General features: G+C 39.4%; 1 protein-coding gene and 1 long non-coding RNA gene across 2 annotated transcripts; one reads left to right on the top strand and one right to left on the bottom strand.

Moving 5' to 3' along the window:
- Positions 1-15081: 15081 nt before the first annotated feature.
- Positions 15082-16829, bottom strand: LOC110346174 (uncharacterized). Its single transcript, XR_002390041.2, has 3 exons — positions 16556-16829; positions 15983-16304; positions 15082-15600 (listed from the first exon to the last, which is right to left on the bottom strand). It is a non-coding gene; the product is annotated as an uncharacterized LOC110346174 (long non-coding RNA).
- Positions 16822-46490, top strand: Lyplal1 (lysophospholipase like 1). The gene is made up of 5 exons (XM_004867393.4): positions 16822-16948; positions 21770-21869; positions 34116-34285; positions 45204-45319; positions 46150-46490. Exons 1-5 carry the CDS (start codon positions 16855-16857, stop codon positions 46387-46389), a joined length of 720 nt encoding a protein of 239 aa, XP_004867450.1. The 5' UTR covers positions 16822-16854; the 3' UTR covers positions 46390-46490.
- Positions 46491-72089: the final 25599 nt, after the last annotated feature.

Below are 72089 nucleotides of genomic sequence, written 5' to 3'. Positions count from 1 at the left end.
GCATAACATTTGTAAGATCTAATCACGTTTGGTTCCTTTTTGAAGCTCAAAGGGGTCATTTCTATAAAAGCCTTTGGAAACACTGCATAATGGTCCATTTATCCAGTAGTGAAACAGGATTATCCCTTTTACAAAGAGACTGAGCTTCCCCTTACAATATAAATACCACAGCCTAAGTGTACAACTTGAAGTTATTGAGGAACATCATGTTCAACAAATATTTACTGAATGATTATAATTGGATTCAAAGAATGATGTGAAAAGCTCTTGTGTAATTTGCATGAAAAAATATAATCATGACAGCTGTTTCCTCGGGCTGCCTTTTTTCCTAGATCATGGCCATTCATTTATTTACTCACTAGTTATTCATTCAATACTCAATCAACAAGCAGAATCCTAAGTTTACCTTATCTAAGGCACATACACCACCCAAACCCCAAAAACGATAGCAAGAGAATTGGGGAATTCATCAGAGCAGAATTTCCTTGCTTCGGGAGCTTTAAATAAATGAGATGAAACCATAACAAGGGAATGAAGAGAAAAGGGGCAGGTGGGTACATTATTGGGGTGCATTCCTTCTTTCAGAGCTTCACTGGAAAGACAGGATATAAATGAGGCCTTACCCTAAGGCTCCCATGTGCTGTTAGGCCCTAGTGCCTGAGATTTCCCATCACAGTTTTTAGCATACTGTGATTATCTATTCTATATATGCCCTCCTTGATTTTTCATAGTTAGAAGTACATTCTTTCTCCACTGAACTTGCAAAATGTTTTGCCAGTAACTTTCTTTAATACTCATTATTGTTATTGTTGTATTTTAGATATGTATACCAATTCTCTCCTTGCTAAATACAACCTCCTTAGGGGTAGGACCAAAGTATGATCCATCTTTCATTATTATTTGGTTGAATAAAATATTCAATGAATTTAACTATTATATAGTCAAATACTCATAGCCATCACAATAGCACTTATTACAGTGGTAAACAATGACAAAACACAAGCACCAATTGAGAAAGCCAAATGCATGACTCACATCTGGGAGAAGTACCATTGGGGTGATCTAAATCCTGTGCAGATTAAACAATGGGGTGAAACAAAGGAATTCTGGTTTCAGCTTTTAAAACAGAGAATTATATGAAGAAGTCACTAAAAAGGAACCTTTTTCAAAGTCCCAAAGTTACCTGCGTGCATTTTATAGAATACAGCTAAGAGTACAATTACACGAGGTATGTAATGCTATCATTTTTATGTTCTATAATTGAATAAAATGCATCACAAGGCTCTTTTCCTCACAAGCAAATGCAAGCTATCCCAATGGCACACGATTTCCAGGAAGAAATCACCCATTGCTATCAACTTTTTTAATGTTATTAATACTAACACATCATAAAAATGCTTAAAAATTTTTTGTTAATTATAGTTGGTTTTAAATATGGAACAGATAATTTTAAAATGTACTGTATCCTTTTCTCATCAATCTGCTTCTATAAAGAAAAAGAACTCAAGTTCTTTAGGAGTACACCTTTGTCAGGTATCTTCTGCTACAGTGACCTACCAGTGCTATTTCCATTTTAACTATTTTGACTCAAGTTTAGTGAAAAGTTCCTACTGCTGATCCTAGGTAGCTACTAATCTTCAGGTATAATCACTAAATCTTTGGTATCCACTTGAACTTTGGAGGATGACTAAAAAACATGAAGGTTAGTGTACCCCATATCCACAGTATCTCAAGAAGCTCACGTTGATTCCTGATTTCACTCTGGAAGGGAGAGTTCAGCAAATTTTTTAAGACTTGAAGATTTCATATTTGGCTAGTGGTAAATTCTGTATTCATATGAGATACCTTTTGGTACATAAGTAATCACTGATTTTGTAGCAATTAAAATGAGATTTTCATCCTTCTGAAATCAAATTATGCTCATCACCCACAACATCACAGAGCAAGGTACAAAATACCCCGGAGGCTTTGTGAGATCCAGGCAAAGTCAAGTGCAAAGAGCAGGACATAATGAAAGTGCTCTGAAGGGCCCAGAGCAGGCCCAAGAACAGCATGGAGAATCCTCAGAGCAGCTAGGAATGCAGGGGCCTGGAATGTGGTGACTCTTCTCAGGGTGGGATTCAGGGTCAACTATAGGTTAAAAAAAAAAAAAGACTAAAACCAATGGCATCCTTTGAGAACAATGGCCACAGCCACAAATTAAAGTTCTGTCTTCACAGGGGTTCATGTGAAGCTACAGTTTCCCAAATAATGCCATGAGCATAATCTTTGTAAAGAACAATCATTTTTCTTCTAACCTGTAATACAGACCACTATGTAAAAGAAAAACAAAATGGTTCTTTATAGTATTTGTGTCCATGTGTGTGAATGCACACATGTGTGTTCATATGAATCTTTTAAATGCCATACAACTATAGAAGTAGTCATAGGGACAAAATAAAAACATGGCATCATTACCAAACTCTGGTTTAAAGAAGTCAGTGGAGGTGTATCTTGGATTGGCACTACTGGGAATGTCGTAGAGACCTGTGGAACTCAAGTCCAAAATGATCGTTCTTGAATTCAGACAAAATGGCTAAACATTTTATATCACACTCCATTTTTTCCTCTGCTCTGTACTCAGAAGTGAGCAAGTCTACTTAATGACACTATGAGAGAAACTCTGTGATTTACACAATGCACACATTGTAGGAAGAAAACGCAGCATCCTGTGTTTATGGCCAAGGCCATGAGGTCAACATGAAAATCACATCCTGTGTGAACTGAAATAACCAAGAGATTTCACTTGCCATGCATTTTTATGTTTTGTGGAAGTCTGTTTTAAGGCAGAAAGTCTATTTGTGGATAATTAGATCTCTTTTCCTGGCTCAGTGTGTGGCTTAAAGACAAGGATGAGATTCTAGCCTGTGAACGTCAAAGGAGACATGGAATTTGCCCTCTACTTTCACTGTCTCCTCTGAATAAGCAAGAAATCGGTGGTCGTTTTACCTTGAGTGACTTCCAGATGTTAACTGTGTGATGATCAGGACTATTCTAACAGGAGTAGCAGAAGACCATTCTTCTACATATAATGATTTTAATAACCAGGAAAAATACTTTTTTATCTGTCAATTTCACCTGCATGACGTAAAGCAAAATCTACATAGGACACTTTCTTGTGGGGAAGAGGAAGATTTAAAACTATATAGCATGTATGAATTTCTTTTATTAAAAATAACTAAATTATGGAAAGCTGGCTATAATTTGTCCTTCAAAGTTTTAATGTTTTTATATCTTAAATTATTCTGTGATCTATACACAGAGAGATACATTCCTATAGTATATATTAACTCATGACAAGCTCTTTTGACGTTTTCATATAATCTAGGTAAAAATATGCTGTTAACTTGTTTTCAGATAAAGTTGAACAATGGTGCACTTTACATATTCTATTAAGACAAACAGGCACACCCTACCGAGATCCCCAGTTGCCCGGGGCACGCCAAATCAGCGGGCTGCAAACAGGCAGGTCTGTGGACACCCTACCGAGGTCCCAAGTCTCGTGGAGCGAACCGCGCCGGATCAGCCCGCGCCCCGGCAACAATCCACTGAACAACCCCAACCCCCCCCCCCGCCACCCCGCCCCTCTGTACAGCCACCTGGTTCCACACTACAAAGACGCAGAGGACACCGGACCTCCAGACCACGGTACTGAGTCCCGCTGCTCCTGGCCCAGAGGTAGGGGCTTCTGAGCCGATGTCCCAATGCTCCTGGTCCAGAGGAAGGGGCTTCCTGGCCATCATCCCTCCTGCTGCTCCCAGCCCAGAGGAAAGGGCTTTTGGGCCACCATACTTCCCACCGCTCCTGGCCCAGAGGTAGGGGCTTCTGAGCCGCCCTCCCACTGCTACTGGTCCAGAGGAAGGGGCTTCCCGGCCACCATCCCTCCCGCTGCTCCCAGCCCACAAGAAAGGGCTTTTGGGCCACCATCCCTACCGGTGCTCCTGGCCCCTGTCCCACCTCTCCCAGCTCAGAGGAGGTAATCCGTCCAGGTGCCAACAGCCCCCACCCCAGTTGAAATGAGAAAACACATAAATAAGTCTCAAAACTAGACTCCCAGATCACCTACAGCAACCTCAAAGGGAAATGAGATGGAACACTCTGATACTCAACCACCTGGACCCACTGAACTGGCAACAAAAGGGGATCTAGAAAACATGAAATCAGAAATAATTTCTCAGATAACAGGAGAAATTGTGCCCCTAGTGCAAGACGTGATTAATAAATCTAGAGAGGAGCTCAGGAACATGATGGAATCCCAACATAGGAAACAAATGGAATCCATAAAATGATACAAATAGACTTCGAGGAGATGAAAAACTACATTGAAAGTCTATGCAGCAGAATGAGCCAATGTGAGGACAGAATTTCAGATAAAGAAGATAAGATTGCAATAAGTGACCAGAAAAAGAAAAATTGCTTCAAAATTATAAGGAAACATGAGAAATCAATCCAGCAGCTGCTAGATGATGCAAAGAAGAATAACATAAGACTAATTGGAGTCAATGAAGAAACAGGAGAGAGTGCAGATGACATAAAAAAATCTCTTCACAGAAATAATGGCAGAAAACTTCCCAAGCAGGGGAAAAGAGCATGACATACAGATAAATGAGGCATATAGGACTCCAAATAGCCTTGATCAAAAAAAATCTACACATAGGCATATAATTGTTAAGATTCCAGAAACTCAACAGAAAAACAAAGTTCTACAAGCAGTTAGAGAAAAGACACAAATCACATACAAAGGAAAGGTCATCAGAATCACAGCAGACTTCTCAACACAAACCATCAAGGCAAGAAGAGCTTGGAGTGACATATTCCAAGGCCTAAAAGAAAGCAGCCTCCAACCCAGATTGATGTACCCTGCAAAACTATCTTTCAAAATGGATGGAGAAATAAGATACTTTCATGACAAAGAGCACCTCAGGAACTTCGTGAATACCAAACCAGCACTCCAAAGAATTTTACACAATATCCTAGGAACAGACACTGAGGATCACAACCCCAGGAAGCAAAGCAGAATGAACCCATCTGGCATGACAAGAAATTAAATGGAAAGGGGGAGAACCCAACAAAAAGAAAAAGTCATGGCAATGACAAGTCAATACGTTTCCGTTATAACCATCAATGTTAATGGTCTCAGTTCACCAATCAAAAGAAACAGACTGGCAGAATGGGTCAAGAAGCAAAATTCAACAATATGCTGCATGCAAGAAACACACTTAATTCAAAAGGAAACTCATAGACTGAATAGATAAAGGGTGGAAAACAATACTCCATGTGACAGGAACCCGAAAAAAAGCAGAAGTAGCTATCCTCTGCAGATCAAGTAGATTTCAAACCAACACTGATTAAGAGAGACGAAGAAGGACACTACATCCTTGTAAAGGGAACAATCCAAGAGGAAGAAATGTCAATCATAAATATCTATGCACCGAACACTAGTGCGCCCAACTATATAAAACAAATACTAATGGACATGAAAAGTCATATATGCACTAATACAATTGTAGTGGGGGACCTCAACACCCCACTGTCACAAATAGATAGATCAACTAGACAAAAAATGAGTAATGAAATACTAGAACTCAATTGAACTCTTGAACAAATGAACTTAACAGTTGTTTACAGAGTCTTCCACCCCACAAAATCAGAATACACATTCTTCTCAGCTGCACATGGGTCATTCTCAAAAATAGACCACATACTCACACATAGAACATGTTTAAGTAAGTGCAAAGGAATTAAAGTTATCGCCTGTATATTATTAGACCATAGTGTGATGAAATTGGAGATCCACAGCAAAAGAAACTCAAAAAATTTCATAAACATGTGGAAATTGAACAACACACTTCTGAATAACCAATGGGTCACAGAGGAAATTAAAGAAGAAATCAGACAGTTCCTTCAATTAAATGACAATACAACATATCGGAATCTATGGGACACAATGAAAGCAGTCTTAGGAGGGAAATTCATAGCAGTGAATATGCATATTAGGAAAACAGAATGAGCCCAATTAAACAACCTGATGCTGCACCTCAAGCTTCTAGAAAAAGAAGAATGGGACAACCCCAGAGCTCATACAAGGGAGGAAATTATAAAGATCAGAGGAGAAATCAATGCAATGGAGACTAAGAGAACGATACAGAAAAATCAATGAAGCCAAGAGTTGGTTCTTCAAAAGAATCAACAAAATTGACAAACCTTTAGCCAACCTTGTCAGAAAAAGGAAAGAAAAGGCCCAAATCCATGCAATTAAGAATGAAAAGGGTGAAATGAAAACAGACCCGGCAGAAATACAGAGGATCATCAATACCTGCTTCGAGAATCTATATGCCAATAAGACGGACAACACAGAAGAAATGGACAGATTCCTAGATACATATGAATTACCAAAGTTGAACGAATAAGACCTAAAATTTCTGAACAACCCAATATCAACCAATGAAATTGAAAATGTAATTAAAAACTTATCAACTAAGAAAAGCTCGGGTCCTGATGGCTTCACTGCTGAATTCTACAAGACATTTAGAGAGGAACTGCTGCCACTACTGTTTAAACTCTTCAGTGAAATCGAAAGGGAAGCAATACTCCCACATTCATTCCCGGAAGCAAGCATCACCTTGATCCCCAAATCAGAGAAAGACCCAACCGAAAAAGAGAACTATAGGCCAAGCTCACTAATGAACATAGATGCAAAAATCCTTAATAAGATAATGGCAAACAGAATGCAGAAGATCATCAAGAAGATCATACACCCTGATCAAGTGGGATTCATCCCAGGGATGCAGGGATGGTTCAACATATGCAAATCAATCAATGTAATACACTATATCAATAGAGCCAAGGACAAAAACCACATGATTATTTCCATAGACCCAGAAATAGCATTTGACAAAATCCAACATGCATTTATGATAAAAACCCTACAAAAAATTGGAATAGATGGTCTCTAACTGATAGAAGCCATCTATGAAAAATCAACAGCCAATATCATACTAAAAGGTCAAAAACTGAAATCCTTCACACTAAAATCAGGAACAAGACAAGGATGTCCACTATCACCACTCTTGTTCAATATAGTTCTGGAAACATTAGCCATGGCAATTAGACACAAGAAAGAAGTAAAAGGAATAAAAATAGGAAATGAAGAAGTCAAATTGTCATTATTTGCAGATGACATGATACTCTATAGAGAAGACCCCAAGAACTCCACCAAAAGTCTGCTAGACTTAATAACCAAATTCACTCAAGTAGCTGGTTACAAGGTCAACACACAAAAATCAATAGCTTTCCTCTACACGAATGACAGACTCACTGAGAAACAGGGCAAATAATTCCTTTCAAAATAGCATCCAAAAAACTGAAATACCTAGGAATCAACCTAACAAAAGAAATCAAAGACCTCTTCTCTGAAAACTATGGCACTCTGAAAAGAGAGATTGAAGATGATATCAGAAAATGGACAGACATCCCCTGCTCCTGGGTAGGAAGGATTAATATAGTGAAAATGGCCATACTTCTAAAACTGCTACATAGATTTAATGCAATTCCAGTTGAGATCCCAGCAGCATACTTCATGGACCTTGAGAAAACAATCCAAAAATTCATTTGGAACAAGAGGAGACCCAGAATAGCAAAAGCAATTCTAGGTAACAGAGACATGGCAGGGGGTATCACAATCCCCAACCTGCAACTATGCTACAAAGCTACTATGATAAAAACAGCATGGTACTGGCAAAGAAACAGACCTGAGGACCAGTGGAACAGATTAGAAGATGCAGAAACAATGCCAGACACACTCAGCCATCTCATCTTCGATAAAGGAGCCAAACACCCTCACTAGAGGAAAGATAGCCTCTTTCATAAATGGTGCTGGAAAAATTGGGCTTCAACTTGCCAAAGATTAAAACTAGACCTATATCTCTCACCATGCACTAAACTAAAATCAAAATGGATTAAAGATCTTAATATTAAAATAGAAACTCTGAACCAGTTGGAACAGAGGTTAGGTAGAACCCTTGAAGACATCGGTGTAGGAAAAGATTTTATGAACAAAACCTCAGTTGCCCATGAACTAGCACAATCAACAAGTGGGATCTCTTCTTATTAAAAGGCTTCTGCACAGCAAGAGAAACCACCAGTAGTATGAAGAGACAACCCACCATGTGGGAAAAAATCTTCACCTGCTCTTCCTCAGACAAAAGTCTACTATCTCAAATCTATAAAGAACTTAAAAAGATCAGACCTTCCAAATTTAAAGACCCAATCCGAAAATGGGCATCTGAAATGAACAGACATTTCTCAAAGAAGTAATAATAGCAAATAAATATATGAAAATATGTTCAACATCACTGGTCATTCAAGAGATACAAATGCAAACAACACTAAGATTCCACTTCACTCCAGAAAGAATGGCTGCTATCATGAAATCAACCAACAACAAATGCTGGCAGGGCTGTGGGGAAAGAGGAACCCTGCTCCATTGCTGCTGGGAGTGTAGACTGGTGAAACCACTGTGGAAATCAGTATGGAGATACCTCAAAGAACTAGGACTGGAAGTCCCATTTGACCCCACTATTCCCCTGCTGGGGATCTTCCCCAAAGAATTAAAAGTATCATACCACAGTGATATATGTGCGCCCATGTTCATAGCAGCACAGTTTGTGATAGCTAAAACTTGGAAACAGCCCAAATCCCCATCAACCAGAGCCTGGATCAAGAAAATGTGTTTTTTTTATAAAATCGAGTACTACTCAGTCATAAAAAATGAGAAATTAGAGACATTTATAGCTAAGTGGATGCACATTGAGGCCATACTCTTAAGTGAAATAAATAGGACACACATGTATAAATACTGAATAGTTTCTCTGGTGTGAGAAACTGAAAGTGTAAATAAGGACTAAAATGTATAACAGGTAATGTGAAATAGGAAGAAAAGGGGCAAAGGGGAAGGAAGTGGGAGGGCTAGGGGAAAGGAGAGAAGAGAATGGTATTAATATGAGAAAATGGAAAATTAGGAACAAAATCTTTGTAAATAGGGAGGGATAGAGGGGTTGAAGAGAAGGCTGGGCAAGGGTGAAAAATAAGGACCAAGAGAGATTATGTAAAGGTGCAAATTTCCAATGATGAATGTCATTATATTGTATACCTAAAATGTACCAATGATTAGAATGAATAATCGATAATGCAAAATAGGAAGAAAAGGTCCAAAGGGGTAGGGGTAGTGGGAGGGCCATGGGAAAGGAAAGAAGGGAAAGGAAAAATGATGAGAAATGGAAAAAAATGGAAATAAAGTCTTTGTAAATAGGGAAGGGTGGAGGGGGTGAAGGGAGGGCTAGGAATGGGGAAAAAATAAGAACCAAGATGCATTATGTAAAGGTACAATTCCCAATGAGAAATGTAATTGTGTTGTGTACCTAAAATGTACCAATAAAAGAATTTAATTTAAAAAAAAAGACAAACAAACAGTTCATGCTCTTGCCAGGGAAGAGATGTAGCTTTTCTGGTTTTCTTGGGATTATACTTGATTAGCAGCAAGCATCAGCATACTTCACGGGCAGCCTTTCTCACTAAGAAGCAAGACATGAATCAATATTTGTATTAGTGTCAACCCACTTGTCTTAACAAAATATTAATTTTTTTCCATTTAGACTTCAGTGCTAATAGGAAGAATATAAAAATTGTTAGCAGAAAGAAATGAAATACCTGAATAAACAATTTATCAAAGACCATCATTGGTGCTAACTGAAGCAAGCATGTGAGAGTGTTAGTTAAGGTTCCAAAAACTGATATTCGGTGATTTTAAAAAATTTAATTATTGAGTAAATCGCTTGTCTCATATACCTTTTCTCTGGAAACAGCTGTAGTTAATGGTATTTTTGAATGTCTTTGGTGTATTACACATTCTACAATGACCATATGTAGTCACAAGGAGTGACATCTTGGTGCACTACCTACAAGGGTCCTACAAGATTAGATTGCCTAGTAAGAGCACTGTGGCAGAGTTAGTTTGTGTAAATGCACTCTATGATGTTCATACAATGACAGAATCTGGTGCATTTATCAGAAGACTCCTGTTGTTAAACACTGTATGAATGCAGCTACAAACTAATGGCGAATATGATAAAAATGAAGCAAAAATTCTAACACACACATGCACACACACACACACACACATACACACATGCCTTGCAGCCTACCTTCAAGTGAAAAAATGGTTCCTAACAATTTAAAAACAGTGCAACACTACAGGAAAACTTTTTATATTTATGTTACCATTGTTTGTCAGGTCCCATTGTGGGCAGGAGAAAAAGCTAGGAAAGCAGTCAAATGTGCAAGTACTATGTTAATAGTATCTGTCCTTCTGGGAGCAGGTAGGGGACTGACCAAAGTGTGGGAAAAAGACACACTTGTATGTTGAAGAGCGTGCAGAATGAGGGAGCAGGGGAGAGCTATCCCTGGCTGAGGGTGGCATGAGCCAAGGGGAGGGATAGAAGCATAGCTGCAGGGGACAATCCTGACACGCAGTGGACAGGGCTGGAGGCCCTGGGGTCTGCAGAAGCAAATGTGGGAAGTTAGGCAGAGGGGTGCTCTGAAAGAGGATTTGAAAAACTACTATCAATGCTTCTTCAAGGGCATCAACATGGCTTGTTTTTTAAAAAGCAACTCCAAAGCTTTTGTTTTTAGGCCCTGGCAATATGAAGACAAAAACAATCCAGTTTGCCTGCAAAACGGTCAAAGAAATAGACACTCACTAAACTATAAATTATAATATTTAATGTACATTGTAAATTTAGACATTGGGATTGAATGAGACGTTCTTAAAATGAGGCGTTCCTGTAAAAGGACCTCACACACTTGCTCCCACGGTGCTCTGTAGCCACCATTCTATTACATTTTTATGAATTTTACTACTTCAGAAACTTGACAGAAGGGGAATGGCATTTACCATTTCTGTGGCTTGATTATTTCACAGCAGTCTTCATTATCTGTGACCTGATTTCCTTCATTTGCAGGGCTGGAAATATTCCTTTATTATAGTCCATTATTATTTTTGTTCATCCATCCAATGTTGGACATTTGGATTCTTTCCACCTGCTAGATACTGCAAATAGTGCTGCTGTAAACTAGTGTAAAAATACCTCTTTGAGACCCTGCTTTCAATACTTTTGGAAATACACATTTGGATCCATTTGTAACCTACACCAGTGGTGGCGAAACTATGGCACATGTGCAGCAGCGGGCTGTTTATTATCATTGAGAGCTCTAAAAGGTTTGCCATCACTGACCTACACAAATAATATCTGCTCTTGAAGATTGACATTTGACCATCATTTTATAAGAAAGTTAATTCTTTAGAATCATGATCAGAAATGGTATTAATTTGCCTTTAAAATATAAATTAAGGAGAATTTTACGAAGATTATTCATTGTCTTAATATATAACTATGACAGTAGGAAACCCACTGTCGTGCCTTCACATAAAATATTGTCCATGGGTTGATGGTACACACACACACACACACACACACACACACACACACACAGAGAGAGAGACACTCATGCAAAGAAAATCAAAGGAAGAATTTCTGGGACTAACATGAGGACTTACAGGAAGCTAAGTATTTCCAAAGAGTAACTTGGAAATTTGAAAACTGGCCATAGGTGATGCTCAAGTGAAGAGCATCTTTTTCCTGGGAAGAGAAGAAAGATCTGTGGCAATGCAGAGCATTGTTCAGGTGCCTGGGCATACAGCCTGACCATCTAGTCTATACACTTGTCTTAATTACTTTTCTCGTTGCTGAGACAAAATACCCTGACACCAAAAGTGAAGGAAGAAAGGTTTATTTTGGTCCGGAGTGTGTAGAGGTTTCAGTTCATAGTTGACTGGCTCCATGATAGGGTTGCATTGCAGAGGAAAAATAATCCATGGCAGGCAGAAGGCAGGAAGAGAGCAAAGCAGCGAAATATCAAGGAAGCAGCAGGAGCCAACTGCATGCAGCAAGGCAGAAGCTTCTCCCTTTCATCCCTTCCAGGCTACCTGCCTTTTGGGTGGAGCCACTCATACCCAGGGTGGGTCTTCCTATCATCCACACCTAGAACTATGCTTAACTGATCAGTGGACTAATTTAGTAATCATGAACTCTAAATGCCAACATTGCATAATTTAAAGCTAGCATCATACAACCTCTACCAGCATCACACACCCTAGATCCAGCCCCACCCATGAGTGCATGAGGCCTTGGAGAGACATCTAGACAAAAGGCATAAAAACCACTCAAGAGAAGAACTTCCACCTTCCTCCCCCAGGGCTGTAGCTAGCTCAGGTATGGATCCATCTGACTGCTACTAATCCCGCAGAGTAACAGCATTCAATGAATGCTCCAAGACTACTTTGTCTGTGTTTGAGGAACTCAGGTTTTCCCTAGCCCTCACCCCCAGCCCATCTCTGCGTGTCCCAGGTGACCCATCTTGCCTAAAAATGGAACTGCCAGAGCTCTTCTGTAGGACTAGTAGGGTGGAGTAAAGGAACTCCCCACATCTGTATCTAGAGGGATGGAACCAAAAGAGCTTAATGTCCCTGGGACTAAGGTGATGCTTATACTGAAGTTCATAGTCTCATTTTCAAAAATGAGGTTCAGTTTAGCATTAGTATATGAATTTAAGATTTTAAGCTTCTTCCAGTTTCATAAATGGATAAAGGGAATGGATAAAAAAATCTACCTTGTTAATTTATAAAACTTTTTAAATTACCTAAAGGCAAGCTATTTTATGCAACATGCATGTGATTATAAAGTATACATGTGTTTCTCTGTCTCTTTGAGTAATATGGCACATAAAAACTAACCACTGGAGAAGATATAATTTGATGTTCAAGAATGAGAAAAAGAACAAATGCAAAACTGTTTGTCTGCATGCCTAATGCAATTTCATTTGTCATTATTAGAAAATAGCAACTATCTGACTCAAAATGGCTAAATTTTCAAGTTTTTTTTACATCTTTAGAGCTCAAGACATATTGAAAGCCTGAAAAATGGGGAGGGGGTGATCTTGTTTTAGGGTTTAACTTCATGTAGTTGCTTTTTTCAGTCTAGAACTGAAGTTAGAGAGTATATCAATAACGGGCAGACAGACTGGCTAAAAGCTAAGAAGTACCAACCAAAATACTAGAAGATACACAAAAAGTAAAGGAATGTAGGAATAAAAATATTCCAGGGATAATATCCCAAGTGTAACAGGGCAAAAGATCAAGATCCACCAAAACAGAAGCACACAGCCATCTTGAAACTTAATTACATTTCAAAGTAGTACAGTCACATGAAAGGAATAAAACATTTTTGTTCAAGTTTGCCTACCAGATGGCATCTCTAAATATAGTAATCTAAAACCTTGTGTTTGTGCTATAAATAAATAAAGATGAAAGGAATAGCAACAATAGCTAAGTATTTAAACCACCGGAAATAAAAGAGCTCTTTTGTTAGGTTAGGAAGAACTTGGCTCATTCTAATAATGATTCTAAATCTGGGAAAGGTCATGTTCAAGGGGAAACTTTAAATTCCAACCTTCAGGTGTCCACCCTGCCTACCTGGCTGCTTAGACTGATGCTCATCCAGGGGAGAAGGAAAGCTGGAAGTAATACAAGTAGACCTGGGGAAAGCCAAGAAACCCAGGAATCTTAACAGAGGCTGTAAAGGGCTACAGTCCAAATTCCAGAAGGGCTTGAAGAGCTGGGATATGCCCTTCCTTATTCCTGAGAGCCAGTGTTTAAGAGTGGGTAACAATTAAGGACCTGGAATCTGCAGTCAGGACAGACCCCCTAGTCTACAAACTTGCAGAATGACCTTGAATCAAGTTCCTCACCTCTCAAAGCCTTGGTAGCAAGAGGAGGCAGTGACAGTACAGTTTCATGATAACAAGAATTTCTTGATGACAAGTCTTGCTCCTTACCACCGTAAGTGACATGAACGTCAGCTGTTATTATCAACAATAATGATCACCATCACTACTATATCATGATTTTCCCAATTTTTGCTATCTCAAAACCAGTTGGTGTTGTCTGGCAAGGTTTCCGCATAGTGAACTGAGTTCTAAGAGTAGCACTGTTATGGTTTAGATGTACAATGCCCGCCAAAAGCCTCATGAGTTCAGAGGTGGGGCATCTAGAAGGTGACTGGATCAGGGGGTGCTACATGCACCAGTGGATTAATCCACTGCAGAGTTCAGAGCTGAATGTGCTCTTAGGAGGTGGGGCCTGGTTGAAAGAAGTGGGTCATTGAGATGTGACCTAGAAGGATGTATCTCCCCATCCAAGCTCCTTCCTTCCTTCTCTGCTTCCTGTCCTGACAGGAGCAGTTTCCTCCAGCAGACTCTCCCACCATGCCCTTCCTGCCTTAGAGCCACTCAGTTATAGAATGAATACTATAAAAGCAGTGAGCAGAAATAAGCCTCTCCTCCTTTAAGTTGTGGGTATTGGTATTGTGTCCAATGATGGGAAACTGACTATAATGAGCACTCAGTCTTCCCTGGGGCATCTCCAAGTGGCTTCTCCTAGGAGCATGGGCCCTCTTCTCCCTTGGCTCTGAATGCCATCTAGGCCTCGCATGAGGAACGCAGGTCTAGAGACCAAAGTGCTTCCAGTAAGATGTGACCATCAGAGCTCAGTCCACTGCAGCCTATTCTCCTCAGTGACTTCACCATTTGCACTCTCAGTGTAGCTCTGGGGGCTTCTGAGAAACAACTCCATTTCTTTCTAATCTGATTAATGGTGTGTAGGGTCACTTGCTCTGATACCATTGGTAGGATACTGATGGTATAGAGCTTGTCTTAGCAACTAGCCCTTGATAGTAAGCAGTTTGGTCATTTCAGAGCAGAGCCAATACCCTGAACAAACCAAACATAACTTGTAATTCCTTAAATATGATGCAAGCGATAATGAAAGGAAGGCTGGTATTAATGGCTAAAGTTCTACTGGGTTGTTTTGTTGATTTTTATATGAAGAAAGAGCCACCTGCTAGGACTACAGTCTTAGAATAAGTTACATATGGTTAAAAACAATTACCTTTTTATTGTTTCAGAATTGCAGCAAAATATACACGTGACAGTTGATTGATTGCATCAAGTTGAGTAAGAGAAGCTCAGCTAAATGGGCTCAATTACACACCCTAGGGTGTGGAAGATCCATCCTAGGGTGGCTGTCGCCGGACGGTGTAAAGGGGAGATGGAGAAGGATCAATCTGCTTGTTTCCTTGGAGGAGCTCCAGGCTTCGCCCTCATTTTGGACGTCATCTCCTGGCTTCCAGTGCAGACTCTTCAGCTTCCAGCTCAGACTTTGCAGCCTTCCCATGTAAACTCTTCAGCCTTCCATCACAGACCCATCAGCCTCTTGATACCGACTCTGCAGTGAGCTCCAGACCTCCAACTGAATCCTTCGGTCTCCAGTGTGCAGACAAATCCTCTGCACTCTTCTACATCTGACTCTGTGAGTGGCCATTGTAAGCCAATCTTGTAAATTCATACATATATATATATATATATGTATATTTCATGTTATATCTGTTTCTGTAGTAAACAAACATAAAATTGACTATTTTAACCATTTTAAAGTGCAGTTCAGTGACATTAAGTACATTAAGAAAGTTGTGCTTCTATCACCATTTTCAGAAATTTTTCATTATACCAAACAGCAACTTTACATGGATTTTACAATAACCCTCCACTTGCCTTTTCCAACACCGGCAAGCACTATTTTCTACTTACTGACTCTATGAATTTGCCTATTCCAGATACTTCATATGGGAGACATAGTATTTGTCTTTTTACGTCTGGCTTATTTCATTTAGCATGTTTTCAAGATCAATCTATGTGGTAGCATGAATCAGGATTTCATCTCATTTTAAAGCTGAATATTTCATTGTAGATATACACCACACATATTACTTACCATTCATCTGTAGATGGACATCTGGTTTCTTTCTATCTTTTGGCTATTGTGAATAACACTGCTATGATCTGTTTGAGTCCCTTTTTCATTTCTTTGGGGATATATTCAGAGGCAGAATTGCTCGATCATATGATATTTCCATGTTTTACTTTCTGTAGAACCACGGAACTCTTTCCACTGCTGTCATATTTGATGTTCCCTTCAGCAATGCACAAGAGCTTCATTTTCTTCTCATCTTCACCGATATTTTCCACATTTTTTATAACAGCCACTCCAATGGCTAAGTATCATTACTGAAATGGGTCTGCTTTGTTAACTATTCCTACAAAAAGTCACAAAGAGGAATTATTATACAGCTAGTTACCCTGCATGTGGAAAGCTGCAAACATCTGATCTGAGTCTCAAAACGGAAAGTAAAATATGGTGATATGTTATGTTTCAAACACAACACTGATATTTCTTCAAATAAGAACGTAAACCTGACTTTTAAAACTGCTGTTAAAAATCTTACAGCAAATTCCTGGAATATAAGTAGATCCGTAGTAAGGACCATAGTCTATAAGAGGCTGATACCTGTGAATGCCTTTCTTGGCAAGGCCAAACTCTTACTGAAGTTAGAAATACCTTACACTTGACCCTAAACATTCAAAGATTTCCAGAGGCTGTCCAGTTTCCGCTGCGCATGCGCTGGGATCTGCGTGCCAGCGTGCAGACGTACGCCTGGAGATGGCTGCGGGAGGTGGAGTTAGGGACAGTGGGGGCGGGGCCGAAACCGGAGCGGGCGAGGAGAGTACCATGAGGGGAGGGGCCGCCAGCGGGGGCGGAGCTCGGACGGCTGGCGCGGGGAAGGGGCGGGGCCAGCCTCTTCGGCGATGGCGGCTGTGTGCGGCTCGGGTCGCCTGCAGCGCTACGTGGTGGCGCCGTCCCGGAGACACAGCGCCTCGCTGATCTTCCTGCACGGCTCAGGTGCACCGCAGTTTCACGCGCTGTTTCTGGCAGCTGGGGAAGCGCCCTCCACGGCGTCCCCGTGTTTCCGAGCGGTGGCGAGGGCCGCGTGGCCTGGCGGGCCGCTGGTCGCAGGCCCTGCCCCAGGCCGCAGCCCGCTAGTCTTCCTCGTCCCTGGGCGGGCACTACCCGGTCTGCGTGCACGCGGGCGTCCTCTGCGGGGCAGCCCGTTACCTGTGCCTGGGCGAGGGGATCCTGCCCTAGAGGCACACGGGTGTTCAGGGTCAGCTGCTAGAGATCCGTGCCGTCGCCTCCTGCACGGTTGGCCCTGGCCTTCTGTGTGCGCCTCCCACCCTAAAGTGGGGCTTGGGATTCGCAGTTACCCTGAGAACCTCCCTGTGCCGGGCTGCAGAGCTTCCCCTTCGTTTTTCTTGGGACCCACCCCTTCCTGCTTTCGCCTTTCACCCTCCCTGCCTCTGTTTAGAAAGCCTCCAAGATAGGGCACTGGGTCTCTTCAGAGTCCCCAGGGCAGGGCAGGCAGGTGCATTCGCCTTCCCCGCATGCCCGGCGCTCTACGCAGGCCGTGACTACAGCCACTTCCTTCCCCTACACTCAGTAGCTCCCGCATAAGGACCCTGCTTGTTTTAATCTTTCATCCGCAGTGCTTGGTCCAGGCTAAGTCCCCAGGTAATATTTTTGTTTTGTTAAAAAAAAGATACAGGCATGTCCTCAGGGGGCTCACTTTAATTTAAAAACAAAAACAATTCAATTTAGTTTGAGTCAGCAGTGAACAGGAGATCAGAAGATGGTCCATGATTTACTGCCGAGTGGACAGTAAGGAAGAAAAAAAAGCCGTGGTCAGGCATTAAGGCATTTGGAAGATGAAGAGTGTCAGGTTTTTCTGTGGGCTTCAAGGAGGTGGTGATCAGGGAGAACTGGATGTGAGCAGTAGTGGGAGTATCCTCCTCCTCCTTTGGAAATGAGGCCAGGAAGGCCTGCTAGCTTGTCCAGGGCCACTTGTCTATTACTATGAGTGGTGATGAAACTAGGGATTGAGCCCCAAACTCTGACTCGGAAATCAGTATTCTGGTATGCCAAGGCGAAAGGCCCTGAACTAGGATGAACATGTTGGAAATCCAGAAGAAATGACAATGATGTTTAAAGGGCAAGACCTCATTGATGAAATAGCTTTAGGCAGTGAGATGTTGAAGATAATAGAAATCCTTTCCAACTGGGAGACTGGGAGCACCATTCAGGGCTCCAAAGGTATTCATTTATAAGAACCCAGAAATTCCCCGATACTATACCCTTCTATAAATAGATTTATTAGTTCATATTATGTTTAGTAAGAACTAGGTGTTGTTCTTTCCCTGGAGCACTTTGCTTCAAGTTGGCTATCTTTACTCCTAAGTTTCAAATCAGTGACATTTTTAGAAGTTGTAATGCATGTCTCTGAAACCCAAACACATACATTTATATCTATATATTTATATATTTATGTCTATATGTTTCCCTTTGTACTTGGACAAATAATTCTGATTATGCAAGTACTACATGAGTCTAACATATCTTAATCTCTATTGAAGGATATAAAACTTACTGAGAATAGGCTTTTTTCAATCAAGTTTCGAGGCTGATGATTTACATTTGACTTTAATATATGTGATTATGTTACAGGAGGTGCTTGTCTTCTGGTTAACCCAAATATGAACAAATCAGTTTTAATAGTTGCACCATACTCTGGCATAAGGGGCTAGCTTTGTTAAAAGTGGATTTTGTGAATGGATGGATGGATGGATGCTGTATTGTAGCATTTAGTCTTAATTTTTGATACTGAAGAAGTGTGTTTAAAGACTTTGTTTTGTTTTGTTTTTTTAAATCTTAAAAGGTTGGGGTTCTCATCTAGATTATACGAGCAGTAGAAGAACATACAGGAATGTCAGTTACATATTGCTGACTTAATTTGAGCTTTTCCTACTTGTTTCCTACTTCTTTTAGGATGATGAAAGTAAATGTAGCTTCATTAGCTTTGTTCACTGTCGCAGGTGAGGTTAATTCATGGTGTCACTTGCTCTCTTATGCCGCTCTGGTTCCTTTCTCCAGGGTATTCCTCGTACTATGACCACCTAGTTTACTGTCTGTGTTCCATGTGGCAGTGTCAGGTTCTAGGAGACCCAAATTTTGTGTGTCCTGCTTGTGGCTCACTCCCCATATAGTAAATCACCATGAGTTGACTAACTTGTATCTTGATGAAGTCCCCCATAGCTTTTGCTTCCCTGTCTCTTACTTGAATTGCTCTCTGTCTACCTGTTTGCTTCTTTTGGTTCTTCTGTGGACTCATCCTCCTCTTCCTGGCTATTAATGATGGGTTTCCTCAAAATTTGGTTTTAGGACTTCTCATTCTGCATTTTTCTACCCAGGGGAGTCACACTCTATACAAGCATGTAGATCTATTTTCACCTATATACGGTAGATGCCAATGTATGTCTCCATTTTCCACCTCCTCTGAGCTCTAGACATATTTACCCAACTATCTGATAAGCATTTCATGCATTAATCCACCCATTCAAAAGTATAACAAATAACTGCCATGTGCAAGAAACTTTTCTAGGCTCTGAGCGCATAGCAGTGAACCAAACAATCAAAAATCCCTGCTCTCCTTGAACTTACATTGTAGTGAAAGAAAGACCTAATATAGTACAATATAGCATGTTTGGTTGGGGGAGAAAGCCTAACAAAGGGCATACAGGGTGTGAGGAGAGATATTTTTGAAGTGATCAGGATAGGGCCTGCTGTAAAGATGACGCTTAAGCAGCTAGACCTAGGTGTCCAAATTATGTGGATATTGGGTTAGACTATTCCGGACAAGGGAAAGCCAAGGTAAAGGCTGCAAAGCAGGTTCCTAATCTGTCAAGACATGATGGTCAGGCTGGTGTGCCTTGGGGAGAGGGTCTGGGAAGATGTCTGGGGTATGGCGTCCAGGCGGTGAGGAGCGGACTTGTTTTGTAAAGGCCAGATAGTAAGCACTTTAAGCTTGGGGACCACTTAGGATCTCTTTCACCTAATCTTCCCTTCTCCTTTTTATTGTAAATTATTGTTTTGGGTTTTTTTTCTAATGACTCAAACTGTAGAGCTCCTTCTTAACTTATAGTCCAGTGGGACCATAGGATGGATTTCCTCTCCTCTGGTGGGCCATTGTATGCCTGGCCACTCCTGGAAGGAGACTTTGGAGGCCCTAGAAAGAGGGTCTCAGACACACCACACTGGCATCTTTGTGTTCCTGTCTTAGAACCGAGTCACTCTAAGAACCTAGCAGGGATTCTTGAACGCTTTCACCACTGAGCCCTCGTAACTAATCTGTTGACTGGATTTTACCTCCTCAGGACTTCTAGTATGGGTCCCTGTTTATACTGCTGCCTTCCTAGTCCAGGCACTGTCACCTGAGCAGTCGCCTCCTGACAGCTCCCCACATCCACACCTGTCTGCGCCTGTCCCTGGTCAATCCTGTCTGCACTCGGCCTGGTCCTCTAGATTGTGCCACCACAGTCAGACATCTTCATGCTCCTCTGTGCTCTAGGACTTGCAAAGCTCCTGTCTCACCTCGCAGTGTCTCAGTTTCTCCAGCCTTCTCTTGCAGTCACTGTTCCCATTCTTGTCTTGTGCTACTGGCTTCTTAGACATCATTGTGCTTCCACCTGTCTGGGGTCTCAGCCGTCACCTTTCCTCAGCCTCTTGCTGTCACTTTCCACACTTCGCCTCCACCTCTCACAGCTGTGTCGGAAGCCCAGGCTGGGTCAGTGCTGTTCTCTGATGAGCAACAACAGCACAGTGGGTAAAACAGAAGGCAGCTTGTCACCCTGCAGAGCCCGTGTCCTAGTGAACTTGTCCCTGCTCCCTTAACTGATCAGGTCTGAGTATCACCAACCTTGTGGCTCCAAGCCCCTCACCTGTGCGGTGATTACCTGTGTCCTTCTGATGCATTTGCTGATTACTTGACAGCTGCTTGATTCTCACTGTGAGCTGTAGACTCCGTGACCCCGTGATAGGAGGTACACCAAGTCCCCATCCTGATGGTCCCCCTACCAGTGAGCAGCATGCCTGGCACATTAATACATCAGTACAGCATTTTTCAATCAATGTTTGAATGGTTAAAATATTAAACTGTGGTCTTTAAAATTTCATCTTAGGATTATGTAACTTGGACCTGTATTCATTTTTTGTGCAAATATACATATATTAAATCTTGTTTGAGTCTTGGGTTTTTGGGTTTTGTTTTTTTTTTTGCTTTGGAGTAAATAATCATGATTTGGAGTCATGTCAACATGTTACCAAATTTTCTAATTTCTTTAAATTAAAAATTAAAATTAACTGAATATCCCCTTTGAAGAGTTGTTACTGTTATGTTATAATGAAGGGAACCAACAAAATTATACTAGGTTGTTCCACCTACAAAAATTTATCAGTCACTTCAGAAATTTGTTACTTTTAAGAGTAAAATAAGAAACGGTACTGTTAAAATTGGATATAGAAAGACAAATAATTTTCTTTCTAAAAAAAATCAGTTTACTTTCTTTATTAGTATTATACCCTTTAAACAAATAAGGAAACCTAAAATCAAGCTTAGTCTTCAAAGTGCCAAGAGTAAAATAATCTAAACTATGACTAGCTCTTGATGTGTGATCAGTGACCTCCCTGATAAAGCAGTTTCTAGACAGTGATCTTTGTGTGTGGACATTATATAATCTCTTACCCCAGGCTTTGTGTATAAGACTTGTAAACTGGGCTGAAATGCCTCGTATTATTAAAAGGTGTGTCTTATGCTAAACTTTGTAATTTCATCAGGTGATTCTGGGCAAGGACTGAGGAGCTGGATCAAGCAGGTTTTAAATCAAGACTTGACATTCCAGCACATAAAAATCATCTATCCAACCGCTCCTCCCAGGTACACCGCGTTTATCTCACCTCAGCGCCTCCCTAAGGTGCAAGTACGTAGATGCGCTCGTTAGATGTTCTTTAGGGTTAAGTGTACATTGAAGATATTGTAGAGTGGGCTCGTTTTTCCCAAGTGTTCTTTATTTTGGGCTATTTCTGCTAGATGAGTAAGTTCCCTCCTGTAAAGCGTTGCCTACATGATTTTTGCACTTCTCCTAAGCCTTTTCTGTTCCCCTCATTCACCCCAGGAGAAACTTGGTAAACTCAGCAGGTATAATCTTTCTAATAACTGAGGTAAGCCAGCTTTCATAGTTTCTGGAAAAGGGTCGTGTGACATTCTTTCCACATTTAAAAGGGTTGTTTAGAAATAATGCTTGTTGAATTCATAAAACAGAATAGAAATTCGGAATTGACTACTTAGTAAATATGTAAATTACATAACCTGTAGGACTGTTTAACAAAATTCCTAATAGTAACACTTGGGTAGGTTTTTTTTTTTTTCACTGAAAATTTTATCATAGAGAGGGAACAAAGCTAGTTGTCCCACAGGCAGTGTCAGCAAGAGGCAGAGAAGTTGGCAACTCTGCTTACAGAGAACTGCCTCCTCCAGAGACAGAGAAGCCAACACTGGTGTAGTTTTGAAGTCAGAAGCTGCTTTTTATAAATATTAAGTTAGCATTCATGTAGTCTTTTCTTCTGAACACATGCTGTAAACTGAGGTTTGCAGATTTTCTAAGGAAAATAATATGCTGAGCTATGCAAGCCAGCCTGAGTTCTCATTATCTGTTCTCAATTTATTTTTATGAAGCACACCGTGTGCTTGTATAGATGCTTTCCTTTTTTTTGTTGCATTCATTTCAGATTAAGGAGAAATACAGCCAGGACTTGAAGGATCTTCTTATATTCGTTAGTAAGAATTTACTTACCTAGTTGGTAGAATTGAAAGAGGTAAGCCAAAATGATAATGGAAAGTAGAAGAGTCAGAACAGTTGTTATTGTTTTAATACAGTTGGGAGTTTAGAAATTTGGTAGGGCAGGCAAAAAATCTTGTTGGCCAAGGAGCTATTTCATGCTGCTAATAGAAGGATTCCTAATCATGTAGCTTGTTTAATTCTCTTTCCAGTTGTATCTGAGGGAGGCATGAGGTAGATATATACCTTCTGTAGCCCTCAGTTTTCTTTTTTATTTGAACCCAGGCTGTTTACCCAGAGATATGCCCCCCCGCCCTTTTTTCTATCTTTTATTTGTGATAGGTTCTCACTGAGTCACTAAGTTGACCAGTCTGGGCTCAAACCTTTGATCCTCTGCTTCAGCCTCATAGAGTGCTGGCTAAATCTCATGCTTTAATGTACTCGTTAGTTAATACAAAGACATTTAACAACCTTTTTTAAGCTCATCAAGTTTTCATCCATGGACATTTTGCTACACACTTTCTTACATTGTCCCAGGTTTACAGCACTGTGACTCCTGTTTTATCTCTCATCATCTCTGAATCCCTGTGTTTTCTTTCTCTGGTCAAGCCTGCTAGTCCTACCACCTGCTGTGTCCTACAGGTACCTCTCACCTGGCTTTTTCAGTTCTTCGATGGATGCCATTTCATTGCTATGTGGGTTCTGCAGCCTGTTACTTAACCCATTTTAGCCTAGGATGGACCTAGTCTCGTGTCAGTGAAGCGATGCTTAGTATTGTGTAGCAGTTCTCAAGCCAGACATTTATGGAAATGAACGCAGATTGAAAGCCAAAGCCGGTGAAGCTTTTTATTAGGGTAGGCACATAATGCCACACATGTTTCAGGACAGGTCATGATAATTTACTCTTGCTAGCATTGTTTCAGAGTTGTGTTGTCTCCTGTCCACCTGAGCATTTTCCGTGGTGCTTTAAATGCATAGTCCACCTCGTATATGTGTACTGGTAGCTCATTTTGCTTTGAATTTATATTTTCCTAATACTAATGTTGTTGGACACTTTTGGATGTTTATTTAGCCTTTGGATACCCTCACAAGACACACCCATTCAAGCTGTTTTCCAGTGCTTTCATGTGCTTGTCTCTTTCTTGCTACTTCTGTACTTTTTCTTTTGATACAGTTTGTTGTTGTTGGATATATAAATTCAGAGATATCTTCTTTCTGTCCAGACTTTAACTCTCTTAATAATATATCATGGACATAAGTCTTAATGTTTCTTGAAAATAAAGCTTACAGTGATAAAGAAAAACCTTCCAAGTGCAGTTCAGTGATAAATGTGTGCTCCTGTTAACCTCAGTGAAGTCAGACTGTTCTGTCAGCCCAGAGCTTTCTTGCCCTCTTTGCAGTTGGCCCTATATCCGGTGGGCTGTAGGATACAACTGTTCTCATTTCTAGCACTATAGCATAGTTTTGATTGCTCCTTTTCTTTCAGTTCATTCCTTTAACCCCATGTCTGGTTTATTTCTCTAGGCTGTTTTTGGGTTTGACCTGTATGTGCCTATCAATACTTCCTTTTTAAACTTGTAAGTAGACAGTGTGCTCTATGAATGGACCACAGTTACTCTCTCTCCTCCATTTCTGGTAGACATCTGGATCTTGGATCAAATGAATAACGATGCTGTAAATATTCTTGTACAAGTCCTTTGTGTGAAAATATGTTCATGTTCTCTAGACCCTATTCTGTTCATTGTTCTGTTTCCCTAATCTTATGCCAGTACAAAACTGTTTTGATTATTATAGCTTCGTAGAGCATTTTGATATCAAGTGGTGTAAATTTGGATCATTCTAAGTTCTTTGCATTTGTGTGTTAATTTTAAAATATGCTTCTCAATTTTATAAGACACCTGTTCAGATTTTGTTATAATTTTATGAATTTCAATTTTAATCTGGAGAAAACTGATTTCTTCCATACAGGCACATAGTATGTTTTACTATTTGTTTAGGTTTTTATTAGTTTATCTTAGCAGTGCTTGGGAGTTTTCAGTGTAGAGGACTTTTTCTAAATTTATTCACAAATATTTTATGTTTTTCATGCTATATTAATTTCTTTCAATTATTTGTTGCTAATATGTAGATACGTTTTATTTTTAGTGTCTTTTTCTTGTACCTTACTCTCTTCCTAAATTCACATATTGTTTCTAGTAGTTGTGTAGGAACATCTTCTGATTTTTTGCGTAGACAGATTTATCACCTGTGAACCAAGGCACGGTTCTGTTTCTTTTCCAGTGCTTACAACCTTTCTTTCTCATCGGGTCTTTGTGCTCGTTTGAACTTCTAGTACCGTGTTGAGTAGAACGAAGGAACATCTTGGAATCTTGGAAGGGAAGCATTTAGTATGTCACCATTAAGTCTGATGTCATAGGATTTTATTGTAGGTACTTTTTGTTATTTCGGGAACATTCGTTCTTTGCCTGCTTAACTGAGAGTTTTCTGTGTGGGTGTGCTTTTGCTGTGTCCCTTGAGATAACCATGGTGTTTCATCTTTCAGTCTGTTACCATGGGGGGATTACCTTGATGGATTTTCATATGTTAAGTTGCTTTCCTGGGATGAACCTCACTTGTTCATAATATATTATCCTTTTTTTATATGTATAGCTGAGGGCCAGGGATGTGGCTCAGTGGTGCTTCCGCCTGCCTCGAAAGCACAAGGTCCTGAGTTCGATCCCCGGTACCAAAAAAAAAAAAATCATATATCCTATATGTATAGCCGAATTTATAGCTACCACAGTATTTTGTCAAAGAATTTTATATTGCTCGTGGGAAGTATAGTACTGTTAATTTTCTTTAATGTCTGTATAGCATTTTATCATCAGGATTATAGTGGCCTCTTAAAATGTGTTAGGAAGTGTTTTTTTCTGTTTTCTGAGTAAGTTTGTGTTTCTTAAATATTTGATAAAATTTAGTAGTGAAATCATCTGGAGTGAGTTTTCTTGTGTCAAGGTTGTGATAATAAATTTGATTTCTTTCATAGAGCCTTGGTGTTCATATTTTCTGCTTATTTTGAGAATCAGTGTTAATTTGTTTCTCGTGGAATTTTTATCTGTTATCTAATTTGTCAAAGTTGTTGATAGCTTTTCATGATATTTCCTGTTAGTGCTTATGTAGTTGATGTCAATATCTTTTATTTCATTTCTGATAATCATACTTTGTATCTTTTCTTTTTTTTTTCCCTTGGTTCACCTTTCCAAGGGGTTTTTAATTTTTCTAACCTTTTGATAGAACCAACTTGGGCTATGTTATTTTCTCTCCTTGGCTTTCAATTTCATTTATATCTACCTTTAAATTTCACAGCTCTTCCTGTATATTCCAAAGCTGTACATTTCTCTCTACTCACTACATTAGCTAAGGCTCACTTTTCTTTTGTGTTATGATTTATATATTAAAATTCACGTTCCTAGCATTATTCTTATATAACAAACAAGCCTGGATGACTGTGTCACAAGCCTTGTGGGCTAGAAATCCATAAAGGGCCAAGTGGTGGGGACCCCACTGTGCTCTGTGGTATCTGGGCCTCTGCTTGTAGAACTTGAAGGCCAAGTGGGGCTCACGACGGGACCTTGAGGACCAGAAGCTCTGAGGCTCACTCGTGTCTGGCCGTGAGTGTGGGATTTCCCTGGGACGCTCCTGCAGTCTCACCTCTGTAACACCTACATGAGGCTTCACCATGGGCCTCTTGCTTCTTTGGCGACTGAGTTCCAAGGGCAGATGTCCTCAGAGAGCCAAGAGGAAACTGCGTCATTAAGAACCTAGCCTAGCAGTTCCGAGTCCTGTTTCTGTGTTAGTTAACAAGTTATCATGTTAACAAGTCTGTTCAGACTCAAGGGGCAAGGACACGACCTCCACCCAAGGCCACCGCCCCTGGAAGTGTCAGAAGCCCAAATTAGAAAGCCTTGTGGAATGGCACTTCTCGCCAGAGGGTATTGAGAAGTGTGCTGTTAAAGTCCAAGTTTAGGGCGGTTCTATTATCTTTATTGCTATTGATTTCTGGTTTTATTCCATGGTTGTCAATTTCAGTTTTTCATTTTGACACCTGTCTTATGGCTTTGCATGTGGTCTATCTTGGTGACTGTTCTTGTACATTTTTGTGTCTAGATTTGTGTAAATGTCATAAATTCAAGGTAGTTAATAAGTATACTCAAATTTTATCTATGTTAGTGATTAGTAACAAGGAATAGGTTTTAAAACTCTCTTTAGTTCTATCCGTTTTCTCAGTGTATTTTTAGGCCATGTAATTAGGTACATATCTACATAGGATTATCGTTTTCCTCATTAATAGCTGCCTTTATCTTTTAAAAAAGGTCACTTTTTATTGCTTATAATACACTCTAGTATAATTTGCTTAATAACATAGTATACATCAACTTTTCAATGGTTTCTTTATATGGTTTTTCTGTCCTTTTACTACTAACCTACCTATACCAGTTGTATTTAAAAGGTGTTTGAAATATATAGACAGTATGTAGTTCACCTTTGGTTTTTCTCTTTGATCTGACAATGTGTCACTGAAATCACTTTTAAGTGATTTGCTTAAACACTTAAATTTAGTTTAATACAGAATTGATACATACAGATTTAGGTCTGTGGTTTCTGTTCCTCTAACCCCATTCTCTCCTTTTGGATTATATGGACATTTTAGGGCTTCGTGTAATTTATCTATTCTTTTTCTCCCCCTGATTGTGCTGTAGTACAATATATATGTAGAGCAGGAATTTCTCCTTCTTAGAGTTAATTCTTATTTTAAGTGAACTATGAAGCCTCAAATTATGCAGATTCTTTTATCCTTCTGCTTTATAATTTATAATTATTATGTGCATTTCATCTGTATATGTTGAAAATTCCACAAAACAAGGTTATAATTTTTGAGTCTAACAGTCATACATATTTTAAAGAGCATAAGAGACATATAATAGACTACTATGTCTTGCGGTTTGTTAAGGCATATTGTTTTGTTTTGATTAAATTGTTAATTACCATTTTGGTTATAAGTACTCTTTTTTCTCAGCTATGTGTAGTAGATGTTTTTATTCAGCTAAGTAGGAACATATTAAGTAAAAAGAATCAATTATTTTGCTGTATTAAAATGAATAATAGAGCTGTGTTTTTTCATTATGTTAATTTGGACTCTGCAATTAAGTGCCCGATAAAGATTTTTTTTCTGTGGCATATTTTGGCTGTATTTACAATTAGTTTGAATTTACTATTAGAACTTCCATTTTTTAAAAGATAATAATTTTTTTAACAACCCATTCATCATTTATATGATCATATAATTTCTTTTGCTGTTTTGAAAAATTGTAAAACTAGTAAGATTTGTATAATGTCCTCTACTCTTTGATTCACTATTTTTCCACATAAAGTGCCTGTTTGTACTTTTAATTACATATATGCTCTAAACTAGATCTAGGCACTTTTAATTTAGACATAGTGAACAATGGATTTGTCTTCACTCTCTCATTTAGGGTTTGTATCTCAGGCACACCTGGGATTCCCTCTCCTGGTGCCAGCAGATCTGGACCAGGAGTTCTATTAAAAACAGCTATTTTGCAGAAACAGTTTACTTCTTTGCTAAGTCTTTTAACACATTTAAGTTCCTGTTATTAGGTGAAAAACCTGGGTGGCGAGGGGTTGGAAAATTTTTTAAAGCAACAAAAGAAATATTTGACCATTTTCTAGAAGTTTCATTGTGGCTTTTACCATGGCTAAAGCCAAAAGATATTCAAAGACAAATTAAATAATTTTAGACATTATGCTATTTCTAGCTGACCCCAATCATTCCCCAGTGACACACAGTGATCATTGATGAACATTTGTCATTCAGCAAAGCGCATGTAACATTTACTTTATGTGCCATGAGTTGTAATAATTTATTATAGTAAGAGACATACTGCCATTAATCCTTCTCAAAATAGGCCCCCTTACTTTAATACACTCATGCAGCTCATGGTTCCTGCCACTGTCTGAAGCAGTTCTGGAACCCTTTCCTGAGCATCTTTAGTTGTGCTGTTGTGACTTCCTCAATGTCCTGAATTGATTCAAAACGTTCACCTTTTATGGTCAGTTTGTCTTTGGGGAAGAGCTAGAAGTCGCACCAGGCAGATCTGGTGAATAAAGTAGATGAGGATGCCCTGAAATGTTTTTATTTGACCAAAATTACTGAATTGATTCAGCAGCCAAGGCAGCACAACTGAAGACACTCATGAGCGAGTGGGGGATTTGTGCAGTGTTTGTTTTTGTTTTTAATGTAATGCTTTCTTTTCTTTTTAGTCCTAAACATTCGCCATAGTTTCCGATCATACCCAGTCTGTCAAGCTTTGTTTTCACCTGTGGAAAGATAACATCTATTCTCAAGAGTTCATATAGAGACAGAAAATTAAACAGTATAATCTCCAGTAATGACAAATGGCATCAGGACAGTTAGGTAGGGTGGAAAGTCTGTGTCGCTGCTGCATACACAGGGCGGGTGTCACAGGATGAAGGGTCAGGTCCCGGAGCGCTCTGGAGAAGGTGACATCTGTGGACTCCCACCATGGGAGAAAGGTGGTGGAGAGCACTCCAGGTGGAGGACTCAGACGCAGAGCTCCTGTGTTGCTGATGAGCAGGTGGTGTGGAGGAAAGTTAGAAGGCAGGTGACCTGGAGCCCGAGTACAGTGGGGTCCGTGGAGTCAGGACGGAGAGGAAGGCAAGGTGGGCAGCTGTCGTAGAGGTTGTGGATGACCTTGTGCTTTTATGACTTGAGAACAAAGGTTGAAACAAAAGTAGATACCAAGCTGAGTGTCTTTATTTCTAGAAAACCTTGGGCATTTTTTTCTAGCTTATTATTTTACCCATGTGTAATGGGTTGATTGATTGATTGATTGATTTAGGAGTCACACATGTGTTCTTTGCCAAACATATTTATTTATTGTGGTAATGTCTGAACCGTTTTATACCAGCTAATAAAGTGATTTATTTGAGGAAGAAGGTGAATGAGTATAACATATGTGCCAGTTTTTTAGCTGTTTAAAAATCAGTCTTTTATGTTGTATTTAAAGGTTATTCTAACATCTTGGGAGACTTATGCATGCTTGATTATGTTTTCTTAGCAAAACAGCTCCAAATTATTTTGTCACATTAAATTTTCCTAATTATTTCCTTTGAACAGAAAATTTTAATTTTCTCAAAGAAGTGAGAGAACTAAAAATTACTAGATTAGTAAAATACTTATATTGGGCTTCTACTTCTACAGAACATCCATCTCTAATTAATTAAAGAAGGCACTGTCAGAGGGGAAAAAGTAAAGTGAATGTCATTTTTTTCCCATTAATGGCTCAGTTCCCAGAATGATTCACTTTTTAGCCTATGATATCATCCTTATTTAAGTGCTTGGACAGACAAATAAACACTTAGAGAAAGAACAGAGCAAAATGGAAAGGGAAGTAGAAATAATTCAAGAGGGTAACAGTCTAATTCGAACTTTAAAGTGCTGTCCGTTCAGTTTTGATTTCGAACTTCACTGTGATTTCGGTGACAGCTTGAGTCAGTCTGGGCCTTTCTGTGGGCTGGCTGTGTCCCTGGAAAGCACCTGCTTTGGTGGCCAGAGTTGGCCCGAAGTTTCCTGGGGAAAGGCTTGACTGCTTCCTACCTTCGCTTTCTTCCCAGGTCCAACTTATCTACTTCCCTGGGGCCAAGCAGCTTCTAGGGTCAGAAGGTGTTAGGGAACCCGGGGGATTTCTGCTCCCTGGAGCTCCAGCCGAGAGCTGGTGCAGGATTTTATCTTCTCCATGCCAACCGAGAGCCTGGATGGAGAATACAAACCCAGAGAGCCCTGTCTGCGAAGCTCTGCCCCCTCTCAAGTTTCAGTCCTCAAATGCTAATTTCCCAACGATAATCAAACATGAATTAGAATTCCAAAAGGACTTTTTTAGAAAGAGAATTATTTTGAAGTATTTTAAAGGCTGACTTAGCTGGGTGCAGTCGCACACACCTGCAACCCCAGCTGCTTGAGAGGCTGAAGCAGAGGCATCACAAGTTCGAATGCAGCCTGGGCTGCTTAGTGAGACCTTGTCTCAAAATAAAAAAATGAAAAAGGCTGGCAGGGTAACTCAGTGGTAGAGCGTTTGCTCCCCATGTGGAAGGCCCTGGGTTCCATCACTAGCACCACCAAACAAATAAATACATGCATGTATGTAAGTTTGCTGAATGTTCTGCTTAATTTCTTGGGTAAATGGTGAAGAGCAATAAGTGCCTAACAATAGCCAGAACAGGTATGAAAAAACAAATTATTGATGGTAGAAGAGAAAGGTTTACCTCACGCAACTTCAGAACAAAAGTCTGCTAAAACCATGGTAATGTCAGTGTGACACTAATTGATAAACAGATGATTGGAACAAATCAGGGCCTTTCTGAGTCGCAGTTCCTCATCTGAATCACAGAACACAGACTATTACTCGATTTTCCCAAGGGCCTAGTCTAGCAACACTAGGTATATTGGAAGGAGGTCAGGTCTATTACATGTAGTGTACGTCTTAAGTACTACGGAGAATTTCTGTCATTGAACCCGGGTGGAGAGAAACCACACCAGGCAGAATAAAATTAAGCCCTTGGCAGAGGGGGAGTTTCGTCTTTGGGAAGGGTGTGTGGATGTCTCCCTTCCTCAAGCACTTTCCAGTCCCAGGTGGGATGCAATGAATTTGAATCCTTAGGTCACTCCATGTATGAAATAAATTCCCCCAAAGTTTAAGACTTAAAAAGCCAAGCGAAAAACTTAGAAGAATATCTGGGATTTTGTATGTAAAAATCAATGGGCTGGAGAAAACTTCCTAAACAAATTAGGAGAACCAGAAATTCAGTTTCTGGAAAAAAAGAAAAAAAACATTATATGAAATATAAAGCCTTATCTGGTAAAAAGGAGAGCTTAAATACATGTCGGTGTTCAAAAAGAAATTTAGAAAGGAAGATGTGAAAAATAGATGGCAAATACTCTTCAGTGATAGAGAAAGTTCTCTTCTAAACTAATTAGAAAAAAAGTTAAAACTCCAATAGAAAAAAAAAAAACGAATGCTACCAGTCAGTCAGCGTTTGCCTTTGCACGGAGCTTTAGAGCAGCAGTGACAAGTACTGATAGAAACCCTCAGGGGGCCCGGGAGTTCCATGGGAGTTGCCTGGCAAGGGGCATGATGGGCTTTTCAGAGGAAAGGGCGTGTCCCATGTCATTGTGGAGATGATGGTTGCACTGTCAAAAATATTTGACTTTGGGCCAGGGATTTAGCTCAGTGGTTCCACTGCCTGCCTCCCAAGCGCAAGGTCCTGAGTTTGATCCCCGGTACAAAAAAAAAAACAAAAGAAAACTTGACTTTATACTTAAAATGTGTGCATTCATACATGCGAGTTATTCCTCAAAACGGTTGATTTCAAAGTTCTAGTGATGCCCTTAAATGGTAACATGTTAAAGCATGTTATACCTGTTGATATGGGTGCTGTGCACGGAGGGAAACTGTCCTGCCTGTGTTTGGGGAAGGTGAGTTTTTACAGCCTTTACGGCAGCAGCTTTCAAACTTCAGGTAAAGATTATACCTTTCAATCCAGCAATCTCGTGTAGCCTTCTCTGCTCCACAGGAATAAAAGTTCCAGGGCACAAACACATGCATGCATATATGCTTAATGCAGTATTGTTCTCAAGGCTTGAAGCCTGGGTACCAAGGAAGGCCCCTCAGTAGGAGGGTGGATGATGTAGTTGTGGAGCATCTTTACCTTAGAGTACGATAACATCATTTAAAACCACAGGTGAGAACTGTCTGAGGTGGAAGAATTTCTGTGCGGTATTGTTACAGGAAAAGAGCATGGTATGCTAAGAAGGTGTTTCACCTCTGAAAAGCAACAGTGCTCCAAAAGTCCTTAAAATGTATTAGCATGTGTTAGAAAGTTGAAGACTATCTTTCCAGATCATTAACATGCTTTACCTCGTGTAGAGGGTAAGAAGTGTGAGGGAGAGGAGATGAAGGATGGGGATGAGCAGAAACTTAGATGTATAAGCCAAACATCAAATGAGTACATATATGGCAATTAAAATTCATAGGCATTATCCTGTTTGTAAAATTAGCATGACCTAGGGGAAATGTTAGGTTTTTATGTATTGACTTATCTGGATATTTATCACATATGCTAAAATTTTAGAAAATTGTTGCAAAGGGATGTTTATAATGTTATTCTATTTCCTAATAAACAGAACATCCCCTAGGTAGGAATTTTTGTCCAGTTTGAGTCAGGGCACCTTTTGGTTTTCAGGTTTCTTTCAGTTTCTTGAGACACTTTGCAAACATAGCCCTCCTGACGTCCACTCCCGACAGGACACCCACTTCCTTTGGAGCCGTGAGGGGCAGAGAAAGTGCAGAGCGTCCCCTGTGCCTTCAGCACACCCATGGTTGTAGTCCTAAGAACTGGCCTTTCTAGCTCCTTGGCTTTGCTGCAGTTTCGCTTGGGTTTTCACTGGAGAAGAGGCAGGAAATCGTGCTCAGATCTCAACTGGGGTCTTGTAGCCCTACACTTTGTTTGCTTTTTGTTTTCTTGTTTTGGTTTTTTGGTTTGTTTAGCTACACATCTCATGTTTTTACGTCACTGGTTTGAAGAGGCAGAGTGCACAGCAGTCTGAGACGATTATTGTGGGAGGAAGCTCTGTCTGCAGTCATGAGAGGGAAGGTTGCCCGTCACTGGTTTAGATTTCTTTCAGCCGTCATGGGCCTTTTGTCGCTGGCCGTTTTCCACGGTGCTCATATGTATAAGAAAAACTGTTTTTCACCATGAAGTAAGAAGAGCATTAGGACTTGCTAATTGATAAGCAGCACCTTCGTCAAACTCCCATCTTGTGCTTTAGGTGAGCCTTCCTTCCCTGAGTCTGCCGAGTACCCAGGGTCTCAGATGGCTTCTGTTCACCTTTCACTCACCTTTACCAACACAGGGCTTGGGCACAGAGCCGCTCAACTCCTCTGTAACTGGCTAAAAAGAGAGTAACGTATATATGTCTGTGTATTTAACATGTATTTAACTGTGTACTCCAGGGCATTAATGTCCAATGAAATGGATTAAGATTCATTAGCCCTTTAATTGCCCACCTTTTAAAGATGGAAAATTAAGTTGGTCAATCAGCTTTAGTAAATATTAAATGAAATTAATGTAAGTATAGGAAAGTTAATGCACTATATGAATTCTTTAACATAAAACTCAGAAAATTGAACTGTTCATTCAGAACATTAGTTATTAAAGAACGTTTTAATATCACTGTGTTCCTTTCCCTGTTTTTTGTTTGTTTTCAATAGGCCCTACACTCCCATGAGGGGTGGGCTCTCCAATGTGTGGTTTGACAGGCTGAAGATCTCTGCCGACTGCCCCGAGCACCTGGAATCCATCGATGCCATGTGCCAGGCGCTGACCGAGCTCATCGATGAGGAGGTCTGCAGTGGCATCAGCAAGAGCAGGATCCTGCTAGGTAGGACTTGGCAGACTGCTGCCCAGGGCTTCCGCTCCATCTAGTTCCGATTATGGGATTTACAGGGACGTCGTTTGGAATCTCGTACGTCACCGACCCTTCACAGTTTTAGATATACTACAATGTGAGGCTTTCAGAAATACTGTAATTAGAAACAACAGCTCAGGAACGTGACTTTCTTTTTGAATAGTAACATTTTGCCATTTTCCATGGCAGTTAAAATTTTCTTTCCAGTTTAATTGTTAACAGATTCTTCATTACACTTTCTAAAATATTTTAATTAGCTTAAGTCTTATGAGTATAAGATTAAATTACTATTGCTATGATTGAGATAGAGTACAAATCAAAATATACCATCAGATTCATGAAAATTAAACTCCTTTGAGTAAATCTCACAAGAAGAAAATAAATAGTTCTTCTGTAAGCCCTGTTTCCAAGAGAACATAACACCGCCTTATGGAAGTTTATTCTGTTTAATACTTTTTTTGTACTCATCAAATACACAAACTAAAAAATCTCTATTTCTTTAATACATACAAAAGTGAGATGAGTTTATAGAATATGAGTGATGCAGGACGTATTTGGGTAAAAGTTTTTTTCCAAATATAACTACCTAAATGTATAATAATTGTATTTGATGATGAAATTATAAACCAAATTAAACATTACGTTCTAAACAACATGAAATTATGCATTCATGTCCTAAATACTTAAGATTTGGGTAAATTAATGCCCAAACTATAAAATTCCTTTGTGTTCACTGAAATACTGAATTGGCCATTGATTTAAAGAGGTAACATGATCAAAGTGGTAGAATCTATCTTGGCTTCAACTTCCACTTCAGCTGATTAAAAGCAGTACACCTCCAGCCCAGTAATGTCAGCGTTCTGGGTCTCAGTTTCCTCATCTGCTGTACTTTTTTACATTTGACATCAGGGTTTAGCTCTAGTAGATACAACCATGGAACATTCTGGGAGTACTAGGAAGAGCACAAGGAACGGACATCAAACCCAGCCCAGGGCTTAGGAGACAGAAGGTAGAATTAAAAATGTATAAATCTCTGTCGGGTTCCATCATTCACTCTTCAGCAAATATTTTTTAAGTCCCACTGTGTACGAGGCAGATGCTCAGTGGGACTCACAGATAAATAAGATAGGATCTGTTTCCCAAATTTCTGAGCACCAGCAAGGGCATGTGAGGTACTTAATATGAGAACTAAGCTCCAGCCAGACTGTGATGCGTATCTCGCATGGTATAATAGTAGCTCTGCAAAGGAATTGGTCAGGTGACTTCCTCTGTAGTTCCCAGGATCCATCACAGTACACAGCACAGAGCATATGCCCAGGAGATCTCTAATAAACAGCACAGTGAGTATCATTAACAGTGAGTTAACTGATGATTTCAGTAATTAAATACAATACTAATTTAGAAGAAGGAGTCATAGCTACTTGGGCTGGTAGAGTACGGTGCAATGGAAAGGGGATTTGCAATGCATAAATGATGAAAATGTGAACTACCGTAGTATGGAAGTCCGGGTACAGGAAATGAAATGAACAGCTTGGTAGACGTGGAAAGGTAACGTGTTTGTTCGCTCTGTCTGCACATTTGATGGCTGTCGCAGGAAGTCTGCTGTCTGCCTGGGAAGGACTCTGTGGACCCTGATGGCCAGGCTCTGGGACCGCGGAGCAGGACAGCACAGTGGTGATAAAAGCTGATTCTGGATCTGCCACTTCCGTGCTGAGCCGAGCCACCTCTGAGCTACCTGTGCTGAATCGTTGCTACCTAATCTGAAAATGATAATAGACCACAATATCCACTTGCATTACAAAAGTAGAGATGATGCTTATAAAATATTTGCTTCACTCGAGGCTCCTAGTAGATATTTTCTTTGGTCCCCTTTTACCCCATCCTGTGGTTTAAAAGTGTGCCTCATAATTAGTGAAGGATTATTGAAGAATGTCGTTAAGTCATACATTTGATTAGAATTATACTTTGGAAAGTAGATCTGGCTGAAGGGGGTGAAAGGTGATCATGGGGCAACAGCCATCAAATGTATCAGAATGAGCCATTGGAGACTAAAATTGTAGTAGCAGTAGGAAAAGAAGAGCTTAGGAAGAAAATTGCTGTAAAGTAAAATTACAAAGTTTTCATCCGTGAAAACTACGAAAGGCACACCGATTAGTTTTCTCACGGCTCCTGTATTAAAGAGGCATCCCATCAAGTGGAACCTCGGTCTCTCCCTGCACTCCAACATCAATGCTTTATTCAACTCATCTTTGACTACCAAAGAGGCAGGGGGTTTTCTTAAGATCAGAAAGCCAGGAAAAATTTTGCATCTAAGTCTACTTCATGTCATACCCCGTGATTTTTCTATTAAACTGGATCTTTTCAAGATTCTCAGTACACATTGTCAAGTATTTCGAAAATATTTGTTCCAGTGGGTACTTTTACTACCTATGTTAGAGTGTCCTTATGGCCCCTGCATTGAATAATACAGTCTTGGGAAAATTTTGGAAAAATAAGGAAACAAGAAGTGGTAACTAATGTTAGGGTGCTGTTTTCATTTCAGTTCTGTCATAGTTGGCACCAAAGGCTCTTTGAGTTGATCTGTCAGTCTTCTCATTTATTTATTTATCCAGAGACTTTCTTGTTCTAAAAATAAGCTTTTCCCACTCTAGAATTTGGATGAATAGTCAAATGGATTTTCTACTGGTTTTCCTACAATATATGTTTTTTTTCTTTATTATTTATTTAATTACTTGATTTCTTTTCCTTGCATTTGTTTCCTTTCTTTGTTATTCATTTAATTACTTGATTAGTCTGGAATTTTTTTCCTTCTATATAATGAATGACTTTAATTGTTTTCTGAGATACCAAGAGAAATTTCTGAGAAGATAGTCTTATTTATAATAATAAACCACATGGTGGCACACACCTGTGATCCCAGCACTCAGGAGACTGAGGCAGGAGGATTGCCATAGCCAATTGTTCGGACCATCCTGAGCTACAGACTGGACTACTTAGCAAGACTGTTAGAGAGAGAGAGAGATTGATTAACTAAATATAATAATAAAGCAATCAGTAATATACTCGATATTTTTATCAAATTTGAAATTATGGAATCGCATATAGCCTCGTGTAAATATTGTCAAATCTAAAATTGGGATAGGAAAATATGTTTCTTTAGAATTTGTGGGGTGAGTCAGTTCATGTCTGCATTTGCCCTTTCCTAGCTTGAGAGATACAGGAGAAGGCAGCAGAAAAGCAGGTACAAACCTCAGTGTCCGTAAAGTCAGGTGGGTGCTTGAAGACAATGAAAATAAACCCACGGTACCAATTCTGTGGAGTCACACATGCTGTAGAATATGCAGGATTCTTGTGCTCCTGAACTATAAAAATCAGTTTATATTGCTTCTCTTTTTGTATGCTGGCTTCTTCATGAATATTAGCAATTGATGCATAGGACAAATAGAGAGTGCTATATAAACTCCCGTGGAGTATTTGTTGTAGTTGTTTTTAGTTCTACTGATCTAGCTGAAACTCTTATACGTTTGAAAATGTGACATAGGAGGCATAACTGTCTATTTAGCATTACTGTTTAGAAGTAAATACACCCGCACCCCCCGAGTTGTGAACATCCTTGCAAACCAATACCACAGCCGACAGCAGGTAATGAAGTTGAAACCTGGGCCCTGGCCTTGGGCTGCTGGTCCTGCTTCACCACTCACAGGTGCACCATTTCCTCGATCTCTGGGTCTTGGACTAGGATAATGATTCCTCCCCTGGGAGTTTTGATAATTTAATCAGTCTATTTACGTGAAACGCTCTACTTAGAAATGCACCTGGTGTTTAATGTTGTAAAAGCTTTCTTACCATCATTCCAAGCTTTCCGTCCACCCCATCATGATGGCAAAACGGCCACCCTGGAACAGCGCCACCTCTTGGGGACGCGAGGTGGCTCACTCTGCCTCCTTGCAGAGGCTCACTTTCTCCTCCATGCGTACGAGCTATGCTTCTCTGCATTGTTTTACTGCTCATCGATTATTTAAACAGAAGTCATTGCACAGTGTTTCTCTGCAGATTTTTATACTAAATTGTACATTGTAAGTTGCTAGGTAAGATTTAAGTGCCCTTCGTAACATTTCGATGAAGGAGGGATCCACTGGGAAATCAAAGGAAAATTTCATTTGAGATTCCAGTTTACATTAGGTGCCACACACATACTATATACCAAGGTTATGTGTTTTGAAACATTAATTATAACAGGAAAATATTTTTAAATGTAAGATTGAAAAGAGAAATTGAAGGTAATAGATATAAAAATTGTCAACTTCATTCTTTTTGCTTACTGTGTGATCAGAGCTCTGGTTTAGCATCAGACAGTATGTGCTAATGGCACCTTCTCTCTGAGATCATAACTGCAACCAGTGGAACTCTGTAAAGGAATCTCCTCTGTCTTTGATGTAGGTGGGAGCCCACTCCTCCTCTAGGGTTTTATTTTGATCAGTGCTATTTTGTTATGTCAAATTCAGCTTTAGAAACAATTCTTTGTGTCATATATGACCTTCTGGGCAGTCTACCTCATTTGGCCCAATGGAAATGATACTTCTCATTACTAAATTTTATCTCCAAATTGTTATTAAAACTTTAAGTTCTGGAATGCCAAAAATCCTCTGTGAAGGCTTAGTTGAATGAAGCAGATATTGAAGCCATATCCCAGTACAGTGTCCATATTATTGTGGAAGTGTGTAGCAGGCACAGTGAGCAGGTGCAGCAGGGAGAGGGTAAGCAGGGTTCTGGGAGCTGCTTTGAAGAACAGTCTCCAGGAGTGAGTAAGAATCTGACCGCTACATGAGAGAGCGGTGCAGTCGTGTGGGTCTGTGACCCTAGCACTCTGAGGCCAAAGCAGAGGGTTAAGAGTGCCAGAGTGGTGTAGTGACTTCAGGAGACCTTGTCTCAAAATAGAAAGGGCTGAGGGTGGAGCTCAGTGATACAGCACCGCTGGCTTCCATCCTCAGTGCTGCAATCAGTCAGTCAGTTAATCAATCAAAATTAAATAAAGGTAGAAGCACATTCCTAAGAGATAGCAAGGAGCCAGGTTCTCCAGGGAGCGGTAGCGTGGTATGTATGTTACACCCGGTCTCCCTGGGCATGGACTGAGCCAGGAAGAGGGGCCAGAAGGTGCACTGTGGGGCCCCGAGTGACCTGTAGGCAAGGGACAGCAAGGGCACAAACCCAGGAGCTTCAGGACAAGGAAAGACTCTTGTAGGGTTTTGAGAATATAGGATGAGTAAGACTATACTTAGGAAAATTATAGTTGATTACAGAGTTTGACATGAATATTCTTTGTTTCCTAAGTTTTGTCCAAAGGCCATGCATCGCTTTCTTAATAGAAAAAAATGTATGAACTTCTGTTAGAGTAGGAGGAATTGGGCAAAAGGTTCACTTCCTGTCTCATATCTAATACACAGAAAATGTTCAAGGAGAGGATGTTTCTTGGAGACTTTCGTGAATCATCGCTCTATACATTAAGAATATAAGAAAAATATTTAGTTTTGTACGTTTATGCCTCACATGGTTTTCTGGATTTTATGATAAAATTTAGGGAACACGTGCACTTAAAATGGTATCTTGTAAATTACTTCACGGCACCTGGCAGTGAGGTCAGTGGCAGAAGCAGGATTAAAATCCTGCATTATAAGAAAACTATTAATAATATGGAACTAGCCTGCCTTCCTCTGGCTTTGGTAACATTTTTGAAGGTGTTCAGTTGATAAACACAAGCATATTTGATAGCAAGGACATTCTCTCCCCCACCCCTCTGTCTGGAAACTTCATTTCCTTCTAGTATTTTTCTGTATAATGCAAAGAACCAGAATGAAGAAAGGAAAAGGTGTGTAATTTTCCCTGTGTATTGTCGTGCTTACAGAGCATGTACGACATAATACTCATAAATTAGCTGACATTTATACTACATTTGACAGTTTTTAAATTACCATCATGTGTTTTGTATTTATATATTGTGTAAGTTATGAAGTTGCTTTCATATTGCAGCAGGTAAAATAAGTTATAATTATTTTCTTTCTAGAGATAAAACTAAAATGCAAGATTTATGGCTAATAACAGAGTTGGGACTAGAACCCAGGTCCCTTGATTTAGTTAAGAACTTTAATCCATGATCAAATTCTTTTTCTGGCCACTAGGTGGTGATAATTTGTTGTTCAGAAAAAACTATCAATATAATTTAGGTTTAATTTTGATCTAGATGTATAGAACCTAACAAATGACATCAACAGATTGCCCAGATTTTGACAATAGGAGCACATGATCAGAATTTTGAAGCAGGAAGAAACGAGTGGCCCTGGAAGCACGCTTGGATAAGTTATATGGAGTCTAGAGGCCCACCACAGGGGAGTGGGTGAAGGGCTTATGGTCCCTACTGCTGCATATATTCATTTAACAGAGCACTCAGTGAGTTTGCGTTCAGTTTAAAATTATGATTCTGTAGACGGTCTTTCAAATCAGTATTACATGAAGGAAAAGTATATAAAATTGTACATGTAGAGTGAATTTAACTGCTAGAATGAATTTTAAAGGAACATACCAAAATTATGTGCTGCTAGTAAAATTTTGGATGACTTTTCTTTATTTGCATCTGTATGGTAGAAACACTTTACAGAGTAAATCATATTAATGTATTAATTTCATAACCAGATCTAAAATAAGACAAAAGGATAGTTGGAATTCCCATTATGAGTCCTAACACCAAGGTCTGTAGGCTGCCTTTTCTTGAGGCTTATCAGTTTCTTCTGAAACTCTCCTGGGAGCTAAAAGTTGAGAATGACAGCTTCTACTTTTTTAAAGCACGTGCGTACTCTATTAAGCAGCTTATGTTTCTTCAACAATTATCAGGACTTTAAAAGCTTGTGACTGTTGTAACAGTTTTCCACAGAGGAAAATAAATAGTTTGTTTCTCCTACAGATTTCATATGTGAGGAAATATACAATTAAATATGTTAAGCATGATTTGTATATTCCCAGATCTTTTGAGACGTTATCACACTTAAGTCTGAAGAATAATTATAACAGTATATAAATGAAATAGAAGAACTATTCAGATTTGACGTGGTGGTGGATTTTATTACACTTTTGGATCCTGTTTAGTTGATAGCAAACTTTAATCGTGGTTTTTTTTTTTCTTAGGATTTTGCTTTCAGATTCCCTTAATTTTCCCAATATAGTTTTTTTATAGATTGTTTCTGTTTTATTTTATATAAAGAGTTCATAAAGCCAAGTTTATTATTTTTAACATGTTTTATTCAGCTTGTTAATCGTAAGTGTATGTTGAAATGTTAACTCTGACATTTTAAATACTTTACCAGCAACTATAAATACCCATTATAACCATTACCTACAATGAATTTACTATTTGCTGTTTACTTATTGAACAGTATATTTTATATTAGATTTTAGACTCTTAGATGGAAATTTAATTCAGATGACTAGTCCTTTGTGTTGATTTTCTTCTTTTAGGAAAAAAATACACAAAATCCCCTTTCACAGTAGTGTACCAAGCTTAAGGTGATTGTATGGTCAAAGACATCTAGTGTAGAATTGCAGGTTACCTCACCAGATTATAAGTGGGGAAAGGCCTCGGATTAAATCTTGAAATAATAAGATTTCATTACGTTCATTTTTCTTCTCTGTAACTTATGAGAACTGAACATGTGGGTAGATGTTTGCAGGACATTTACGTGTGACTGTGTATTCACAGCGGCATTTCACAATGACGTTTCCTTTTCTCTTTTTAGTTAAGCTATTCCCATCCAGGGCCCTAAAACCACCTGCAGTGACTAGGTCCCCGGTCTAGAGGAAGGAAGTGTTGGGATGCACTGCATGTATAAAATGTTCTTGACAGGTATACTTTGAGAATCATTGCAATACATTTTGTTCTACTAATTGATTTTTATATTTTATCTCAAGGATTTTTATCACAGCATCACAATTACCTTTTTATGAAATATTGATACTACTTATGCTCCATTGCTGGATTTTGATTTTTTTTTCAATCACTGATACAATTTGATACTCCTTTTCCAATATGGTAGCCCCTAGTTTCCATGGCTCTACAAGTTCAAATTGAAACTACTTAAAAAATAAATGAAATTTAAATTTAATTTCTCAATCATACTATATTTAGATATTATATTTCAGATATTCATGAGCTACATTTGGCAAAACCATGATTCATGCTACTTGACTTTCTCAGAAAAATAATAACTTTTATCTATAGCATATGGATTTAAATCATGACCGTATTTGCATGTTTTGTTCTTACTCAATACATTTAATCATAAACTTTGCCACATAGCTGTGACTCTCAAACATCTGACTTGTAGCATAAAAGCATTTTAAAATTAGACATAGGTGGCAGCATTTTGTTAGTGGGGCTGGGTATGAGTCTAAAATCTTTAAGAACCCAAATTAGGAATGCTTGGCCTAGAGCACACTAATGATTCACTCCAAAATTTTCTAATCTTTGCTTTTTAAATCACCCAAAAGCTATAGTTCCTGATGACAAATTTGTGTCATTGCAGAAATATTTTTATTGCACTTCAATGTATTAAGTTCTCTTAGTCGGTGAGTATTTATAAAGCCCCTTCCCTATGCCAGGCATTGCTCTAGGCTCAAGCGGTCTTTATTTTCTAATGAATGTTAAGGGTTTTGTGTCCTGATTTTGACAAGAAATCCATAGAAGAACTTGCTGAATATAGACTAGTTTCTGACTTTGAGTTTTATTTGTAAAGATCTACTTAATAAACTCCCCCAGGAATTCAATCCTAGGAAAAATTTCGATATGATTTGTTGTAATTCCTTCTTTTAAAGAATATTGCCTTGCTAGAAAGAAACCATTAAATGCTATCCCAGCTTTAATTACCACTCCCACTCCCCAGCTCCTGTGCACCAGGAGGACAAGGGCTCTTTGCTCAGCTCATCAAGGGCACCCAGGCAAGCTTGATGAGGAAAAAGACTGCTTCTGACCACTGAAAATTTCAGAATCCAGACAACTGATTTATATTCAGTAAATCAAGGCTTGATAAGAATTTTATTTCTGCAGGCTAGGCATGTGACTTAGTGGGAGAGTACTTGGCCTAATTTGGACAAGGCCCTGGGCTCAGTCACCAGAACGACAACAACCCCCCCACCAAAAAAAGCCCCCCAAAACAATTATTTCAATATGTGTTTTATAAACCATATAATGTTAGTTTACAGAAAACTCAGCAGCAAGAAGTCTGTAACTAGAATTGTGACAAAAAATATATATAAATAAAACTTAGAATTCTTTCTGCACATTTAGGACAAAGGCTTAACTACCGGCAATGCTAATCATGTTCATGGTAAGCTCTTCCTCTCCAAATGGGGCATCAAAGATTGACCACTGCACAGATTCATGGATAATGTAGCTCTGGAGAAAACTGATGCACAAATGCAAATTTTACAAGCATCTTTAGGGTGTGTATTTTCTCTGTCCCCACTGACCTTGTTCATGAACCTTTATTAGATGTGTCTGCCTTTGGAGGTGTTGGGGAGAGTCTTTTGAAAAAGCCTTTCAGGAGGTTTTCATCTAAGGTGGACCACTGCTGCTGGTGAGACCCTATTATTTCTGTCTGGTTGCCATACTCATTATGTTCTTTTAATAAATCTAAACTTTGCAAGCTGATAGTCCTCTTTCGTATTTTTGTATTCTGGATCCAAAATAATATCTGCTTGCCCAGACAAAGTAATCCTATTTTAATAATTATCAGAGGATGATACAAAGTACACTGAACTCTATTACAGGAAATCTGGAATCCGAAAGTTCCAGCTTTACACCTAAAATTAGAGCGGCATCTGTGAGCAAGTCACCTACTCTCAATGGGCCTCTGTTCCCTTCATGTGTAAAACCAAGGATATTGTAGTGAATGTATGTGTATGGTCTCTATGGGCTCAGCTTTACACTTTCTAAGTGAAATAAGGTTGTAGGCCAGAAATGAAGAAATCTAAATTCCATAAAATTTTCATTTTTGTATTTCCATGAATATGTGGCTGCACGGTTTACTTTGCATATTCATTTTCTTGTGAAGTCTAAACTTAGTATCTTTTGATTCTCACTCAAGTTTGGAGTATCACAGGGGTCCCCAGTTCTCTGCTGCTGTTGCTTCATGGTGATCTCTGTATTCCGGGAAGGGTGCATTTCCTTATCAAAGCCCCCTGAACAAGAGGGTCCGTGTACTTTAAGCGCCTGTCTCTGGTGACTCCCACCATGTTCGGCATGCACAAGGCCGGGAAAGGTTTGTCAAATTACCACTGATTTTCATCATGCCATCACAAGGCCGTTTCCAAAATAAAACTGTAATCCCAAAATGTTTTAACGTGCTCACCAAATTTTTGGTCATCCTTCCTAACTCAGAAATTGCTAAGCATCTATGATTTGGCAGATACCAAAAGCATAAATCCTCCTGGACTTCACAGCTAGGCAGGTAAGACAAAAAGTTGTTCAGTATTAATTGTAGTTGCAGTGTGACGACAACTTCCTGTTAGTATAAACAGAATAGGAGTTGACATTAGAAGTTTGAATAAATAATGCCTGTCCTATGGCTCACAGTTTGAATTATGATAAATGTTTCCACTTGGTGAGCATGACTTCTGTGTTCAGTCCTAGCTGCTTTTACAGGACAGATCTCTTACCAGTGATGTTACGGATGGGGAAGTATTATTTACTGATCATACCAAATCTTTCTATGAGACCTAAAATAGATTAAATTTCTTTTTAGCACTGTCTATCTTTAAAGGTTTCTGAATATTTTAAATATTTAAGAAAGATTGAATTAATGCATGTATTTTGCTTTTTCTGCTAAGTGTATTTTTGCTTCTTTAGGAGGATTTTCTATGGGAGGATGTATGGCCATGCATTTAGCATATAGAAACCATCAAGATGTGGCAGGGGTATTTGCTCTTTCTAGTTTTCTGAATAAAGCATCTGCTGTTTACCAGGTAAGTTCTAGATTTTAAAAACAAAACAAAAGCAAAAAAAAGTATCGCTTCTCAGCTTTTTGACTAAGATCATGTGTGGGTAAAACAAACAAACATGAAGCACACACATGGAAACCAAAATAAAATTAATAATTAAGCAATTAAAGTTGACACACAGCTGATATAAACTGAGCATTCCTAGGAATTTTTGGCCCAATATATATTAGTTCTAGCTGATAATGTTCAGAACGTTCCCTGTACAAAGAGTATTCTCAGGCTGAGTGTTAAGGAGGAAAGAAGCAGTATGTATGCACGCGTGTATAGTGTATGTGTATGTTTTGTACATATTAAAAATATGGATGACTATAGCCAGGCTCACCCGTTTGGCCTTGAGCATACTCAAAATAAGAAAAAAATCACTTATGAAGTTGGTACTTAATTTTACAGCAAAATCCTAATTTATGAAGATGATACAGTGTAGCACTGCAGCTTCTATACCAGAGGTAGAAACTACAAAGCAGGTACCAATTTGAGAACTAGGGTATAATTTATTGCTTGCATGTGCCAAAGCTCTGAACTCCAGAACCCTTCTGCTCTGTGTGAAAGGTCTGTTTTCCAAGTCACTCACTGTTTGTGGGAACCTCTCTGGCTGTCTTGGAAAGTCTTCTCGTTTGTGCCAGCCACCAGCTTAGCCCCAGGTCTACTGCCTGTGGATGTCTCACGCATTGCCCCATGTACCCCTTTTTCCTTTAGTTACTGAAGCTTTGGTGAAGTTGGAATTTTTCTTCTCTCATCTCTAAGAATGATCAGTGCAGTTTCTTACACTTTTCTGGTTTTACCTTTTCTTCTAGGCACTTCAGAAGATGGATGGTGTGCTCCCAGAATTATTTCAGTGTCACGGCATGGCAGATGAGTTAGTTCTTCATTCCTGGGGCGAAGAGACAAACTCAATGTTAAAATGTCTAGGAGTGAACACAAAGTTTTACAGTTTTCCAAATGTGTACCATGAGCTCAGCAAAACTGAGCTGGAAACACTGAAGTATTGGATTCTTAAAAAGCTACCAGAAGAAATGGAAAAACAAAATGAATGAAATGAGATTTGTTAATATGCATGTACTGTCTTTGTGGAAAGTTATAATGTTATAAAGCTACTGCCAAGACAAAATGATAAATAAAATACTGAGATAATTTACTGGCTTATACACTTACTAATTTTTGAAATGCTTAGTAACAGAGTAAGATAATCTTGTTAATAGTAAACATTAGTTTAGGCCACCATCTGTGCCTTATTTTTCAGATAAATTTTTATAAATATTTGGAGACTTTTAAAGTATTTGAACATTCCAACTTAAAAAATTCAGTATTCTAAACTAGTATTAGTAAGGGTAATGAGAAAACATGAAAGGAATTAGCTTGGTGTTATTTTATCTTTCCTACCATTTCCTTTAAATTTCCATCCCAAAGAATTTACATTTGTGTAGCTTTCAACAGAATTACATTAATCCCAGTTTATAAAGTTTCACATTATCTCTTTCAATTAGCATAAAAGCTGTAAGAAATAACCCAAGTAGTAATTATTGGTATTTGATAATAGAGATAGAAATGTGCATTAATCAGCTTTGCATCACTGTAACAAAATACTTGACACAGGCTACTTAGGGAAGCTTATTTGGCTTATGGTTCTGGAGGCTCCTGGTTTGTGCCTCTGGTGAGTTGGCACATGATGGCAGCAGCACCAGTTAAGAGCTCCCAGTGTTCACAGCATGAACATGGAAGCAGAGTGAGAGAGACTTGAGTCCCACAGTCCCCTTCAAAAGCATACTCCAGTATCCTAAGGACCTCCCTTTAGGCCCCACATTTTAAAGCACCTCTCAATACCACCATCCTGGGACCAAGCTTTCACATATGCACCCGTGGGATACAGTCACCCAAACCATAGCACACATTAAAAGCCTTCTCCATAGCCTCAAGCCAAGACTTAAATCCAAGGTTCTGATTCTCAGTGGTGTTGTCTTTGTTAGACCAATTTGCCGCTTTGCTGTAGGTCTCTCTCTCATCTATAAAGTTATAGTCCTTGTCCCAACCCCTGGTTGTTGAGGTTTAAATAAGTAGCCAAAAACCAGTACATAATAACCACTCAATAAACACTAACTATAAGGATGATCATGGTCTAGTTTCACAAATATTTTATCAGATCATGACTGGTAAATGAAATTGTGTTACTTCATTGAAAATGCTTTCAATTTTGTCCTGTATTCATTAGTAATCTCAAGCATAAATAATCTAATTTTATCTTATGTGATCCTCATAAAAACACTTTAAGTTTGGTAAATAGGCATCCTCCCCATTTTGTTTAAATGTGGTGTCTGCCACTGTTCATACCATATTATTTTGAGTCATCAATGCTGTATGTATCAGTAGTTTATTTTATTTCTGAGTAGTATTCCATTGTATCGGTATACTACACTTTGTTTATCCATTTACCATTGACATTTAGGTAGTTTTCCAGTAGCTACTAACCTATTTCTGGCTGTAAATAAGATTACTATAAATACTCATGAAAAAGTCTCTGTATACATATGTAGTCACTTTCCTTTGGCAAATAAGTATAAGTGGAATGACTGGATATGATTGGATTATACTGTTAAAATATATACATATTTACGTATCAGAAATTGCTCAGCTGTTTCTCAGTAATTTTTCTATTTTGCATTCTAATCAGGAGTATATGAGGGTTCCAACTGCTCCAGATTCTTGCCAATACTTGTTACAGCCAGTTTTTTTAACTTTATTCTACTAGATATATAGTGGTATTACATTGTGGTTTAATTTACATTTTGTCGATGGCAGTTATGTTAATTTTATATGCTTATTAATAGTGCCCCATCAGTATTGAAAAAACTATGCTTCATACATTGAATTATTTTTGTATCTGTGTAAAAAATCAGCTTTGTCTTACTTGCATGGGTCTTTTCTAGATTCTCCTATTACATTCGTCTATGTGTCTAGTCTTCCAACAAAACTGCAATGTCAGTTACTGAAGTTAAATACTATGTAGTCACTTTCTTGTAACTGGGACAAATACCCAACACCTACAACCTAAACAAAGAATGATTTGTTTTGCATACAGTTTCAGTGGGTTCAGTCTATGGTCATGTGACTTAAAGGCAGAAACAGCACTGTGGTGGAAAACTGTTCACCACATGGTGGCCTGGAGCAGGGAGAAAAGGAAAGAGGAGCCACAAATAAGAATACATCATTTCTGGGCCTGGGATTTAGCTCAGTGACACCACACCTGCCTCACAAGCACAAGGTCCTGAGTTCAATCCCCAGTACTGGAAAGAAAAAAAAAGTATGGTCTCAAGAATACATCATTTTAGTTCACATCCCAGTGACCTACCTCCTCTGAATGAGTTCCACTACTGAACTCAAGACTTTTGGGGGACATTTTAGATCTAAACCATAACATTCTGCCCTTGGCACCAAAAAGGCTTATGCCTCTGTCATTATGTAAAGTTCAGTTAGTCAATCATTAAGAGTCACCAAAGTCTTAAAATTTTCAGCAGTGCTAAAGTCCAAGTCCAGAGTCTCCTCTGAGACTCAAGGTAAACCTTAGCTATGAACTCCTGTAAAAATCAAAAAGAAAGTTAAAAGCTTCCAACATGCAATGGCACAGAGTTAACATTTCTATTCCAAATGGGAGGAATAAGAGAACAGAAAGAAATCAGACCAAAATGAAACAGGACTAACATTAAATCCTGTGACCCTATGTCCAGAATCAGTGGCAGCTCCAAAGGGATTGGGAAGACCCACCCCTAAGCCCTTGTCAGTTGCAGCCTACATGACCTCTTTTATGGTCTGTGTGCTCACTGCCTATGGCTTTTCTCAGCAGACATTCCATGTTCCCAGAATCCTCAGAGTCATGGGGTTTTCACTACACCTTTGACTTCATTCTCACAGCTCCACACACTGCCTTCTCACGGGCATACTTCCTGGCCCAGGCCTTCTCAAATCTGGGTGGAAGCCTCTGTGACCATACAACTCTTACTTTCTGTTTTCAGAAAAACCAGCACCATGTGAATGATGCCAAAGTCTGCCCTCAGCTTGAACAGTAGATAGACCCTATTGAACCATGTCTGCAATGGCTACTGAGTTCCTAGGTGGCTGAGGGAACCAATTCCCTTGATAGGACACTTTGTGCAGGGTGCCCTGGAGTTTGCTTCTCAAATAGAAAGCTTTATAGTTTTTCAGCCTGAAAAGGGTTGGATCTGGACAATTCCTGAGGTGCTTTCAAGCCATTTTTCCTATGTCCTGATGTAAAGTATTTGGCTTCTTTTTTATGCTAATATTTTCAGCAACCACACTTTTTTGCCCCAGCATTACAAGTGCTTCCTTTCTGTCCAAGATTCACATCATTCACCTCTGCTTTTTGCTCTTGCTTCTCACTATAACAGGCTGAAAGTAGCCAGCAGTTCCCATGCCACAGTTGAACACTGGGCTGCCTTGAAGTTTCCTCTATTGGATTAATTAGTTTTCTGCCCTTAATCTCAGACTTCTACAAAGTTTCAGGACATGGACAAAATATAGACTATTTTTGCAGAACATACATAGATGGCCCCTTTAGTCCAACTGTCAGTTGAGTCTTGTTCCCAACTAAAAGTTCCTGAGCCTGGCCTTTACTGTCTGCATTTCTGTCAGCCTTGTAGGTTTCTGAGCTCTGACCAGAATCACTCATCAATCTCTGCTTGTAGTATTTTAAGGCTTCTCTAGCCTGTATCTCCAAACTTCTCCTGCAAACCAGTTCTAAAAGTTTCTGAATCACATAGGTATAGTCACTGAAACAACTCCACTCCTGGTACTAATATTCTGTATTAGATACTTTCCTGTGACTAGGACAAAATACCCAACACCCACAACTTAGGAAGAGTGGTTTATTTTGGCTCACAGTTTCAGAGATTTCAGTCCATGGTAGGCTGGCTCCAAGGCAGAAATGGCATGACAGTGCAAGGTTGTTCACTGTATGGTGGCCAGAAAGCAAAGGGAAGAAGGAAGGAGGCAGGGACAAGAACACACTCTTCATGCCCAAGTTACCCACCTCTTCCACCCCGGACTCACTCTGAAGACTTTAATGGGACATTTTAGATCTAAAATATAACATGAGTCATGAATGCTGAAAATTCTCATTTTTCAAAATTATTTTAGCTGTTTCTGTTTCTACTATTTCTATTCCCATTTTAGGACAAGTTTGTCTTCATCTATCCCCTGCCAAAAAATCTCTAAATTTTGATAGAAATTATGTTAAATTTGTGTATAAATTTGAGGAGAATTGACAGTTTTATCATTCTAAGTATTCCAATTCACTAACATGATATATTTCTTTATTTATTTAAATCTTTGATTTCAGTGTTTGCTAGCTTTCTACATACAAATTCTGTAGATATTAGATTTATAATTAGCATTTTATTTTGTGAGTGCTTGTAAATGATATTGTAATATTATATTTAGTGTTCATTGCTAGCCTAATGAAATACAGTGAGTGGTACCTTGGTTCACAAATTTAATTCTTTCCATGATTGTGGTCACAAATCAAATTGGACAAGAACCAAATCAAATTCAATGGTCAGGTTCATTGTTTACTTTATGAGAAAATTTGATTCAGTTCTCATCCATTTGGTTTGCGACCTGAATCATGGAGAGAATTAAGTTTGTGAACCGAAGTACCACTGTACAGTTTTTGTATGTTGATCTTGATCTCACTGAGTTCAGTTATTAATTTTAAGAAGATTTTCAGTAGAAATGCTATGTCCTCTGCAAACTGGAACACTTTGTTTCTTCCTTTACAGATGTGTGTCTTTTATTTTCTTTCCTTTGCTCATTGCACTGACTAGAACTTCTAGAACTGTACTGAATAAAATGGTAAGAGCAGACTTCTTTTCTTTACTTCCAGGCATGCGGGGAAAAACATTTAGTCTTTCACCCATAAGTATGATGTTAGCCACAGTTTTTCTACTGATGTCTTTTATTGTTTCTTTCTGTTCCTAATTTCTAAGAGTTTTTATCATGAATGGTTGTTGAGTTTTGTCCAAAAGTTTTTCTGTAATAATTTATATAAATCTTTTCTTTCTTCTTTGATCTGTTACTATGCTGATCTAACTTTGCATTTCTGGAATAACCTCTCTTAGTCTTATTGTATAATTCATTTACATATTGCTGCATTGCATTCATTTTCCTTGAAGGTTTGATGGAATTTTCCAGAAAAATCATCTGGGCCTGGAGACTGCTTTATGCTATACCTTTTACCTTATCATAATCAACTTTCAAGTGATAAAATGCCACTTCACATTTAGTGTAATAACTCTCTTCCCCCTTCCTGGCCTTTATGCTGTTTTTGTTATTTCACTTAAAAGTATAAGTACCATATGCCATCAACACTCTGATATATTGTTACTAACTCATTTAAAGTTAATGTTCCTTTAAAGTATTTAAATTAGGAAAACAAACTTACCAATCTGCTTGTGTAGTTACATTTCTAGTGTATTTCAATTTTGTTTGCAATATGCTGTGTGGTATTTGTCCATATTTCTGGTGTCCATTTCATTCTACCTGAACAAAATCCTTCAGTGTTTCTTGTAGTGTAAATCTGCTGGTGATGAATTTCAGGTTCTGTATATCTGATAACGTCTGTAGTTTGCATTTGTTTTTGAAAGATATTTTTATTGGATGTGGAATTCTAAATGGACATTTCTTTCATATAAGCACAGTCCATTGTCTTCCTATTGAATTATTCTATGCTCTAAATAGTCTATCGCTTTTCTCTTACAGCTATTGTTTGTTTATAATTTTACTCTTTTAGTAGTTCTTGCTTACCACTGATTCTAAGCAGTTTGACTGTCATATACCTTAGTGTGTTTTCATGCTTCTCGTGCCTAGGGTTCCATATAACTGTCTTGTGCTGTGTAATGGATACCTGAGATAGGCATCTAGGAAAGAGCAAAGGTTTCTTTTGGCGCACAGTTTTGGAGGTTCGAGCCCATGACTATTGCCCTCATGTCTTTTAGACCTACGGTGAGGCAGCAGATCATGGGAGGACCACATGGTAGAGCAAAGCAGTTACCTTCTGTCTGGGAAGAAGAAGAAAGGAGGAAAAAGAAGAAGGGGCCAGGGTCCCAGAGTCCTCTTCGAGTTCATGTCCCCAGTGACCTAGAGAACCACTAGACCCACCCACTAAAGGTTCCATCCCCTTCCCCTGGCACCACAGGTTGGGCAACAACCTGCTAACACATAGACCTCGGAGGACATTTCAGACAAGCCTGAAACAGCTTCCTGCTCATATTTTTAGGTGGCTCTTTCCAGCCTCAGAGCACAAAAGCGTGTGCCACACAGAGAGCTACGGAGACCTGGAGATGGGCTACTCTGAGTGCTCAGCATCTGATCACTGCACATGTGGGAGGAACTGGTCTGTTTGTAGCTAAAGGGCAGAATTAAGCAAACAGAGAGAAGGTGCCCGTGAGCCTGCACCCTGTCCTCGGTGTAGGAACACGCTAAGGCCACACTTCTCCTCCAGAAGAGGGTACTGGTGTGCAGCCAGTGAGATGCATTCTAAAGGGTGCATTGGAGTGGAAAACCAAAATGTGCACACCAGCACACTTGTTCTCTGTAAATGTACTTCCAACTCCTCCTCGGGTGTTAGGTAAAATTACCTGAAGTCCGGAGAACCAGTTTGTAGCCATACAATCTGACTGTTCTGGAAACATTTGTGTGCTGGGATATTTTCTTGAAATGGTTCCGTAGCATTGGTAATTCTGTTCTCTTAACATATATCAAGTTCTTTTTATATGATCAGGACTTATTGTTGAAGTTTGATATCTAGGTATTTTCTACATATCAAAATACTGTGAGCTTTCAGTCATAACCAGTCTACTTTATATTTTGTTCATTTTTTATACTACAATCAAATACTGTATTTCTTATAAGAAATATATTTAATATTCTTACCACTGATGATTTTTCCTATTTAGTCTTTAGTTGAGAAAAATATATATTAACATTTTGCTTATTTTTAAGGATTATAAAAATAATAGAGCTTGTTATAAGAATTCAAACAATAAATATAAAAAGTAACAACTTTTCACTACTTTTATCTCATCTTTGTCTCTCTTCCTTTGCAAAATTCTAGTTCCCTCAACATATTAACACATATAATTTATGATACTGATTCATGCGTTCACCTTGCTGCAAAGAAAGCAGCAAGCTGTTTCAGCTCCTTTGCCTTATAATGTTATTATGGGCAAAGCCACAGAAAATTTTGGGGTGGGACATGAAAAGTGTGGGTGTTTCCAACCTTAGCAATGATATTTCAGGCTTACATGACTGATTCTGAGAGACCACACACAAACACACACACACAAACACACAAACACGGGCAACAGGCATCTCAAATGTATGAGCACGAATACTGGAAAGCCGCACTGAACACAGTGTCCTGCACAAGAGTCCCATACCTTGCATGATGTGAAATGAGGTAAAAGAACTCATAAAACTGACACTAGACATCCTATCAAGTGAAAAGGGGACTAGAATTAAATATTCAGTCATATCTTCCACCCATTACTCAGTCTGTGAAGAAAGATTTATGACCATTATACATACACACTCCTCCGATCTGGCAAACAATACTAGCTGTACCTTGAATTTGTTTAACTTTACGTGTTTTTAAAGGCTTTCACATGTACTTTATACACTTAGTATATAACTGGATCCCTACACAGCAATTCCACAAAAGTGTGTACTACAGCAGAGGTTGGGATTTATCCCCTAATAACTTGATTTTTAAATGCCAGAACAAGCATTCATTAAAAATCTGGATTTTTTTTCTCTTAAATAACACTATATTTGATCTGTATGCACTGAACACTTCGTATGTCCAATATTTTATCTGTGACACATATAGATCATATGAGGGTGTGATCAAAATATATGGTGAATGTTTAAATCGAAACATTGTTAAGATACATCAGAATACTCCATTTCAAATACATTTCATCATCCTTGCCTCTTTCTAAAGCAGCTTTGGATATCCTCTTTTGTGAGTGTCTTTATGAATTGTGTTCAAAAACACAATGCTGCTCTTGTGAATGCTGCTGCCAAGTGCCACCCAAAGGAAAGTCAGACTCATAAAAACCATACGGTGCATCCTAAGCACCTTACTCACCATATCTGGCACTGTGCAACTGCTTTTTTTTTTTGGTACCAGGGTTCGAACTCAGGACCTTGCACTTTCGAGGCAGGCGGCAGAACCACTGAGCTAAATCCCTGGCCCATTGTGCAACTTCTGACTCTTCCATGAAAGCAAAATTACCATGAAAGGGAAATATTTTTAATTGATTCCAGACATTAGGGCAGTCGTGAGAGCACAAATATAGCCACTCAGGAAAGAGGACTCCAGAACTGCTTCAGAAAGTGGTGAGAAACATAAGATAAGTGTGTTTGAAGCAAGGGGAAGGATTTTGAAGGTGATTATTGGCAATGTGTCTTTTACTGTAATAATTTTTAAAACTTAAATATTTACCATATTTTAATCATACTTGGTATATATGAAAGAAGTCAAAAGGCAGATGCAGTTAATGCGTCTGGAGCAGGTATCAGAATGTGCTGTGCTATGTGACAGCCCTTTCTGCCCGCGAGTGAGTTAACTTTGGCTAGGAGTCAGACATGTACCATGCACAGTAGGAGCTTGTGCATCAAAAATACAGCATCTTCTACTTTGTGCCCAACTCAAGGTGGGCATGTGGCCATGCCTGGTACAAAGGTGGTTCAGGTGACCCGTGGAGGCAGGGTGGGCAGGGCAGGTTTCTTCCACTGCCTGACTTTGGTCAGTCTCCACAGAGAATGGGCTCATCTGCAGGAGTGACCCAGATAGCTCAATCAGCAGCCACCATTTGTTTCCGGCTTCCAGTGCCAAAGACGAGTGTCTGTAAATCTGACAAATAATCAGGTTATTGCCATAACTCAAGACTTAGGAGAACACAACCAGGCTCACTGAGGTTGCATTTTCCAGTATCCCGAGTCTGCCCATGGAATGGAATGACTGTGTCCACTTTCAGTTCTGAGGAGTTGACCCTGAGGTTGGACAGCTGTGGCCACCCAGTGAGACCCACGAGACTTCAGCTTCGCCAAGCCACCCATGAGTCAGGCCCAGCAAAACAGGGGTGTCTTTGGTCAGGGACCTGATGAACCAGCTGCTTTTCTGAAAGTGGTCCAGAAAAACAGCTGTCCTTTTCCAGCTCACCAAGTTGCCACTGGGGCCAGGGTGGCCAGGTTCCTGAGTTTGCCATTTCCATTTGATGACTGAGCCTTCTTGGACCCTTTTTAATTTATTCATCATTAAATCAGAGTTGATCCCTTCCAAATGGGGCATGAGGCTGGAAGGTCACAGTTCCTCCTTCCAGAGTCAGATGCTCAGTCTCAACAAGAACCCAAGAGGAAACAAATAGCAGCTTTTCAAACGAGGGGTAACTGGGGCCTGTATGGGGAGGTGAAGGTGAAGGGGCATCTCCACTGGAGACCACCTTTCTCTGCCAGAGGCCTGAACTGCCAAATCTGTCACTGCAGAGGTGTAACTCAGAAGGGTCATGGAAGATATGGGACCCCCGAGGTATTAGCGCCTCTCTACACCTGGTTTTTCCAGGCAGTAAAATCCCTTTTAGTACTCAAAAGCATTCACAATACAGGCATGGCGAGCATCGCTACCATTTACACTTTGAGCAGTAGAAGCCAAAACAAAACATTGAATCAACATAGGAGGCTCCCTTTGGTTCCATTCCCCACTTCTAACTCTGCCTCATTCCTACCAGGTGAATGTGCACATAGAGTGACGAAGTGGGACCCAGAGGAACAGTAACTTACACAGCAGCACACACAGAGATGCAGAAGTTAGCATTCCTTCCTTTGCTGGCATCCACCCAAATGCTCAATGGATGTCTGGCTCTAACCCTAATCCCCACTGGGAGGGGGCAGTTGCACCCTGTCCCTGATCATCTTTCTCTTAACCCAGTTAAGGTCCGTGAGAGCAGCAGGGATGGGTGGGGAGCATGAGGAGAGGAGAGAGGCTCCATCAGCCACATTTCCATTTTGAGCTTTGCGGCAGCTGCTTGTGAGAATTAATTTAGGTTTTTGGACATCAGTTTCTCACTGTTTGGAAGACCAACCTCATCTGCATTGTAAACTCAATCTAAGACAATAAGACCCTGCATGTTAGTCAATGTCCCATCTGTATTTTCCCAAGGGAAATGGTCTTACTCAGAGAAAACTCTCACGGCCAAAACTCCCTGAAGGCAGGCGGGACTTGCTACAAAGAAAACAAAAAACAAAATAAAACTCAGAGGCCTTTCCCTGCCTCCTCACACAGATCTCGGGTTGGCACAAGAGACTGCAGGAGGGACCGCCGGTGCTCTTCTTCTTTTTGGAGCATTCTGCACACTGCCCTTCTCATCCTCAGGGTGAACCAGCCAAAGGTCCAATGATTTGCCTGGTGTCTGCTCATAGAGTCTGTGAATTCCCCTCCTTAACACTCAAGGCAGGTGCATGTGTGACTGTATCATTCCATTCCTGCTGCTATAACAAAATACTGCAAACTGGCTCCTTCATAAAAGCAGAAATGTATTTCCCCTATTTCTAGAGCTTGGGAAAGGCATCCAGAAGATTTACTATCCAGGGAAGGCTTCTCTCTGCTTCAAGATGGTTCCTGGTTGCTACATCCTCTCATGGCTGCAGTGGAGAGGGCAAAATCTCCAGGTTACAGTTCTAACGTTGGGATTCCGAAGGGGACATTCATCAATCCACAGCAGCCCAACCACACGGTGTTGGTATGAACTGTGGAAGGCTAGGAAAAGGCTGATGTGGACCGGGTCCTCTCACAGTGGGGAGACCTAACAACAAACAGGGCACCAGTTAGATACTTGTTTGGACCCCTTACCTCCACCTACAATCTCCTCCCTGATTTCTTCTCATTAACAAGAAATAGGGTGAGACATCATTTATTGCTTGGAAGACCACAAAATTCGGTCAACATGTTTGTTAACATTTTCCATGGACTTACTTCCAACCCTGTTAATCCCCCTGCGAAGCCTTCTTTCCTTCCTTTCTAATACTTCAATGCTGTAGAAAATGGGTGTGAAATTTATTTGAAATTTCATTTGAAATATTGGACTTCTACCAATATGTAGTATATTATTTTAAAGCATATTTTCTTCATGTGGTCCTCTAGCCATGAGCATTGTCTTGTGACATGACTTGGGCCTTTTGTTTTGGATGGGTTGTGAAAGCCATATGAGATTTTTATATTGGGAATAGAACTAATGGTTCTATGATGAATAATGGACATCCTGTTTTGAAGAAATCATATTTTGGGCAAAATGCCCATAAGAGACTTATGTTTTTGCCAATAGTTTAGTTCAGAGCCTCTGGGATTTTTTTAAAGAAGTAGTGGGAAAGTTTGATGCTTTTGCATTTTATTTTAAATTTATTCTAGGGATGATTTCAAAATAGCTTGTTACTCCATTCTTTTCTTATTGTGACTAATGCATAATTAGTGTCTTGTTTTGTTTTGTTTTTCTTTGGTGTTTCACTACCTACTCTTAAGGATGCAGTATTACTTTAGTTTAAAGTTCAATGTTTTCTTTTTCTGTATCCCTCTGCCTTCCCCACCCCAAGTTTTTCTATTCAGTTGTTGGCTTGTCCAATTGAAACCAGAGATACACTTGACATATTAGTTACTTGACATATTAATTTTGGCGACTTCTGGTATGCTCTCTTTTGCCAATGAAATTATTGAAATTGAAAAATTGGGTGGAGGTATCCATGAGAGACAGAAGCCTTTCCTGTGGGCTTTAAGTAGTCAGCCAGTTTCTCTATCATATAACAAGAAAAAAAAGTGTTAAGATGAAAACTCAGCATGTGACTTACCAGCAGAGGCAAATAAATGGTTCTCTTCAAAAATTTCACTGTAAGAAGGATAAATCTCTAGGTGAGTCAAAAAGGGTCTCTTTAAGCGACAAATGAAAAATATATTAATTTTAAATCATAGTGGAAATGCATTTTTCAGGCTTCTTAATTATCCTGTGAACTGTCACCTGCGTTTTCCAGCAGCTGGTTAGCGTTGTTTTACGTCTGCCCTGGAGTCAGCGCATTGTTACAGGTGGAAGGGAACTGAGAGGTTCTCCTGTCACACATGGGACCCTGGGAACCAAAGAGGCACAGTGGTACGTGCACAACTGGGCCCACTCAGAACTCAGGCGCGGTTCTTCTTGCTGGTCCCACCCCACCCAGCCGTCCTGTTCCTGCCCGGAAAGGACAGCTGCAAGCTCACGTAAAGCTCACATGTCCTCAGGTCACAGCTACTTCCTCTCCTTGGTAGACATTCTGTCCACAGAGCTTTGGGCTCCCTTTTTACTGAGTGAATGTGTGGAGCTGGTCTCTGCCTCAGTGATCCAACCTAATTTTTATAGTCGCAGTACAGATTTGTACAGTTAAGAGCAGTTAGAGATTATCACCCATTGCTCATAGAGTTATCGTTGCCAAATTCTTTAGTTTGCTCCAGTCCTTACCATCGTCTGTCTTTGTAGGATTTGACATATTGATTAACCCACGATTCTGGAAGCTTGGGTCCTCCAGTGTGGGGTTTCTGGACTTTCTCGGCTATTATTTGTCTCTTCCCACAGTGCCCTTGACTGTGAGTCCCTGAAGGTGGACAGTGCTTCAGCTCTAGCCTTTCTTTTTGTCCTCTCCCTGGAGCTCACCCTCAGCTTCAGCTATGCACTGGCCCCTCGTCTCCTCAGCGCACACCATTTCCCTGCCTTCCTTCTGGGCCTCTGCACCTGAGTGCCTGACAGCCACGATACATTTAAGAAGCTCAAAGTGATGCAAAATACTCACACTTCCCATATGTGAGCAGGGAGAGAAGAACTGATCTCACCTGCACAGTGGATTTGGTGTGAGATGGAATCTAAAGCGTCCAGCACAACAGTTGAGAGCAGTGTTTCTGTCAGTCACCCGTAAGCCTGCCTCTCGTCTGGTGCTCTGGTTGAAGTGACTTTCCTCCACAGGACACTGTCCTTGTGTTGTCTTCAGTGCTTCCTCCTCCATCCTTTCATCAGGTCAGGAAACAGGCAGTTCTGATGTTCAATGGTGCATCCTTTCATGGTGGCCTCTACACTGCTGTCATGGCCTCTGCTTTACTCCTGGCCTCCTTGCTATGCATTTGGAAGATTTCCTCTGCTTTCTCCTCTATCTCTTTGTTCTCCAGAGGGCCCGAGAGCTATTGGTCCTGTCTAATACCCAGCCCTGTAGGCTCCCAGTGTTACTCTATCTTCAGAATAACATGCAAATTCTTTAGCTTGGCAGTAAGTCCCTTCTCATTCTGGTTCCTACCCATTCCAGCTTCACTTTATCCTTTTTCTCTCATATCACAAAGCATGTGCAAAGACACACCCACACACATGCCCACAATGCTTCTTCAACACCAAAACTTCCTAGATACACCAAACCTTTGATGACTTTGCCTGTAGCATATCATCTCCTCTGCTTGGCATGCCGCCTCCCCCTCTTTCAGCTGAAAAATCCAGCTCATGTGACACTGGTTTTGAATGAACCAATAACTCGCCCAATTGTCTTCGAAAGAAGTCACCCCTATTCTGCTCTGCTCTGTATAGCTCTGTGTTTCTCTCCTACATTTTAGCCCCAGGCCCACTCCAAGGGTGAGTTCAAGGCCCAAGCCCATCTGTTTTCCTCCTTGGTGCCTAGTGCAGTGATCAGTGCGCAACAGACATATAATAATGGAGGAGGAGATCATTATCATTTCTTCTGGCTTCTGCTAGATTTATTTGGTTGCTCTTTTTAGGGGATTTCAAAAGAATTCAAAGATGTGGTCCTGTCCTTTGCCTTAGTTTTCCCTGAGTCTAAATTTACCTTTTATGAAAGCGACATTTTATAGTTAAATACAAAATGCATACATTCTGCTCCCACTCAAACCTAGAAGCTATGGATCATCGGCCAAAACATAGTCCCTAGGAAGAAATGCAGATTCCCAGCCCTGCCCACGGCGCGCTCCTGGGGAGCTGCTCTGAACTGAAGGGAGCTGGCAGCTGACAGGAAACCTGCTGCTGATAACAAGAAGTCAGCAAACGGTGACTATCAGGGGCCCTCGGTTCTGGTCCAGCTCCAAGCTGGAAACCTGAGATTGCCCAGCATGGCATGTTCTGTGGTGTCGTGTAAACCATAGATATTCAACAGTTAATTCCTTTTTCGTTACTGTTCTCCAGTAAACTATTTTTGCTTCATTTTTATCTATTCAAACAATAAGGTTGTTGATTTCCACACTGCTTTTGATGGTTGGTGAAAGACTAAATGCAGTGAGGCATGTAATTTAACTAGAAAAAAGTTTTAAACAATATATAAAGAATGGTGTCATTGAGTTAAAGTATTATGTACAAGGAAGTAGTTGTACTCATAAAACTAATTTAGTATCTTGCATTATAACAACTGGATAGGTGAAAAGTACCAATGAATAATTTAAAGTAATTTCCAACTCATATGAAAAACATTGCAAGTATATACAAAGAACTTTTTTCCTGAACTGTTTGAGTGAATGCCCTCAGAGCACTCAATTATTCCCAAATCCTTTGCTGCCTATTTCTGACAAACTTGGCAGTCTTTGGAAACACAATTCAACCACAATAATCAATAAATTCAAACAAACAAATTACTACTCTCCAATCCACAGGGCTCATCTAGTCTTCACCATGTGTCCCATGACGTCTTTTGTAGCAAAAGAATCCAGACCAGAATCACGTTACATTTAGTAATCATGTCTTGTTAGCTGCCTATGGTCTGGCACAGTTTGTCAATATGCTGTTGACTTTTATGACCTTGACACTCATAAATGCTTTCTGGCCAGTTATTTTTGTAAGCTGAGTTTTTCTAATGTTTCCTCATCATTTCATTTGGGCTCACTCCTCTTTTGCAGAGATATCGTAGAAGTGGTGGTGAATCCTTCCTGAGTGGTTCATGTTTTCAGTCTGTCCCAGTGCTGGAGGTGTTCATTACCATGATTTTATCAACATGGTGACTTCTAAGGTTGTTCAGGATACAGTTAGATTTTTGCTTTTTATAATTAATAGGTATTTTGCTTTGAGACTGTGGCAGTGTTTTGTACCTTATTAACGGTCTCACTTACTTACTTCATCAGAGCCAACTCATAGCTTCCTGTTCTCTTCAGTGGCTTGTGACATGTTACTGTGAGGAAGGGTGCTGAAGTGGTCCCCAAATTGTCCAATCAAAGCCTCTTGCATGCCTTTGGGGTCTTTTTCATGTGTCCAGCTCATCCACTGAATATTACATTTCTTTATAGATCAAAAAAAATGTTGCAGGCTCATCTTGTGCTTTTTTTGCCCAAACTCCTAAATCAACCATTTGTCCTAGGACTCCTGGTTCTTTTGAGAAGAATGTGGAACTTAGAGTCCAACATCTGGACAAAAAATACACTTGTTCTTTTTGGGTATTGCTGTTTCCAGGCCTCTCTGAAGAATATGTGTGTAGATACATATGCATACACACATTTGCACCTACACATATGTATAACACATTTACAAACTTACTTATATTTAAATATGTTGCTATATAAGTGCATAGGCATATACATACCCACACATATATCTACACATTTATGCATGCAACGAGTTCACACAGATGTCTTCAATTTCAGTAATAGTAATTGTTCTAGTCCGGAGTTATTTTGGAGCCAGCTCGAATCAGCTCCTAAGTGTACATTTTTCAGGAATTTTTCAAGCTCATTTTTAAAGCCCTGGCAGACTGAAATAGCCATGATAGGAGTCATTACACCAGGAAAATATCCAAAGCTCTCCTCACGCCTGGCTCACACCTTTGCCCTGACACTCATCTTGCTTCCGAACACCAGGCCAGCACCCCCAGTGCCTGGCTAGACATGTGTCTTCCCACCAACATCACCCCAAGAGCTCCCACCTTCCACTGGACAGCCTGGTCCTCCTCTTTGCTCACCCCAAATCTCTTCCTAAAGCCTGTGTTATTATACCTGAGTGCACCGTTTTCCTCCTGGTCATGCAGACATGGATTCATAGAACCATCTTTTGTTTACCCCTCATCTCAGCTTCCCAAACTCACTCCCCGAGTTCTGCTGGATACAACTCTAGAACGTCTCTCATATGTTCCCTTCTTTTTCAGTCTCTATTCTTCACTGGCACAGACTTATTTTAGTGTTTTCCCCACCTGGTCATTGAGTATTTCTGCCTTGTGACTGTCTTACCTTCATTGAGAAGTAATACATGACAGTGGAATATCTTCTGACTTTACGGAAATATAGTATGTGAAAGTTGCCAGTGTAGGATGACCTGGCTGTAAAAACTCCGACTTCCTGTGGCTTGTTTAAGTGGTAAACACAATTGGTGTGTGGTCCAAGGCAGTAACTAAAGATCCCAGCTTTTCCACATGTGCACTCTGGTGTTGTCCTTTTGCCTTACACTTGTCATTTGATGGTCACAAGGGGCCATCAGAGCACTGGGCAATGCATCCTGGAACCACAGCATCAAGTTCAAGAAGAAAGGGGCAGATTGGCGTGAAGAAGATGTCTGCGCTTGTCTCTTTTGGCAGGCAACACAGTCTTCCCTAGGAATCACCAGTCACCTTCTCCTTTCATCTCAGTTCCAAGACACTGTCTCCCTTAGAAGGAAGCCACATGTTCCCAAGACTCTCTAACTTTGTTTACTCTACTTTTTTTAGTTTGATTTTTACAACAATTCTTCTATTCGATGCATGATATGTGGAGAAAGCTGCATCTATTCTTTATAAACCTGTTCATGTGCATATCCAGAGCTCCCGTTCTGCCAAGATTGCAGTATGTGTATGTATTTGTTCAGGGAACATCAATGGGACATTGTTGCAAATCCTGCAATTTGGGGATCAACAGCACAGATGAAAATACCTGCCTTGAAAGACTTATGTTCATGTGCCCCAGACATGTTCCATTAGAGCACAAATCTAAATCAGAGAGATCGGAAGAGTTCTCAGAATCTCCTTCCTTCCTTCCTTCCACTCTTCTTTTCTCTTACACACACAGGTGGGTGTTGCTTTCTGGTGTCTGTTTGACTTTGACCTACATTATGCTTTTCCTGGCTACTATTTTTTAGTTTGTGAAATGAACTTGGGCTTTTTCCTACCTAAAGTAAGAATACTGGCAATGCTATTTTTTGCATCTTTTTTGTTAATTTTGGTCTATTATAGGACTAGCACAGAGAAATTTTTTAGTCTTACACTTTAGACAATCAGATTTTATTCAGTTTAATATGTTCCATTTGGGGAGAAATGTGTACTTTACATTAAAAAGTTTACTGTACAACATGGCTTTGGAAAAGTGTCACAAGAGTGTTTTGAGATTGCACAAACTTGGCAACAAAAATAATTGGTTGAAGAATAACACTAAAAAATAATCCTTGGATTTTGACACCCTGGAGAAGAAAAGAAGAAATGTTATTATATCACATTTTCTCCATCATATTGTGTTCTTGAGGAGAACAGTGTATGTTCTCCTAAATAATAACATATCCTCAATGTCTACTTTAATTTTTTTTTAATTTTTAGAGACATGGTCTCCCTATGTAGTTCAATATGGCTTTGAACTCACTATGTAGCCCAGGCTGGCCTTGAAATGTTAAAATCCCACAAGATCAAAACCCCCTCGAGTCTAAAGTCTTTCAAGTTTAAAATCTGGAAAATCACAATCCTGAAAAGTTAAAATTCTGAAAGTTGAAATCATGCTGGAATCTCAAAAACTACCGAAAAGAAATAGAATTCTGGGGAAAGGATTAACCACAAAATCTGGTGGCAACAAAATGAAGTTATCGACCGTCTGATGCCTGGTGTTCCACTTGTGGAATGCCCATAACAATGGAACACAATAGAATCTTTCTCTTCTAATTTTTGTTCCTTGAATTTTCCTAGGTAACAAATATGAATTTCATGCAAAAATTCAAAAAATTGCCATCTTTGGCATAAATGAGGTAACTGGTTCAAAATAATGAAGCGGGTGGTGGAATAAAAAGACGCACAAAGGTGTTGCTGTTTCTTCACCAGTATTATTTCTGCCAAATCTGTGAGCTGTGTCTGAGTGCACACCGAGTGGTTTCCCTCATCCCCACATAGCACAGAATGAGGGCACAGGAGATGGCAGGCTCACTGGGGAATGCTTGCTTGATGTATATGGAACCAAAGAATTATTTCAGAAAGAGCAGCACCACGTAGGAAAACGAACATGAATATATTCTCCAAGGACAACCACGTCCTAACTGAAAATACTAGCTGTTTACTATGATGCAAGGCTTCAAAATACAATGATTGTGAAAGCTTGCCAGCTCTCACAAGCTACTGGCATGTGAATAAATATCATTAACATTGTTTTTCCAGGATTATATTTTTGAGATTTTGATTTTTCAAGATTTTAGACTTTAGGGATTGTCTTAGTTACTTTTTTCATTGCTGAGACAAAATTTCTGATAGCCAAAGTTAAAAAAAGAAAAGGTCAGCTCACAGTGTGTAGAGTTTTCAGTCCATAGTTGGCTGCCTCCGAGGCAGGATGGCATGGGAGATGGGCAGCACAAAAGAGAAACAGTCCAGGCAGGGCAGCTAGAAGGCAGCAAAGCAGAAGCAGCAGCAGCCCTCTTTCTGTCCCTTATGTTCTATCCAGACAACATGCCCTTTGGATGTGTAGCACTCACACCCGGGCTGGGGCACCCTTAATCCCAGCATCTCATAACCAAGATCCATGTAGCTCTGAAAAACCCCATCTATGACCACATGAGGCTTTGGAGGATACTTAGATACAAGTTATATCAGTACTATACTGTACAGTACCATCAGCAAAACTTACAGTACTGTACTGTAGAAGAATACACCATAAAGCCACACTGCTGCTCATGTTCCTGCATCCTAATTCCCAATGTATGTCATAAATCCAAACACCACACCTCAATCATAAGTCTGACTAGTCATTAAACAGATCGTTACATGAGGAATATTTGTAAGGTCATTATTAATTGCAAGGGATACAAATTATACAGAGGAGGAAATGGGACCATAGAATTCTATGTATCTCAGCAGTGAGAAGAGTTTACATAGTCATAGTAATGCAAGCAAATAGTAATCATTGAGAAAAATATTATATACCAATAAGACTTGATTTATGATGAGATTATGTCCCAGTATACGCATCATCAGTGAAAATATTATAAATCGAACACATGTCCAATGCATCTAACTTACTGAACATCACAGCTTCACCACACAGCATGCCATAGACTATGAGCTGTCCACCCGGGTGATTTCGGGGGGACTAGGAGCTGGGGGAGTGCTGTTGCCTAGCAAAATAGAAAATCACATCAACACAAGCTTGGTAAGGATCAAAATTCAAGACTGCAAATATGGTTTTTACTGAAAATATATTGCTTTCAAAGGATCATAAAGTCAAAAAGCCATAATTTCAAACATCATAAATTTAGGATAGTATTCAATGGCACACATGCACACATATTAAAAGGAGGTAAAAGGTAATGGCAGGGCCAAGCATAATGGCACACACTTATAATCCTAGAACTCTGGGAGGCTGAAACAGGGGGACTCCAAGTTTCAGCCCAGCCTGGGCAATTTAGTGAGTTGCCTCAAACTAAAACACAAATAAAGGCCTTGGGATGTAGCTAATTGTGCAGGACTTGGGTTCACTTCTCAGTACTAAGAGAAGGAGGAGGGTGGATAGAGAGAAAAGAGGTCCAGGTGTATGGTAGAAAAAAAGTAAAGAAGAAAGCATAGGTAAAACAAGGTAAATCCATTCTTCCTTACCGGGAAGATGATAAATAATTGAAAAGTCCACAGATAGCACTTAAAACTATTGTTTTTCACTATGTGCAAGAATGTGTCATGGTTACTAACATATTTGGATCACATCATTGTTTTAAGTCATTGAACTATCTCGAAGTTATCTTTCAATAAAATCCTCTCTGTGCTGTTTACTTCTGGTTGGAATCGTAATCTGTGTTTCGCTAACTTTTCCGGGTTTGCTCCTCAGAACTGTATGAGCCATTTTGTCAAAGACCATTTTGAAACAAAAAAAAAGAAGAAAAAAAAAACTGAGTTACTTTTTCTATCCAACCACTTAGTAACACACACTAGTACACAGCTTCTGTTGCTATCTGATTGACTTAGCAAAGCCAACTCACAAATCAGAAAATTATTGGAGCTGGGTTTATATCCTCCAACTCATCATGTTTTCAATGGTGACTGAATGCGTGATTTAAGTAAAATGCATGAAGTTAATCTTGTGACATTAAATACTGCAACTGAAATTGCAATTAAAATTTCGCAGAGAATCTCTGATTCCCAAACATAAAGCTCTCCCTTCATCTTTGTGTTTTTTTAAACTCTATTCAGTGTCCTCAATTGATGCCCAAAGCCTAAAGAGCTAAGTGCTCACCTGAGATGTTGCCTGCTTCACCTTCAAGCCTGTAGGTTGGTACAAAGAAGCTTGGGAAGATACCAGTGGGAAAGTGGTTTCTCTAACCCAAGTTCTTGCTGAAGAGCCTAGCTGTGCAGCAGAACCGGCCCAGAGCAGGTCTCCATCCAACCGGAAGCCAGATTCACAGAGTCCCACATGGAACCACCCAAGAACTGCCCTAGGTCAGAAGTCATTTTTCGAAACCTTTGGGAAAATTATTTGTTAAAATGTAATTATCTAAGTCTTTGAAAAATAGTTAGTAAAACCACCAACAGTCACAATACACTTGTAGATGGCATTTTTTAAAGAAATACAATTCTACTTTTAAATTAGTAACTCTTACAGTCTATCGCAATGCTTGGAATTTTAAGTAAATCATCCTTGAGACCCCTTACAATTTTGTGCGGTTGGGGGGCTGTGTACGTAAGTGTCTTACATGCATAGAGATGAGATCCAGATGATGGGAAGGAAGAAAGGGTCATTTGCAATGTGCTGGAGGACAGCATCGTAACACAGAACCTGCAATTGTAAGCGATGGAAATAACTATCCTCCTCAGTACTAAAACAATATCAGAATAGGAAGATGTCAGAAGCATGGTACCTTCATTCACTCCTCCTCTGGGCTCAAAATATTTGCATTTTCCATCAACAAGAGAGTAGCTTGGGTATATGATACACATACGTGTATCCATTGCAGAGAAGCTCACGTGTGTGGATGTATGTGTGTATGTTTATGCGTATGTAAGTTTTTGGAGGACAAATGCCTTGAGGAGATGATAAAGCATGTTCACTATGTCACTGTTTCCTAATTTTCTTTAACAAGTCTTAAAGTTAGAAAATGAAAAGGATCATCATTTTTTAAATATATGTCAAAAAATATTCTCTGAGGTGGACCAGACTGGTGTTTGGCTGCTCCCGGCTGCTTGTGGACATTCCTGGGCCAAGGCAGACCAGGCTCACTTCTTCTCTTACAGCAGACAGAGCGGCTCTCCAGAGTGGGTCAATGCCAAGAGCTACCAGTGTGAGTCTGCAGCTGTCTTTTGCTAGCACGTACTAGCTGTCTTACTTTTAACTAAATACTAAACTCTTTCAGAAGTAGGGATCTTTTTGTGTTCTTCCTATGTTGCCCACGACCCATACCTTGAAAGCATACTTTGAATATGACATTTTCAGGATGCTGTGGAATTTGTGCTTGGGTAAACAGTTGAAATTATGTATGTTTCTGCCATAGTTACTTACATAAAATCAGCTGTCAGTTTTCAGGAAACAAGTTTTCTCCTGAAATTCTAAATTTTAACTTCTTAGCTGTCATTTGCACTTGTTTCCAAATGAGTATTTGCACTACCTATATTACCTAAAGTCTGTGAGGTTTTAAGGAGCTATCTATTACCTGGATTTGAGATGGGCTAAAGGCAAGCTTTGTCTCAAACCATTCAGCTTTTCTATAACTTAACAGTAATGCTGTTAACCCAGATAGCTTCATTAGAGTTCCTTTAAATAAACACATACATACATACAAACATAAACAGTTTTTTAAAAAGCTATAATGTAAAGTTGAATTCTTACCTTAAACTATTTATAAATATTAACCCAAGATGGATCAAAAACCAAAACATAAGAGCTAAGCTATAAAATTTCAAAGAAAACACTGGAAAGTTTCATAATACTGGATTTGGCACTGACTTCTTGGATATGACACAAAAAGCATAGGCAATAGCACTACTCTACCATAAAGAAAGATAAACTTTAGTCATCTGTAGGAAAATGGATCCACCTTGAGACCATGATGTTGAGTGAAGTAAATCAGGTACACAAGCTTAAATATCACATGGGTTCTTTTATGGGAGAGACCCAAATTATAAATTAAGAGCAAAATAAAAGATAGGTATTAGGAAGTAGGAGACAGATCTTTCTCGAAGGGGAAGGAGACCAGGAAATGGAGGGAGTGAAGAAAGAGGGACAGAGAAGGGGAGGAGAAAGGAATTGAGATGCATTATGTACATGTAGCACCAATTCCACACAAGAAACGCAAACATCATGTACTACAAGCATGGACTAATGCAGAAAATCATCTGGAAAAAAAAGGAAGAAGATAAATCATACTACATCAAAACTAAAAATGGCACCAAAGGACACTATCCACAGAGTAAAAAGGCATCTTACAGGGTGGGAGGAAATATTTGCAAAACTCTTACCTAAAACCAAGTGAGGGTGTTTTCAGGATGAATACGTGCACGTGTGCTTGTGAAATAAACAATACGTAGCCTGAAACAAAGATGCTACTACATCATTATTAATATCACAACTCTTCAAAAGATGTTTTTGTTTCAAAATTATTTTTAACTCTGAAAAATAAGAGCTCTATGTAATAGATATAACTTTTATGCATAAGCTATTGAATTAATACATTATTATGGAGTTTCAAAAGAAATAAATTTATCTCTTTTAGAAAACTTTGTTAAATAATAGTTTCTTTCCCTAATCAAATATACAATATTCATATAATTCTACATGTAAAGAGTCCCACATTTGCTCATGCGAAAAGATAACTGAATGATAATCAGAAACAATACAAATTTTATAACAAGAGGAAGAAATATTGAGATTTGAATGCAGTAATAATGAAAGTCCCCAAGTCAGACTAGAAGAAAATTGCTGTTCCTGTGACTGGCATTGTCTGTAACTCCACGCACTGTTGTTTTCATCCATCCTGTAAAGCAACCTGAAGGCATTAACAGTCTCCTTCCCATAGAATTGTAAGTTTTTAAAAGATCTACTAGCTGGTTCCTTCATAAAACATCACACTGGATGACAGATCCGGTAGTTTTGTCACTTAGGAACATTCCCTGACTGCATACTGAGTAGTCTTTAAAACAAGTTATGATTCCAAACAGAAAACTAATAATGTACATGTGCTCTCTGGTTTGAAAGTAAATTGAGGTTTTAAGTTTCCTTCAAATGTGTAAGGTTACTTATTTCTTCAATCCTGTATTTTACAAATATAAGAGTATAACAAAATCACAGTCACATATCTCACACACAAGATCTCTCACATGAGTCCATCATTATTCCCATTGACCAAGATGTCCTGAAGAAAAGATTAAGTTAATTAATTCCACAGAGGTGGAAGCAGCTACACCGTAAGTCACACGCTAACTGCGTCTGTAAGCAAAAATACAAACATCTAACACATAAAGGCGACATTCTTGAATGAGAGAGCTTCTTTCACTGGGTACATAAACTCTCTGAAGTTAATACCGGGACATCGTCAATGGCTACCAGGCCCCCGAATGTAAAAGTGAGAGTGTCAAGCCAGGCCTTTGTTTACAGAACATAATTACCTATGGATCTGTGTGGGGAAATAGTCCAGGGTCAGGCTTGACATCAACGAGCTTTTAATATCCCAGACAATCCATTTCACTTCAGCCTTGGAATGAGTGCCACAGCAGAAAATGTGCAGAAACATAGAGAAATCAAGATTGTCGTTCGTATGTATGTAGTCCATTCAACAATCAAATTTGCCTACTCATTTCTAAGACACACTCATTATATATGTGAGCCCCTGAATTCAAGGATAGTCCTGCCATCAGAAAGATTCTCAGGGAGACTAAGGCAATGAAATACACCATGCTTACTTTCTGTATGAATTCCAGCACTTAATAAAGTCCTTGCCACCTTCGGCACATTTGCATAAGATGGACCCCGTGGAAGCCCATTATCAGGAAAAAGACCACAAGCACAACCCCAGAGTCCAGTATTTGTTTGGATGTCTGCCAATATTGTTTTCATTCTCATCAGTTTAAATAAGCATTAGCAGCCTTGCTAGCAAAGAAAGTAGTCCTCACGTGAATGTCCTATAAATAAAATTGTTCTACAGTGGAATAATAGGAGCATGTAATGAAACTTGATTTCCAGCCAAACAAACATATGGACTTTAAAAATAAAAAAGGGAAATGTGTACTATATGGCTCCCACGTGGAATGATTGAAGTCATCCACTAACATGTGTGTCTGGATTCTATCCATTTAGGAGCACAAGATGCTTTCAGGCAGGGGACTGCTCTTGCTGTCTCCGATGTTGCACGTGAGAAGATGTGGTTTCCTATGCGGTGGGGGAGAGGGAGAGGCAAAGTTTTCAGCAGTTACCAGGGCTTTGTTCAACATGTTTTATTGGATAAAGTGATACTGAACCTCGTGATAGTGTATGAGTAATTACAGCATTCAGTATTATCTCAAAGCAAGTAAGGAAGCCTTCGTTTTGTATAAAATGTTGACTTACAAATGTCTGCCTGGTTTCCTTGTCTACATTAGGCTTCCTGTTAATCTCAGGCATTGTTATACTTTAAGACATTTGCTTATTCAAAACCTTTAATGATATTTAAGAACTTCTCTCAATAAATAAAAAAGTATTGCTTGAACTTCCTTTACCAAAACAGTCCATTGACTTGTGTCACCCTAGTACCTATTTTTTCATTTTTCACTTACCCCTGGATGCTGTTAGTCTTCTAAGGCAGCACAAAGTATCAAAAGAATGAACTGGATTACCACTGAAAAATCTACTTCAACTTTTTATAAATTTCAAAATCAGTGAAATGCCTGTTGAGTATAAGAGAAAACGCATTTTACCTTTTTTGCATTTGTTACCTAAAATTGCATGTGTTCTTAGAAAATGCTAAGTAGAAAGTAATTCTGTTAATATGCTGCTGGCACTTGCCGACTGCGTATTTTGATCATAAGCAAATTAATGGTTAAAACAACATAAAAAACCAGATCAGCACAAAGGAACACTCACACTCCTTGAAAATTTCCTGCTATGCATTTGAAGTTGAGGAAATCCTGAATGAGTTATTTTGCCAAATAAATCACCAGAAGGATAAAAGCAGATTACTAAAAGCTTCAAATTTCATTGTTTAAATATTTAGTGTTTTCTTCGTATGCAACAAAACAATTAACTTTTTTTTCAAATAACATTATTGTGTCAACCAGGCTATGGTTTGAATAAAGATTCAGACCCTGTGTGTGGGAGAAATGAGAGGTGGGAAGAAGTTTTCAACAGTTACCAATGATTTTGTCAACACATTTTATTGGATAATGTGCTACTAGACTCGTGACATGGGCAGTATTAGTAATTACAGCATACGGCATGATCTCAGAGCCAGGATGATGACTCGTGTCTGGATAGTTATATGAGTTATCTCGTTACTGGGTCTAGTTTGATCAT

The sequence above is a fragment of the Heterocephalus glaber genome, unplaced genomic scaffold, assembly GCF_053883595.1.
Source record: "Heterocephalus glaber isolate CG9 unplaced genomic scaffold, H.glaber_assembly_v1.0 deba00001067, whole genome shotgun sequence".
In the NCBI taxonomy this organism is placed as follows: domain Eukaryota; kingdom Metazoa; phylum Chordata; class Mammalia; order Rodentia; family Bathyergidae; genus Heterocephalus; species Heterocephalus glaber.
Note: the sequence above shows the minus strand (reverse complement) of the source record. Positions and strands in the feature narration are given on the sequence as shown.

Bases quoted from the DNA above. Each gene is read 5' to 3' on its own strand.
- Lyplal1 (XM_004867393.4), top strand. From the start codon at position 16,855: ATGGCGGCTGTGTGCGGCTCGGGTCGCCTGCAGCGCTACGTGGTGGCG. The intron at 16,949-21,769 runs GTGCACCGCAGT...TAATTTCATCAG, and splicing joins GATCTTCCTGCACGGCTCAG to GTGATTCTGGGCAAGGACTG. The intron at 21,870-34,115 runs GTACACCGCGTT...TGTTTTCAATAG, and splicing joins TATCCAACCGCTCCTCCCAG to GCCCTACACTCCCATGAGGG.